The sequence below is a fragment of the Alosa alosa genome, chromosome 3, assembly GCF_017589495.1.
Source record: "Alosa alosa isolate M-15738 ecotype Scorff River chromosome 3, AALO_Geno_1.1, whole genome shotgun sequence".
Classification (NCBI taxonomy): domain Eukaryota; kingdom Metazoa; phylum Chordata; class Actinopteri; order Clupeiformes; family Clupeidae; genus Alosa; species Alosa alosa.
In genome coordinates this window covers 16,833,217-16,905,305 of record NC_063191.1, presented here as the reverse complement: position 1 = coordinate 16,905,305, position 72,089 = coordinate 16,833,217, and the positions used below count along the sequence as shown (strand labels likewise).

The following is a 72,089-nucleotide window of genomic DNA, read 5'->3' as shown; positions in this document are numbered from 1 at the left end:
TATTTCTCAACTTCAATACCGTGCTGAAACTTCTCATTTCATGACTATTTATGTGGCCAGTTCTCTGTGGCCTGCCTCTCTTTCCCACATCCTAATGTGCTCTTTAGTACGTATCGTTTTATCTTTGCTCCCCTCCTTCCTCTGTGCCTTCCTTGGTCTTTAAAGGCAATTATCATCCCTCCTCACACATGTCAGAGTCGGGCTCTTCAGCGGGATGTTTGAGGAGTCTTGTTAGATGAATGAAATCCTGCACTTGGAAAGCTAGTTGCTCAATCCCAACCCTCTTGATATGTTAGGCTTTGAACGGCAAAAAAAAAAAAATCATTCCTACACTTTCAAATGCCTCTCGTTCATTTGCCTTTGACTCTGTTCTCATCCTCTGTCTGCCTTTTATCGCCTATGTTATTTTAAGCAGAAGACTGTAATGCACTTGAGGCAACGATGGCGAGGTTTCAGGCTCCTCTCTCTCTCTCTCTCTCTCTCTCTCTCTCTGTCTCTCTCTGTCTTATGATTTCATATCTCAGTTACCGTTTTTTAAGATGCCATGAAAGGGCCCATTATCTCTACCATTGCCAAAACACTTAAAAACCCAAACCTGTCAAGTGAACAAGAACGCTGTCAGGTTCTCCACTGCATGTCACATGGCTGACCTGTAAACACTGATTCGGAGTGAATGGTCCAGAGTAATTTAAAGAACAAATATGTCAAACTTCACCAAGTTGAGTTGAGTGTGTATTTTTAGGGGCGAGATTCTACGTTGACAATATTAGTAGTAAGGAAGCAAAGGAGCCTCCAAAGGTTTTATTTTCCATGCATGATGTTACTACTGTATTTCCTTGTGATGTGCAAGCACAAAGTATAAAAACAGAAAGGTTCAGGTTTCTGCATGTGAAGCAAAGAGGCACATTCCTGATTCATGATAGAGCACAGATGATTTAAAATATGTGGCACAGTAAAGGCTTTAGTTATGTATTCTGACCTATAACCCTGGAGACTACATACTTCAGCAATAAAAGCATCACATTGTTATTCAGTATTTTTAGTAATCACTCACCTTTCTTTCTTGAAGTATATTAAAAAAAAAAAAAAAATCAGGAGCATTTTCTATTAGAATGTGTGAATAAATGTGAGCTCTGTTTTATAAATACGTTTTCATCTAATGGAATCTGACAGATTTTACAGCGGTTTAAAACCATGCGAGGCAGAGAGCTACAGAATGGTCTCAAATTGCTCACTGATGGCATCCGTTCCTCATTATGCCTTTGCTGCCAAATGAAATACAAATGAGCTCTCTCATTTAGTTTACCGACTGTTTGACTCCTTAGTCCCCATTTGACCGCGGTCCCTCAATGCTCTTTCAAAAATGTCATTTAAAAATAAAACCTACTGTGGAGTCTGTGCAGTCTCTCACGACTGCTGACTGATGCTATCTGCTTTTGACATTCTGCAGGTGGGAGGAGGTGATATGTATTTAAAAATGCAAAATGACATCTAATGTTTTCGCCGCTGCTTGTTCCACAGACCCCTAGCGTAGCCACAGCCATCTGCTGCTCTGGTCAAATGGACCATTCTGGCAGGGAGTGAGGCTCTCTGCACGAGCCTCATATCTCAGAGGGGATCCTGCATGATCAGATTTCTCCTCTTTCTCTTTCTAACACTCTCTTTCTTTCTCTCTCTCTCTCTCTCTCTCTCTCTCTCCCCTCCCTCCCTTCCTCTCGTTCCATAATCTGCTTCTCCAAAAGACCAGTGACAGATTTGCAGTAAGAATAACAATATGGTAAAAGGCAGTAGAAACAGGTTGCCGCACCAGCAACAAGGCTCTGGCACATTTCAGACAAACTGATTTCCGAAACGTGGGGAGTTAATATCAGCACAAAGGGGAAAGCAGCCATTAGAGTAACGCGTAACACGGCTCTAGAGAGGTGTGTGATAGATACTCGGTGGCCGCAGGCCCTTATTTGCACACAGTCACCCCAGCAGTGGCCGTTATTAGAGGCGCACGGGGGGGTGCGTTGCCTGGCAGAGCGCTGCATGCAGTTTTATTAGGAGCCCGCTTCTGAGGGAGCTCCAGCCCTACCTGCTACCATGCTGAGCATATTTTAGGGGCCCTTTTTTGGGGGCTCACCATAATGTCTCACCATAAATGCCTCACCATGTGCGACAATGGACCCCCACCCCACACAGCACAGTAGGGGAGAGTAGTTCGTCTTGAAATCAAATGGAGGAATCGGAAGGAATTTTCCCCCATCTCTTTATTTATTTCAGGCCCATATCAGGGGCAAAGATTAACTTCTATTCCTCCTCTCTACCCAACCCCATACTCTTTTTTCCCCCTCTCTCCCTATATAACACAGACCTCTCTTTGACAAGGCTATTGCATCTTTCTGCTTTTTTCCTTTATCCTTTTTTCCCTTCTTTCTTCCTTTTTTGTAATCTCGGCACATTTTTAGGAGAATGAAATGCTCTCTACTGTCACACTTGGCACTGGCCAGGAATTCATTTTTTGTGGGTCAAGTGTTCCAGAATGTCAGCTTTGACAGGAACCATCCAGTACAATGAATACAGCCACTGATCTTGTCTCACCAAGTTTTCCTAGCGCTGCATACACAAATGGTTGGCCTCTGCCATGTCGGGGGGGATGTGGGTGGTTGTCTGAGCGGCGAAAAAATCAATATCAAATCAGAGTGTCAAACAAACACGCAAGCGAAGAGTGGATGCATGCATAAACGTGAATAAAATCAAGAGAAGGGGAAAGGGAGTCAGGGGGACGAGGTGGAGAGAGGAGCGGCGCGGCGCGGCGTGAAACACGTGGTCCATCTGTGGACGGGGCCGCCATGCGCCTTCGTCCAGTAATTACACAAGGCTGAAACGCTATCAGATGCGGCTGATAATGGAAAACAATCACAATTAACACGGCTCCACGGCTGCAGCAGCTAAATAAGCGAGCTGTAGACCAGCTCGCCGCAAAAACCGGAGGGTGGGTGGTGGGAATAAGCAGATGTTGGTGTGGGTTGGCGTTGGAGGGGTAGCTTCGGTGGAACAGTCCACCACCCCCCCCCCCCGCCCCACTTCCCATCCTTTTAAAAAAATAAAAATGCGATCAGACTATAACGAACGGACAATCTATTTACAGTGTGCTCTGGGGAGCTCATAAACAAATGTTGAGTAATTTCAGCCAGCAGTAATTACCCTTGCAGCTGACAAGGAGAGTGTGATACTTTCTCCTTCACCTCGAGCACAGTCAGGGAGGCGCGGGCGCATCACTGCTCCTTCTCCACGCAGCACATGTGGCTGCTGGCCAACAGTCAGTCCTGTGTGCTGCAGCACTCCCAGCAACACCCCCCCTATCCTCACCCCTCCCTCCCCAATCCATGCTGTCCTACTCTGCACTGCTACATGCAGGCCTGCATAGGTGAACACACGCAAACTCACTTTCGTTCTACCATTGCTTACCTTAGGTTGCTACTGCTGTGTGTATTTAAATGGAGATCTCGCCAAGATTGAAGAAATGGTGGTAAGAGGGTGAGAGGGTGAGAGGGTAGGTTTGCTTTACCCCTTCACAAAACAAAAAGGAAGAAATAATTGATCTGAACGTGGAGTTTTGGAGGTGAATAGATTGCGTCTTACCTCCGACTGGTGGTGAGGCCACAGGCAGCTCCTTCCCCTGGAGCTCTGGGTTGATCCGCCAGTGGCTGCCAAATAGATTTTTATGCAAATTCACCTCCATCGATCGTAGCGCCCCTCATCGACAGAACAGGCTTGTGGAATGCACATGTAATTAGATTATGAGATAATCATTACGGAATAACCACTGAATCATAATAATAATGCAGCACACACGTATACCCCACCAAACAAAGCAAACACACACAAAACACCAAAAAACAAACAACAAAAACATACACTGGAATGTCATTAAAAAAATAAAACAAACATCCCTTCTCTTTCCTTTCTCATCTTTCCTCTCCTTTCTTTCTTTGTTGCTTTCTTTCTTTTCTTGTGTCTGTCTTTCCATAGAATAATAAGGGGTTGGTGGGTGGGTGACGTGACAGGCCAATATGATCCGCTGACAGACGGGTGGAGGGCCGGTCTGTCCCCTGTCCTCAGACAGGCAGATGTCCCGTGTCCCTGTGCGGGAGCGGGGTGGAGGTGGTGCTGGGGATGGTGCTGGTGGTGGGGGTGGCGTTGTTGGCGGAGGATGGGGGGAGGGGGCTGGTGTAGCAGGCAGACGCTCAAATGAGAAGGCAGAAACTGGAGAGCTCCTCGGGGGGTTGACTGGTCATTTGATGTCCAAGCACAAGGGCAGAGTGTGATGCTGAATGAGCTCAGGGAGGGAGAGGCAGACTCTGCAGTCTGTTGCAAAGAAGGCTTGGCAGCCTGGAGAGAGAGAGAGAAAAAGAGAGGAAGAGAGAGAGAGAGGGGAGGGGGTGTCAAAAAATGCTGAACGGAGGCACAGATACTTCCTTGAGTGTTTTGCCGCTGTATTTTTTTCTCCCTTCTGTTTTTTTATTTTGCACAGGGAGAGAAAAGATGTGTTCAACACGCATTTGCTCGAAGCGCTGAAGTAAAACTGTGCAGCAGTTTACACATGAAAACACATTCTACACGAGGTTAAATCTTGTTCATGTTTAAAATCTTTTTTTTTTCCTTCTCTAAAAAGCCAATCTTCAGAATTGAAATTGCAAGGTCATTACAGTTGTTAAGGCCTCCCGATGCAGCTCTGGAAACTCATTTCTTATTTTAATGAAAGAAATTCCTGACTTAAATGTAATCCAATATACAATATTTCAGTCAACAATAACCACAGAGACAAGAAAATAAAATACTGGTGTGAATATAGTATGCATTATCTTGGCCCATTTAACATGGAAAGGGTGACATACAGTGGTGTGCCTCCACAAGACCATAGTGATAACTAGAGCCCTCAGAGTAGCACAGAATGCCTTCACACCAAACAGCAATGGTGAGGTGATGTTGATTAGAGCACATATTTTCTCAGAGCCACTGCTGTAACTGAACATAGCCAAGGTGCCCAGTAAATTCCCATTCACACGGTTGGTGGCTGAGTGTCATGGTGTGGTTTGCTGGCTGAACTTTCATTCCCTCTCATTCTCTACCCTTACCTCTCTCTCTCTCTTCCTCTCTCTCTCTCTCTCCCTCTCTCTCTCTCGCTGCCTCGCTCGGCCTCTCTCCCTCTCTCTCTCTCTTCCTCTCTCTCTCTCTTCTCTCTCTCTCTCTCTCTCCCTCTCTCTCTCTCGCTGCCTCGCTCGGCCTCTCTCCCTCTCTCTCTCTCTCCCTCTCTCTCTCTCTCTCCCTCTCTCTCTCTCGCTGCCTCGCTCGGCCTCTCTCTCCAGCAGCAGTGGTGGCTCTTTGATTGCTTGAGTGTGACTGAGATGAGAGGGATGGCAGCCTGAAGAGGGATCATGGATGGCTCGGTGCCGTCGCCGGCCGATGGTAATTACGCGGCTGTGACGGGAGGTGTGGTTCCTGCGGCCCAGTGCAAAAAAAAAAACTCCCACACGACCCAACCCCGCCGGTCAGCAGACGTTAGGCAACATTAACTGTCCGTGCCATTACCATTTCTCCTCCTCTGTGTTTTTTCTTTTCTATTTTTTTTTTTTTTTTTGTCGGGCCGGGGGATGGGAGAGACTGGAAAAAGGTTGAAGGGGGTCTGTAGACTTGAGGACTTGCATGGGGGTTTGAGCCCTGAGAGGCATGGCGCAGGAGACGTGGCTGTGTACCTTTCATCTTCGAGGAGATTTGGAGAGGGTTCAGACCACAGAGGCTCCTTAATTCTCACTAATTCATTTGCGCTCCAGATAGATTCGCCCAGCTCGGGATAACCTGGGAATGATAATGAACTCGTGTGGGGAGTGCACGGTCCCCTGCCTTTGAATGTGCTCGGAATGGATTGAGGGAATCTTTCTCTTTGAATCTTTCAAGAGGAGAAGAATCTTATTAGCACCTGTCACGAGGTGTCCTCCACCGCAAGTTTTTGTGGTTTAACTCTTCCCTCAGCTGAGGATGTAGCTATCAGAACAAAGGTGTGTGAGGACATATGGACAGATCTGGACCTACAATTATTCATACAGACATTATGACTAGTAGAGCTGAGAACCAAATCCACCCCTATGTCGATTACAGTTTCTAAAACCATATTCTGCGATGAATATTTATTACAGTGAGCAGCATGGATCCTCAATCAATATGTTATACCCACCAGCAGGATTTTTCTCCCCTTGCAAAAACCAACCTACATCTATATAGTACATTATCATGCCAGAGAAGACTAACAGAGCCGTATTTACATTTATAGATCCAAGCGACCGATTTTACTCTAGTACTCATGCCAGGCAGGCTGGCCTCCTCCACACTTACAAAACCTCAGAGTGAGATCCACTTTTTAATAGTTGGAACTTCTAGGCCAGCACAAAATACAGTATAGTTCAAGGCTGCTATGGTGGTTGGGTTACACTTATTTACCAAGTTGGTTTTCAACAGAAATTGATGTTAAACTTGAAAGTTAATAGTGTATACAGGAAGGCGTGCTGATGCTTGTTGATGCTTGTTGATGTACTGCACATAGTGTTGACATAGTTCCATAACACTAGCTAGGTAATACCCTGGTAAACATGAGGTAGATCATCTGTGGATTATGTTCAAGAAAGTGGAAAAAAATTCCAGAAAGTGAGAACATCAAGGGGTTACTAATGCTGTAGTAAAATAGGACACACAATTGCCATTGGTTCATAAACCTGCAGGTAACAATCATATGGAAAAAACTCACATATCCCTACTAAGAGTGTAGATTCAAAACTAAAAAATTAAAAACACATGCCATTAGCGTGAGAGAGAGAGACTCCAGCCCCGAGCCAGAGCGTTAGCGTGAGACAGTCCAGCAGTGCCTTTCTCTAGAGGAAGAGACTGACAATAAATAGTGCAATTTTCCTCAAATTTATTGTTGAGGTAGTTGCTGGAGATAAATGTCTGACTGCTGAGGCAAAAACAGAGAAAGTCTTCCTGGTGCCGTGCTGACCTTGTCTCCAGTCAATTAAAAGTGGTCTAAATTTGTGGCCTTGCCTGGAGACTTCCAAAGATAAGACATGCCCCCCCCCCTCTCTACCTTTTCTTTGGTTTGATGTGCATCTAAGCAAGTGATTTCAGCAGGAATAGCTGCTGTAACTGAAATTTGATGGCCTCCTCAGTGTGATTACTTCACCATGAATGTGTGAGCAATATTTTTTGCAGTGTCTTTAACATTTAGGCCTAGACCATCAACAATATTTATAAGCAATACAAATAATGTAACATACTGTTTATATGGTCTGTTTATAGCTACAGTACACTTATCATAACATTTTTGTTTCCATTTGTTCCATTTGTTTAGTAGTGCTCAGGTAGCCTGGTAAACAAAATTCATTCACAAAGTGAATAGAGTCTGGTCACTCACGATTGGGATTCCTTTCCAACACTTGCATTGCAATGGGCACTAACTTTGAAATCATTGGTCCAACCTCCAAATCATTGAAATCACTGGTCCAAGCAATCACATTCTTCAGTGGTTCTTAATGTTACTTCCTACTTTGCCTAAACTTTACAAACTGACACTAAACAGCATTGGCATTCAGGAAACCATGTATGTGGGCCTAGCTTATGTAAATAAATGTACACATTCTTCTGATTGCAATTTTTGATATTTGCAGGCATTGCTAATACCGTTTATCTAAGCCTCTTTCAATTTCAAACCTATAGCATCATCCCTCTCATCGCTGATTTGGCAGGTAATCTGCCGACCGATGGAAACGTTAGTAAACTATGATGTTCCAGACTAGTATCTCCCTGAAAGGAGATCTAGGTAGGCCTGGTCAGTCTAGTGCTCAGGAGAGAAATATGAAGAATTTTTATTTGTCAATAAATGGATCAAATTAAAAGGAACATTTGTTTGAAGACAAATAATTAATTATAGATACTCTGTTTATGCAAACTATTTTGAATGGCAGTCATCTTTTATGTATGGAGAATCAATCTTTTTAGTTTGCCACTGAGATGGCAAAAATACTCTTAAAGAATCTCAGACACATTACACAAAACTCACATTTGTTATGGTTACCACCCTCACCACACGCACGCACGCACGCACGCACTCCTGAGCCTTTGGCCAACATTCTGCCATGGAAAAATTTACTGTAACGCACCTCTTTATTCTCTGGGCCCAAGTTGCACATTGTAGGTTTAATCAATAAAAATGTGGACGCGCTCAGTGATTTATACACCATGGTGCTTTATGTACTAAAGACGCTGAGGCTGTGCCACAGGCGGGAAGCGCACCAGAGACCTCTCAATGTTAATAGAGTAGTGCGATTGTCACGACTGCAGCAGCGGTGGTATTCAGAAGTGATATCCGATCAGCCTCCGAGACATCCCAACTAGACAGATGATTAGGTAGTGCAAACGAGCCTTATCATGGGGATGAGTAGGGGGGGGGGGGTGGTGAGGGCGGCTGGTGGGGGCGTGATGACTCAATACAGTTGGTGATAGACGACTGCATTTGAGCCGGATAAAAGTGTTGATGGCTCTGTATCAATCATAACTGAGGTATGATTGAGCATAAAGGAAGGCATTTGTAATATCATTACTGATGCGCTCCTTCCCTCATCTGGCAGCCATCCAAGCGTGTTAGAGTGGAGGGGAGGGGAGAGGTGGAGGGGTGGAGAGGAGATGTAGCAGAACCCTGGGAGAGTGACTGAGCAGAGGATAGGGAGAAAAAGAGAGAGAGATGGGGAGAGAGAGAGAAAGATGGGGAGAGAGAGAGAAATGGGGGAGAGAGAGAGATGGGGAGACAGGGAGGGTGAAGGAAGGTGCGGTGCCGAGAAGGGGGAGTGAAATGGAAACGGAACAAAGAAAAAAACACTCGGGGCGACCATTCCAGGCAGTACGCTGTCAGCCATGATGTTTTTTTCCCTGTAATTTCACAATGTTTCCCAGCACCTCTAGCGAGGTGCAATAACAGTTTACAGATTGCTTATGTCATCACATTTTGACAAACTTCTCAATCGGATTTGACCTTCATCTTTACCCATCTGCTTAGAAATGATAGCTTCAGCCTGAAAGTTCTACTAGGAAGACTCGTAGTGTAGCTTACTCCTCCCATGCTTACACGGAGCCAATCTTAGCTTTGCCTACTTTCGGGAAAGCCCTGCAATCTGATCATTCACTCATTCAATCAGCGCTAGCCTATAGGAATTCAGTGGGCTCTTTAAATATGTACCACCTAACACTGCTTCTGCTTCTCAGTACGCTGACTTTGACGTCCTAGCTCAGGCTTCCGCGTGGACCTGGGCTCTCTGCATTTTTACATTCGCCCCTTCTGCCCTCAGTGGCGTTACTTGTTACAATCCTACCGCGCTCGTTTGCTGCGCTGTTCAGACCTGTGCGTCCTTCAGTCAGGGCCACTGCATGTCGCTTCATCGCTAATCTCTGCCTATCGGAGCCAGTCACGCTCACGCTGTTGCAGCCTTCAATTCACGATAGCCTACTGCCGGGTCGCCGTCCTCGCGCAACTCTGTTGCAGGCCCATGTCGTTTTCGGCAACAATTTCTCAAGCTTCAGCGTCTGGTTGGTAAGGTTATCGTGCTCTCTTCCCAAGCTCCTCGAGCTGGGCTACACTCTACCCACAGTCATGCAACCTGCTTGCCAACGATATTCGGCGGGCAGCAAACAAACTGACTTGTCTGACACGGTTTAACTTTCACTTAAGCCTCCTTACATAATTCCTGCTGATTTTATAATCCTTGCGATTTGTGCTGTAAATTGCTGGCCTGCACCACGCTGCCGTTGAACCCAACCCTGTATTAAGACCTGTTTAATTGATGTTCTACACTCACTGTGGTTATCTCGATGTCTACCTTGGTTGAGCGTCGTCAAACCAGTTGTCTTTTTGTGTAGCCTCTTAATTTGCCTCGCTGCTCGTTGGGCTGCATAGGCTTTAGGCTAGGCTACTCGTCTGCTGGACCTTCGGTTCAGGTATCACTCCTTGTGCATGGCTGCGGGAAGCCAGTTCATCGTTGCATTCGTTTAATCATCTGGGATTGCGTCCCATACCTTCTGGTAGGAAGTCTACACGGCCTTCCTCGGGTGATTCTCTGCATGCACTTGCCGTTGCTCAAACTACTCTCAGCTACCGCTGATCTGTGATGTCCCAGGTATGCCGTGACGTCCCCGACGTTCTCAGCTATCTGGGTTCTCAATTTTGGGGGGTCTTACACCAAAGCTCGAACCAAAATGACGGCACGCCGGCCCATGGTCATCAATTGCCAGTATGTCACACAAGCTATTATCTAGGCAATAATAGGTGTTTTCTTTTCAATGCCCGTATTATGTCAGTGTTCATGAGCTGACACCACAGTGTGGGCTCATGCCCACATGGTTGAGCTTTTAATTAAGAAGCTGTGTCATTTGTGTATGTAACATATCCTTCTAGCGTCTTTTGTATGTTTAAAATGTCTTTTCTGATTCCGTATCGTGTATTGGGTTCCTAGGAATTCTATGGCAGGCCTCACTTTGCTCACTGCCCACCAGTGGGTCGCTTCAGCACTCCATATATTGGTTTTAATGGTTACCGGCTGTTCATGATTATGTCGGCAATTTTACATTTTGCTAGTTGTGGTTTAAATGGTGGCCTATGCTGGAAGTTCGTTGATCACGACTACCAACGTAGCCGTTGGCTGGTTGTTTTACCGATGACGATGCTACATGTCACCTGTCTAACCACTCCTTCCTTCTCGCAGGTCAAACGGAGCGGTCCATCATCACTGGCAGACTCAAGTCTCCTTCAGGCCAACGCCGCGCCCTTCATGCACTCTCTTTAGACAAACGGGTCTCTGCGTGTCCGTGTGATTTCAGCCCATCTAGTCACGCCATCAGTCACATTGATTGCTGACTCGAATTGCTGTTTTAGCAGGATCCTCTGCAAATAATGTGTACTCTAATTTCCATTCTCCATTTTGCCTTGGCTGTTTTGTTTTTGGCAGATATGCTCACCCGAAGTGATCGCGCCAGGGAGGACGTGCAAGTTCCTTTTACATTCTCCTCCCAATCTTTAATTTGCTAACCCCTGCAGGTGCATCATGCCTCCCCTCTTCCATTGAGGGGATGCAGTTCGTCAATGGAGAAGCAGTTCCACATATCACACTAACATCTACTTTCTTACAGGGATGGCAGTGCCGGTTCACAGAATCACGCAATCGTGTGGATCATGTTTCCAGTTCATACTGGAGGGGGGTCATCCCTCCGTCTTCACAAATCTCCCGAAGGCCAGCGCTTTCGAGGATATCTCCTCTTGTAGCACGGCTTAAAACTAGCCTTCCTAATCCCAGCACTTATCACCTGTCTAGAACTGACTCTTGACTGTGTAAAACCGGCACTCACTGATGCACTTTTCGTTATTGTGCTCTACCTTGTAAATTGTTTTTAATTGCACTGGCATTGTGGGAGAATTGTTTTAGCTTTAACCTGTTTGCCGTCACGTTGGTCTAGGTTGCCCTAGACGCTGGTTGCCCAGCTCACTGTCCAGGTTGCCTTGGACGCCGGTTGCCCGGCTCATGACGCTCGTCTAGGTTGCCCTAGACGCTGGTTGCCCAGTTTGGTCCAGGTGGCCCTGGATGCCGGTTGCCCGGCCGTCATGTCTGTCTGGGTTGCCCTGGACGCTGGTTGCCCAGCTCATGGTTCAGGATACCGCTATACGGTCAATGTTAACTGCCTGATTCCGGACTTCGACGCAATTGGATGACACTACGTCTGTCATCTGTTTAGATCGCCTCTGGCCCGCTATATCAGCTACACATATATTGGTTCCCCGCGATGCAAGGGGCAAAAGTTACGTGCATCATACTCCTTGCCAGACTCGAGTCTCTCCCTGAGCAAATGCTTCCGTGAGAACTCTGGATTCCCAGGGTACATTGTCAGTCGCTTTGATTAAAAATGTCCTGGCCACATGGAATGTCGTGTGAATGCACACCCCTCCACTCACTCAGGGGCCAGTGCTTGGCGCATGACTAATATAATTTCTGCATCCAGTTGGGCGATATGTATTGCTTATTCTCTCCTCATTGCTACCTTTACTCATTGTCTCTCCAGCAGCCAGTTCTAAACTGTACTATCCTGCCACAGTGGTGCAGCTGGTATAGCAAGCTCGCGTTAAGTCATTCTCAGAGCTCCTCTGCACTCTGAGATGCATAAGCACCATGGTGGTACCCCAGCACTCATCTGTTCGTTGTCTCGTCATATTTCAGTAACATATGTTTCTTCCTCCTGTCACATACAGGCATGAATTGTCCTGAAGTCCTTTGTCTACGTCGCAAGGTCATGCTTCCCTCGCATTACTGATGCTGCTCATCTTATTTTGGGGGGCTTTCCAAGAGCAGGTGCTAAGGTGTAGCTCACACGCATCCATCTTGGCCTTGGGTCTGCAGCTCAATGCATTCATCTCACTCTAGCCGCTGCAGGTGAGCTATCGAACCAGAACACACATCTGGCTTCACAAGCACTAGTCTTCTACAAAACTAGTCATAATGCTTATCTATCCTAAATATTAAACCACATGACTTCGATGCGAATATACTCAAGCACCCATATCAACTAACTCATTGCTCCGGTCCCAAGCATCTGCAACCACAAGCTCTATTCCCCTGCATTGATCCTGAGTACATCATGTTTAACCTTTTAACCCTAACCATGTTTTGCTTCCCTGGTCCCCGTTCACTACCTTAAACTACGGCTCACACTTTACCCGATTTTCAGCAGCCATCTAGCTAACGTGCTGCTTAAATGTAACCTCTCTTCAAAGAGGTTCACTTCTCACTCATTCCGCATCGGCGCAGCCAAGACTGCCGGCCAAAAAGGGCTATCCACGTCATCCATCAGGATGCATCAAACTAACTCCTCTTGACATTTTCGATGCTCAGAAGTTGCTCTCCCATGTTAACTCAGGTACCTCATTTTACCTTCACAAATCCTGGTGGCGGTGGTTAAATTCTGGCATTCGCCTTGCACTAATTGCTGAAACATATTGGGCCCCAGCATGCCGGTAGCTTGTGGTGATTTAGTCTCAGCCATGGGCATGTTGCCCTTTCACTGATTGCCCAGCTCGTTCGACGCTTATGGTTCAGGTCACTTCTCGCCGGTCGCCCGGCTCGTGATGCACGTCTAGGTTGCCCTAGACACTGGTTGCCCAGTTTGGTCCAGGTTGCCCTGGATGCCGGTCGCCCGGCCATCACATCGGTCTAGGTTGCCCTATACGCTGGTTGACCAGCTCATGGTTCAGGTCGCACCGTACGCCGGGTTGCCCGCTCATGACGCCGCCTAGGTTGCCCTAGACGCTGGTTGCCCAGTTCGGTCCAGGTTGCCCTGGATGCCGGTCGCCCGGCCGTCACGTTGGTCTAGGTTGCCCTAGACGCTGGTTGCCCAGCTCACTGTCCAGGTTGCCTTGGACGCCGGTTGCCCGGCTCATGACGCTCGTCTAGGTTGCCCTAGACGCTGGTTGCCCAGTTTGGTCCAGGTGGCCCTGGATGCCGGTTGCCCGGCCGTCATGTCTGTCTAGGTTGCCCTAGACGCTGGTTGCCCAGCTCATGGTTCAGGTCGCGTCGTACGCCGGTTGCCCGGCTCGTGACGCTCGTCTAGGTTGCCCTAGACGCTGGTTGCCCAGTTCGGTCCAGGTTGCCCTGGATGCCGGTCGCCCGGCCGTCACGTTGGTCTAGGTTGCCCTAGACGCTGGTTGCCCAGCTAATGGTCCAGGTTGCCTTGGACGCCGGTAGCCCGGCACGTCTCGTGGTCTAGGTTGCCCTAGACGCTGGTTGCCCAGCTCGCATAAGCACTAAAGTCCAGGTTGCTCTGGATGCCGGTGGCCTGGCTCGTCACGATGTACTAGCTTGCTAGTCACTGGGCGCCCAGATCGTGAAGTGCTTATGGTCCAGGTTGCCCTGGACGCCGGTTGCCCGGCCGCCGCATTGGTCTAGGTTGCCCTAGACGCTGGTTGCCCAGCTCGTCAAGCTTCTAAATCCCACTAAAGCGAAAGCATGCTGCGGGCCCCACTACAACCCTAGGTTTATGGTTAACACCTAGCTACTTTAAAATTCTGTCGGCGTCCTGGCACAACGTCTTCACCCTGGCCCAGTCATGCTGTTTAATTCATCTTGTATGTATACTAATGTCTCTGCTCCTCTCAGAACCAGATTACTGAGTCACCGCCCTGGCGGGCATCACTCATCCTTTTGGGGGTAGGCTCCCCGCCCCTGCCTTCATCCATCGGCAGGAGACGAGATCCGCTCATCGCTGGACGGATCCGAGACGGGGCCTACGCCAAAGACTGTTACCTATTCAGGACTCTATCATGCTTGCATCCAAGCCGTTCCTTTACTAATTAAATCGTTAACTGATTCTATTCTGTCTACTGAGTCTTTCTGGTAGAAATGATAGCTTCAGCGAAAGTTCTACTAGGAAGACTCGTAGTGTAGCTTACTCCTCCCATGCTTACACGGAGCCAATCTTAGCTTTGCCTACTTTTTTTGAAAGCCCTGCAATCTGATCATTCACTCATTCAATCAGCTAGCCTATAGGAATTCAGTGGGCTCTTTAAATATGTACCACCTAACACTGCTTCTGCTTCTCAGTACGCTGACTTTGACGCCCCTCCACCTCCCCTCCAGCCACCTCTGCCAGCAGTCCACGCCCATCGGGCACGGTCTGCCTACCACATCTTCCTTCAGCCACCGCCACCAGTTGGTCCCCGTCTGCCTCGTCGTGGGGGTAGGCTCCCCCCCCTGCCTTCATCCATCGGCAGGAGACGAGATCCGCTCATCGCTGGACGGATCCGAGACGGGCCTACGCCAAAGACTGTTACCTATTCAGGACTCTATCATGCTTGCATTCAAGCCGTTCCTTTACTAATTAAATCGTTAACTGATTCTATTCTGTCTACTGAGTCTTTCTGGTAGAAATAACATGGCCCTGTCAAAAGCGCTGGCAGATAGTGCATCGATAATGATGCCATAGAGGAGGATTGGAGAGGCAGGTGGGGTTCAGATTGGGAGACTGATGCTATGTGTTTCAAATGATTGTCCTCAGCGCTGGCCATGAGGCTCTTGGACTCAGTGCTCTGTCCATGCTCCCCATTAGCCTTACTTGTTAGCAGTCAAGGGTTAAGACTGACAAAGAGGGATCCTTAAGACCAAGAGTTGGATAATGTCCTGGCATTTCAAACAAGCGAGAGAGAGAGGAAACAGTTATGTAACACACACACACACAATCAAACAACAACCACAAAGGCACTTCATTTTTCCATTCCACCAGTTTTGCATCTGAAATGAATAATGGTGCATGTAGCAACTCAGTCAATTAGTTATTCCTAAATAGTAATTAGGGTTAATTGGAAATCTAAATGTTAGATTTTTGTTCAGCTCTAGTGGAATATCTTCAATCAGTTCTGTAATTAAAAATGTTACAGGAATATTCTCCCAAAAAGAATGAGGGGAAAGATAATTGCCTCACAATTAGAACAAGAACATTGTATCATCATTCAGATAAAAGGAAAAGAAAGAACTATTAAGACAAAACTTTTAAATAATGAGATATTCTTTCATTTCTTGACATTAATGAGGGTATTTATTCCCTGGAACCAGAGGTACAGGTATCATCTCTGATCACCACATCATTAAATCGGTCCTCACCACCAGATTTCACCACAGTAAAGGGTAACTACATGACACTTTGCCCACTTTGTGGAAATGTACAGCCAATGAGGGATGATGGTCTGGAACATTCCATTGCAGGGGGAGGGAGGGGATTGCAGCGTCCGTGGTGGTATGTGTGTGTGTGTGTGTGTGGTGGGGGTGTGTATTCTCAAGGCCGAATCTTTGCCAGGCAAGCTCAGAATTGGTCATAAACACAGGAAACTGGGGGTGGTGGGAGCTGACCCCCAGAACATTTGTGTGCTTGTGGGCCGGTCTGACATAACCAGCTGCTTGTTATCGGTTACACTAAGAGAAGAGGAGGTATGGACATACCTACAATAGAGACTGAGAAAACAAAACAAAAGTGTTAAATAAATAAATAAACAAACAATTAAATAAATAAAACTTTTTTGGAAGCTCAGAAGTGGTTCAATCCAGTCTAACATAAAGTGCAGGTGATAGATACAATGAGCCTCCCATTTTCATTCCCCATCCACGGTTTCTCTGAGGCCCATTTGGGCCGACCTTCTGACCCTCACCTCGACAGTTACCCACCTCTCTGATAGACAGATGGAAAGCGGGGGGTGTGAGTTGTGCTTTCTTAACTTTATGCGGCACAGCTGAGTGCTAATTGGAGGTGGGCAGTGGCAGGTTGGCTTGGGGCCAGAGTCACTGAGAGTTCTCTCTGAACCCCCCCCCCCCAATCTCTTTTTCGCTGTCTCGCTTGCACTTAGGAAACAGCCTTTAGCAGGCTGTGTGATCACTAAGGAAGGTTTCACACCAGTGGTATGGTATTGATTGGTATCTAGGAATTCCTAAAGTCTACATTAAATGTTCAGTTTCTCATGTCGGTAAGCTATTCCCTGGTACATAAAGGGTAATTTATGACTTATCAATTCAGTGAAACTCATAGGAAATCACTGTGGTATTGGCACAGAAGTTTTCAGACCTGTAAGCTTTATTTGGCTGATATGTTTGTGCAAGTCCAGTGACAATTGCCTGTAGTTTCTAGAGTAAGATCTCTCATTTGAATCAAGTAATCCTACCTAACTACGAAAACAAGTTTAGATCACAATTGCCAATAAGTGGTCTTGATGGTTTCTTAAGACTCAAGACATTACACACCTCTCGTATCTAACTGGTCCTGGACAGTGAAGTCTCATTTTATATTCTAAATTGTATAAATTGTGTTTTATGGTCATAACTTACAAATGGGGTATGCCTTGAACCTCAGGTAGAGGTTCAAGGCATAGAGGTAGGCTAGAGGTAGCTAGTTGCTCATAAAACAATTGGTGGAAAGGACAGTGATCCAGGATTCCTACGGGTCATGGAATTTGTGGAATATCATGGAATTTTGGAAAGTCTATTCCAGACATGGAAAGTCGTTGTAGCTCTCCTTCCAACTGGCTTTGGGAAAAGTTTGATTTATCAGATGGTGATAACTAAACCTAAACGCACAAGTGTACTACATGCATCACTACTTTTCATGTTTTCAAATAAACGTTTGCTGCTCGTTATTCTCGCCCCTACTCTCAAATTACCTTTACAAAATCAATGCGGCATAGGCCTACTTAAGGAATGGAATGTTAGCTACTAGCTAGCCTACAAGGTGAGGCTGCGTTGTTTTATGCCGAACAACTGTTAGTTTAACTGAGCAAGCTCCAGGTAAAATAACACGTAGGTCGTCAGTACAATCAAACTTATCCGAGAGTGAAGTCTGAACAGCCCGTGTAGGACGAAGTAAGCTCCGTAGCTCAGACGAAGTCACCGGGCTGCGTAGAACAACAATCGTCTGATAAGCGGCAAGAAGAGATAAGAGGAAAACTGGCATGTGACAAGACGCTTTTGGTATACAACTCTCGGTCTGTGATTGGCGCAAGTTAGGGATATATCCACTACAAAGAGACTGCCCTGGCGGTCAGGTAGCCTACATACTAGCCAGCGGTCTGTTTACTACTGAGAGCAGAAGTGGGAAACAGAGCCTGAAGCGGAAGTGGTAAGCGTAAGAGCCCGAACTCCGGCGCACAGCATACGCCATTACCAACCGTTGCTGATTGGTTAAGGGAACTTTGAAATAAGCATCCGCCCATTACGGAGACAGATTATTATTACTTTGTTCCAGACTGCATGACGAAGAGAAACGTAGTCACAGGCGGTAAGGACCAGGCTAGAGAATTCCCCCCTTAGTGATTAACATTTATATGTATCTTTTTGCAATGGAACTTTTTGCAACATACAGGTTGACTAAAGGGGACCGATATTTAGAAGATTGCAGACAGCATTGTGAAGCACTCATAACAGGCTGATTTGATCTGTAGTTGGTGAAGCTTGAGTTGATGCCCACTCCTGCCTCATCTTAATCTTATGTGGGTAGCAGTGGAGAAGGCCTTTTTGAGGCCATTTTGTGAGATAGGCCTTGGACTGTGGTAGCTCTGGTGGTGTGTGGAAAAGTTGATCTGTGTAATTTTATCTTGGTATGAAAGATAGTAGTCATGGCCTTCTGAATCATCATTCAGACGGTTCGTAAAAGCTTTTAGTGAATATATCATTAAAATGAAGCTTATGTCAGGAAGATAATGGTGATATTTTTCTCATGGATTGGATTGTGTTTGTCTTTCAGATGTGAACTGAAGTGCAACAGGAATGTGAAACTATAGAAGCATGAAGCTGAATGTAAGTACAATAATATGTGTTTTAAGCAATGCTTTTTAGAACTTCTAACTGTTAAAGTAAATAATGTAGAAGAAATACATTTATTCAACTAGGACAGATAATATAAAAGTCTGTGGTCCAGAGAAGTGGTCAACCAAACCAAAGAGACTTCTCCCCATCACAACACTCAAAGGAACATACTGTATACACATAAACCTTTCCACATGGCTTGTGAGAAAGAGAGCTAGTAGGAATTCTCTTTTGTTATCGACTGAATTCAGAAGAGATGCCAGGGCCATTTTAGAATACATGAAAACAGTGTGTATGTATGTCTGTGTGGGTGGGTTTATGCTTGTGTGCATGACAGCCTGAGCAAGTGAAAAAGAGAAAGTGTGTGTGTGTGTGTGTGAGAGAGAGAGAGAGAAGGAGAGAGATGAAATGGCTTAAGCATTCATTTTGAGTGGAGAGACAGGTCCTATTAACATTTAACAGCATTTGTGCAACTTGGTGCGGAGGTTATGATGCAAATGAGGAAGAATTAAAAGTGGCCAGAGGTTTGTCATTGATGGATTGCAGTCTGGCACTGCTCACACTTCCCAGTGTCCATCAGAGGCGATTACTGTGTAATTAAACCTTATTTCTGCGCATAATTACTTTGTGAATGTAACCATCATCTAAAAGCTACCAAAATGCTTTAGCATTTAGTCTGCAGTCATTTCCGCCAGCTTGTGTCAGAAATAGCCGTCAGACAGTGCAAAAGAACTGTCACTTTTAATAAGAGGCAAAAATTAAATGAAACAGTATGCTTATTACAGAAAAATTAGGCTTTCAAGAGTCCTTTCTGTTATTTGCATAATTTATTCTTTTTTTTCCATGCCCCAAGCTTTAGGCAATTTCCCTCACATTTAAATAGATTGCACATTTAAGGATACTTAAGGAAAATTATCACTTTGCATATTTTAATTGTTATGAAGGAAGTGATTTGAGAGAGGTCCGTGGCTCATCCTCTCGAGCTGACGGATTCGGCTGTCCACCGCTGCACCGTCGCAGATAACCCCCGAGTTCACACACAGGAGCGTGCTTACACACACACACACACACACACACACACACACACACACACATACACACACACACTTCAGTTTCATCAGAATGCAAATTAAGCACACACCATCAGAACAAGTGGATCTTTGATATTTACAAAATAGACTATAAGTAATGTAATTTGTTTGACACATATTTAGAACCCCCTCCACCTTATCAACACTGATTGTGATTTATTAATTAATTTATTTCCTTGTTTATTTATTCATTCCAGTACTATCCCAACAATGTCAGTGTTTTCATCTATAATGTTTTTTTTTTTGTTGCTTAATTTAGTCAAAATATGGTCAAATAGCAATGTTAGAGATACTCTGCAGCACAACTCCATGACAGTGGCTGACATGAGAACATTGGTATGTGGGAAAAGTAACAATGCATGCACTGTGTATCTGCCGCCTCCTGCCAAATCAAACACCTACTATTCCCATAAAAAGCCTTCAGGGCACACACTTAACATAATGGTAAGCAATCGTGTTAGTTTCAATAATAAAGAGGCAGAAAAAACAGAAAAATGAAATGCCAGCCCGAGAGCTAAACAGCACCCCTCTGAGGCAAGCTGCCACTGCCTCTCATCCCCCTCTCAGACCTCAGACAGCTTGCGCCAGACGCACCAGTCGGATGCGACTGTGCTGGGCTTGAGGGCTCTGCTGATACCAGACTGGCATTGGCTCTCACTCGGAGAGGGAGTCAGTTGCTGTCCCTCTGAGCATCCATGGCCAAGAGCACTCCCAACATGGAAATAAAAAACATATGACGTATATATCTATGAAATGTGCTGAAGACTAGATGATTTAAACGCATTCACCAAATCTTTCATGTGAAATCGGCAGTATAAAGAAAATTTAAAAAGTGAGGTACACCTGGTAATGTGTGTAAAACGATTTCTCATACTGTTATCATCCTAGGGGTTCTATAATGAGTAGCCTAGGTAGTCATTTTGGCCAAGCTTTTGTGTAATAGAATGACTTCATACTTAATTGTTAAAATGAGTATACTTGCTTATCATGATGTGCCATTTTGTGTTGACTTGTCAGAACATAACAATCATGCACTCAACCACAAAAGAACACAACATGCTTATTGACAGCTATGCATACACCTAACTCAAAAGTTAAGACTTTTCTAGAATACTCTCAAGTCGAGGTTTTTTTATATCAGTGATGGTTTTGTTGGTTCTCTTCATCCAACACTATATGTCAGTAGGCTATAATGTATGCATTGATATCTGTACTTGATGTACCTATGAAATGACAGAATTTTAAAATATGTATCACATTAAAAATATATCACATATGTTTACTATTATTCAGTAACAATACTGTAAAGTACGTTTTGAGTATTGGCAGCAGAAATTGATCATTTCATCTACAGAGCATACTTACAATCCTACTGTCTTAGGCATAAATGTTTTTCAAAATTTAGTATACACTATTAGTACACAATAAATATTTTTGTTCAGTCACTTGGGGTCAATATGACTATGAAGGGTTAAAAAAAACTTATCCTCTTGGATCTTCTTAAATCCTCTTGATTAGAAACTGGAAATCAATTGATTCATGAGTCAGCAATTTACTCTGTACTGGCACAGGGACTGTAACCTTTGTTGAAGAGAAGGGGACCAGACACCAAACTCTCAACAGCAGATTGTTAATTAATTGCATTTTAATGAACACTGAAGCAGACCATTCATGTTGTCAGAAATAATATAAAACATGTACAGGCTGTGATACCACACTGCAACATTAGCACAATTTTGAGTTCTGTAGTGAAATAGTTAAATGGATCAAACTATAACATCTACTATTCACAATGGCACACTTAAGCTTTAAATTGATAAGACGTCAAATTTAATGCAAGGTTGATACTCCATTGATTCACAAGCGCAATGTAATACACTAGAAATGTGGTCTCATTATAATCCATTTGAGGTAAGGTCGTTTTCTCTGTCCATATAAATACGACATGAATGAGAAACATTAACACTGGAGAAGATACTTCATAAAAAATAGCTTGTTTCTTCCCGTTTCGTTGTTTTTTGTTCTCTGCTTTTGTTAACCTTTCGTCTTGGCAGTCGGGCCCAGCCTTGTTCCCAGAGCACAGAGGGGAAATCTGTTGGACTGCATCCATTAAGCAAAGATTCTTTTAATGTGCACAGTTGTGAAAATAATGAAACGGCACAGGCCATAAATGTACCTCAATCCCCATGTTAACAGAACAGCAGCATCCTACGCACAAACCATCAACTACATAATTATACCATAACAAAGAAAATGTAGGCAGAAATGGCCAAACCACACAAATAAAGAATTGAATAATGAAAAGCATGTGAAAGATTTTATTGTCTAAGGAGAGGGGAGTGGCTTCGTATTTCTTTGCTTTTTGTTCAGTGTGGGGGTAATCATGGGGTAACTCGTGGGGTGGCATGTTGAGCGCCCTGATCAGTCCTTACAGATTTATTTTAAGGCACACATCTAGCAGTTTTTGTCTAATTTGTCAAATATGTAGTGTGATTTCATGATCACCAGAACACAGAACAGTGTGTGTTTGTATAGAAAGAAAACTCTACCCTTAAATAGTTAGATCTCTCTGTTCTTGTCAATTAGTGTGACATTATTTACAACACAGATTTTGCAATTCTGAGCTGATTAGGTGGATAGTGGTTCAGAGCAACTTCTAGGAAGATGTGGTTGGTTTTCTACTGCTCAGTCAACTCTGGCTGTTTAAGGTGGGACTCTTCATCTGACATCTGCTCAGCTCAACCACAGCCCAAACACATAGTGCTTTGAAATGTCATTTATTTACAGATTGCATGTAATGTCACTCAGGTTTCTGGTGTACAGTATGGATCATTTAGCATTTCAGCTTATAGGTGCTCTACAAGCCTTTTGCTACTGTGCCTTCCAAATTTGTGAAATACTTCATGTGCTCCGTGTTTAAATGCATTCGCATTCACCTTAAATGGAGAGTTGTAATAGATGCAAATAATGTCCAGGCATATCCAGCTTCATACAACACTTCATTTGGTGTCATCAAAACATTTTTTTCAATAAAGTTTAATTCAGTGAATACAGCAACATCACGTTTTGGATTGGCAAAGACAGATTACTGTAAAGGTTACAGAAATGTGATTTTGGATAATGCTTAGAATAGGAAAAACACACAATAAGGGAAAACACTGTGCGTATTGTGCATTGTATAGGTCTTACTCAAGTACACATCTCCTTCAAAACTGCACATGGAATTGCATTTATTTAGAAATAAACACGAAATGCAACTGAAGCATATGTGAACATCTCAACATTTCAAGAAGGGTCCACATATCACAGAAAACAGAATAAAGCACATTGTTTCAAAGAAAAAAAATAATGGTCTTTTATTGTTCATTGTCCCCTAAGAATACATGAAAATACATTTATGTTGACCGTCGTTATGGCAATATTGTACATACACACATAAATATGTATGTGGTGCATTTAAAAAAACACATCATATCAATAGCAAATGTACAGTACGTACACATATGTGCAAGTGCATTTCATGTACAAGCACAGTAGATGAAATGCACTTCCATGTCCGATATAAATTCAAATATAAAACTGCACACTTACACACCTCTTTATAAGTGCACACACATACACATTCACATGCACACTACAATTCACAAAGGAGTAAAGCGATAAATATATATTTTTAATACTTTTTTTAACCATGAATTTGCATTAGAGACCTTGGAGAAGACCTATACAGCCCACAATATTCTTCAAGAGATGTGGCATTGTGAATTTAATCAGTGTCTTAAGTGAGTGTGCATTATCTTCCGAGGCACACACTCACTAATGTGTCTTATCATTTCCAGAGCTGACTCTGTTCAGTGTACGGACAGTCTTTCTGAGGTAGACTGCTCAAGTTCAAGGACAAGCTTTTTTTTTTTTTTTTTTTTTTTTTTTCCATCTTTGTTGTTTTCTATTTTTTTTAAATCTTTTTCCAATTTTTTAACAAATACATGACATTCAAAAAGACAGAACATAAGTACTACATGTACAATATGTAGCAATGAGGTAGAAATGGTTATAAGGGAACGATGTTTGAATATAAAAATTGATAAGACAGCTACAGAAAAATGAAAGCCACGTCTACAACAGTGCTGAATGGAATAAGCAAAGACAGTTGGTGGTATAAAACAGAAATTAATGAAATTTGGTTGTATAAGTGGATGTGCTTCAAACCATTTTTTGTACTTTACAAGGTTGTGGTGTGCACTCCTGTACGACCGCATTCATCCTGTGTTCATTTTGTTTTCTCCCTCTCTCTCTCTCTCTCTCTCTCGCTCGCTCTCTTGTTTGACTTTTGAAATATTTCAGGGATCTCAACTTAAAGTGAAAGTGTGTTTTTTCCACCCATTGAGGTGCATTGCCTGATCACAGCATTAAAGAGGGAAAGAGCACCTACGGTACATCAGACTTATCGCTTACAAGAAACAGCTCATGTGCGCATGTTCTGTCACAACCATCCATTGTGGATGGGTAGTACTCATGGGGTCTATTTATGCCTGTGGTTTGTTGTGAAGGATTGACAAGTTTGTATAATTATTTCTGTTCGATTTTAGGAAATCTGCAGTCATTTGGTCTTCTGTGGTGACAATAGCAGAATGTGTCAGCTCCCCTTTGCAATCAATAAGTCCAGAAAATAGGGTGTTAGCAACAATGCATACACAGTAGATAACAAATGTATTGTTTTGTTTATTTCAGATAGAACAAAAAAATAAATAATGTTAGGAACTGTTATCATAATTACATTCGAAATCATAAAAAGCTGAATTTGCTTTGGCTTTGTAGGGTTTTTGGGGGAACAAATGTGTGATTATACCTAGGTTTAAAAGTGCATTTGATGAATTGCACATTAACTTTTGTGTAGTGATTTTGTGTAGAGGGCAATTGTAGCAGTTCTGTGCTAATGAGGAGCTACAGTAACCAAACACTTCTCATCTCTGAAGCATAAGGCTCAATCAAGCCCATAATGATCTACATAAAGAGGGATTTCAAAGCATTATGGCAAAGTGGACATTTGTAAATACATCTATTCACACAGATTATGAGTCAGATAAGCTGAAAACATGACGGGGAATTGCAAAGATCACCAAGATGTGATTTCATCAGACAGCAGTGAAGTATACTGAACAGAATGAATGATTGGTTTGATTACAGACATGGATACGTTTAATACCAATCAAAGTTAGGTCCCTCAGCGTGCCGTTAGTTTAATTCTATCTCATCGATGTCCCTCCGCTACCATACTAGTGCTTCACAAAATGCTGTTCTGGTTTTCTTTCTAAATGCCTCAAGAAATGAACAAGAAACCAAAGAAGAACAAGAAGGAAAGGAGAGGCAGGGATGAAAAGGAACTGACAAATATATAAGGAAATGAAAATGAGAAAATACATTCAAACACAAGTATCGATATCATCATGCAGTTTGGACATTAGGCACTATTTTTATGAGCGCGCAGACTGATGCAAGGCACGCAACACGCAAGGTAGTGTTTGTGCAAATTGTGGGAGTGGTACTGCAACAAAATGCAATTTCCTTACAAAATATCGTACACAGAATGACACACCTGTTGAAATACTTGGTTGAGGCTTTTGATGGGTAAATATGTATAATCAATATAGCACATTCATTTAATTTAATTTGCTTATGAAATCTCAATAGCAATGGTTGGTTTGGTTTTATTTTTAGCTACACTTATAAAGCACATCTTCAATTTTAAAGACTAATAAGAATCTTATAATTAACTCACTTAGCTATTCTGGCCATGCTAAATACAGCAGTCTTCCTCAGCCACAACAGGGTGCACTCGAAGTGTTGTTACTGTGCTCAGACAGGAACTGTCCCATCTGCCAGTCTGTGCTCAGGTGTGGCTGAAATCTTTGTATTTATCATTTGAAATGGACAATTGGAAGAGTTGATCACTGCACTGTTAATATTGCACCTCCCCAACTCTTTTGCAGTATGGTGCACATGAAAGAAATCTGACATTTTATTTGACTACTCCCATTTGGCTTGCAATAAAATGTAATGGTTGCGCCCTGCATCATGCCCAATTAAAATAGAGCCCACTGTCTCTCTGTTCACCTTTCTTGCTCCAGTCCAGACATGTTACAGCTAACATGTATCTGGGGGTAACAAAATGATAAAAAATTAAGGAAATCTTTGTGGAAGATGAATGCAGTGTCTATACTAAAAGGAGAACCTATCAGAAATAGTGTACATGCACACACTTTCATACGCATATAGCAGGGTATATGGACTATATCCTGTACTGTAGTTGCACACACATTCATAGGGACACAGCAGGTATGGACTATGAGTAGGGAGGATTGAATAAAGTGGAGGGTTGTATGTTTTGCCTTGATAAAAATGGCAGCTTGTTGTATTGGGACAGTTTGCAAGCAAACAAGTCAGAGAGGTTCAGTGATCTATCCATCTCTCTTGTATGTGCTGCTTTTTAGTGAAAACGGCTCTAAACTGAGAAACTGAGGTAGAACTGAATGCAGGGTGCACAGATATCATCACAGACAATCCACAGACAGCAGCAGAGCAAAGTCATAGAACTGCATTTTGAATTCTCCCCCAAAAGGAATAGACAGACAAAACAAGAGAAAGAAAGAAAGCCCAAGAAACCCCAAGAGCAAATAAAACCCTTTTGGTTAACTCAAAGTGGTCAATCTATCCTTTCTGCAGCAGGGATAAAACTACAACTGCATATATTAATTGGTGGGAAAAGATATCTATATGATGGGATACTGCATTCTTTCTGGTGTGGCTAAGCTTAGATAGCTAACCTTTTCATCACTACTCTAGTCTGTGCCAGTCTTGTCAACATGGACTCCATTCACTGTCTGTGGGAGGAGAGCAGGGAAAGGGGGGTGTGCTCATGTCTGTTGCTCTGTTCAGACACCACGATCAGACCCCCATCAGCTGCCACAAGTAAATACAAAACAAGAGTCTCAATGGAATACTTTACACTCACAGGGAAAAAAACAAACAAACAAAAGAAATGATGAGGAAAGATTTCAAGGAAGGATAGAATTAAGAAAAGATTAAAATGATGAAAAATAATACAATACCAAAAGATGGAAAGAATTTACTCCTCCAAATTTCCTCTCAACATTCCAGAATATCTCTGGTACATTCATAGTCATATCCTTGCCTTTACTATTCTACTGAGGTAACGCCTACATTTGTTCCATTTTAGATAATGCAAATCAGAAACCAAGCCTAATGTTGTCAGCAGTATGTAGTGCTTCGACACAATCTTTTTTGAGGTACTGTACAAATCACAATCACTTTCCTGAGATTTCTTTTTCATTTCAATGACATTAAAATAAACGCAGTCTTATAAGTTAGGGTCCCGATTACAAATGCCGCATGGACTTTTTTTTTTCTCCTGTCCACATACACTGCGAGACGGACATGATTGAGGAATACTGTTGTTGTTGTTGTTGTTGTTTTCGTATGAAAACAAAAAGGACAAAGCAGAGCTGTGTTGTTGTTTTAGTCTCATCTTAAAGCTTTCTATATTAGCACGTGCCACCAATGTTGATTGTGAGGCAAAAAAAAGGAAATACAAAATGATAAAGCACCACTTCAGGCACTTGATAGCAACAGAATAAAAAAAACAGCAGAATGATATATACACACAAAAAGAGCAAATAAAGATTTCCTTCCCCTTTAAGTCAACTTACTTACAGTGCACCATGGGCAGGTGAGGCTTGGCTTCAGCAGTTTGGAGCATCAAACAGTATTTCTCTGCTGTGTTTTGTGCAGATTGCCAGACAATGACTAAAGCGCGGCTCTGCGTCTTTTCAAGTCTTTTTTCAAGTGTCTTTTTAATGTCTTTGTGGTTTGGGTTACTAGTATGTATTTGTGTCCCCCCTTCAAAACTGAACGTTTACCACAAAATAATTCTGAAACGCATCCGTCTTTTAAAAGGCTTACCTTCTTTTCAACATGTTTTTTTTTTTTCACTTTTTGATCTATTTTTTTCATTGACAACAGCCAAACATTTTATTCCATTCAGTGTATGTGTCAAGTTCTTTTTGTGATATGCTGGGTTGAATTTTGCAAAAGACGTTCTCAAAGTCCTGGTACGAGACAGGCCTCACCTGACCCGGCAAGAAGTCCGAGCCAGCCATGCCGTGCAGCGGGCCGATGACGGCCTCCTGGCACAGGCGCGCCACATCCAGCCCGGAGAAGCTCTCGGTCCGCTGGACGAGCAGGGCCACCTCCTTGTCGCTGAGGCAGTAGTTGTGCTGGGCCAGCAGCTGGCTGATGATCTGGTGGCGGGCGCCAGCGTCCGGCAGCGGCACCAGCAGCCGCTTCATGAAATACCTCCGCAGCAGTTCATCGATCTCCTCCGGCTTGCTGCTGGAGCAGACCACCAGCACCTGCTCGTCGGCCGCCGCCGACAGCAGGCCATCCAGCTGCAGGAGGAGCTCACTCCGCACGCGCTGCACAGGGCTCTCCTCGGCAAGCTGGCCCGACAAGAGAAGCTCCACTTCGCTTACGAACACCACGGCCGGCTGCCGGCACTGTGCCACCAGGAAGGAGGCCTGCACGATCTTGTCGCCCTCCGACACCCACTTGGTGGCCAGGGCCTGGCCGCTGAGCTGCAGGAAGGCGGCGCCCATCTGGCTGGCCATGCAGCGGGCCAGCAGCGTCCGGCCGCTCCCCTGCGGCCCGAAGAGCAGGACGGTGCGAGGCAGGGCGCCCAGGCCGCTGAACATGTCCGGCCGCAACAGGGGCCACAGCACCTCATCTTTAAGGGTGGCCTTAGCCAGGTCCAGGCCAGCAATGTCGCTCCAGTCGACAGGTGGCATGCCCTGCTGGAGGACTTCAGTGGTGACCAGCTCGACCAGGCTGGCGTCGCTGTTCTTCAGCTGCTCCTCGGCCGGGTGTGCGGACGAAGCGCCGTTACCGCCGCCGCCCGAGTGGCCGAGGTGCTGCCTGTGCTCCTCGCTGAACTTGCCGAACGATTTGCCCGAGCCGTAGGACGACGGGGGGGTGAGTGCACGCGAGCCGGCCGACTGCCCGCTGAACTTCCTCTGCTGATCCGAGGACATCGACTGCTTGGTGGGCTTAAACGCCAAAGATGACGCCTCAGCGTTTCTGTCAAATCCGTTCCCTCTGCTTGAGTCAGCGATGCTGCTGTCAGGCATTCGGTACATGGGGCTCTGGGTAGAGCGCTGCTGCTGCTGCTGCTGCTGCTGGCTGTAGCTGAAATTTCCATAAGCCGAGTCCATGTCGCCCTGGCCCGTCATGTAGAATGCTTTCCTCTTCAGCGAGTTGGCCGAGCTGCCATTGAGAGGGGTGGGGGCGATCGGTGCATGGCTGTGCGACTGGTAGGTGTAGCCGGGTAAAGTGGATGGCGGTAAGGGAGTGGGGGCCGCAATGCCCGACGGCAAGTACGCGGATGGGGGAGGTGGAGGCCCTCCCCCTGGACTATAACCCGCCACCGGAGTCTGTGGGGGGTACCCTGCTGCGGGGTAGCTGTAGCTGGACAGGTTCGGGGAGCCCGCGTTGTAGCTGGGCACTAGTGTGGGCGGGGGAGGAGGCGGTGGGGGTGGCGGGGGCTGTAAGAGCCCAGCGCTGTGCAGGGGTGACGGGTGTGGCGAGGGCAGGCCAGGCGTGCTCTGCCCGCTGTAGCTGGAGTGCAGGTAGGAGCCGTTGTAGCCGCTGGTGAAGTCCTGTGCCGGCCCTGTGGCGGCGTGCAGACCGGCTGGCGTGTGGCCGCCTCCGCCGCAGTTACTGCTGGAGTAGCTGGGCTCCGCCAGGCTGCTGGCCGTCCCAGAGCCCACCGAGCTGCCCACGCTGGCCGCCACCTCCACTGTGGCACCGGCTTTGCTCGCCGCAATGACGTCGGCCGCACAGCTCATGGGGTAGATACCGTCCTGCCAGTCGTTCTCCGCCTTGCGACCGTTCAGGAGGCCAACAGGCGCCGGGCCGTCGCTGTAGGAGCACAGCAGGCCTCTCTCGTTGGGGCCCTCCAGGATGCCCGAGTACTTCTCAGCATACTTCTTCAAGAGGTTGGAGGCGGTCAGGGCGGAGATGTCATCGTTGGCCCAGGCGTACTGGTACGTCCTCTGCAGGTGGCCCCGGTAGGCCTCAGCCTTGTGTGCTGGGGAGCGGGTGGTGGAGGAGATGTCAAAGTGCTGTTCCGCCCACTGGGCATGCTCTGGGGTCCACTGCATCTTTAAGCCTGGACAAGCACAACAACAAAACACCACACAACAAACACACATAGACAAAACAGACAGACAAAGAGATAATGCATTAAATTATGAAGACATACGTTTAAAATCAGCACAGTATCAGAGGTAGAAAATCTACCAGAAAGGCAGAACCAACACTGGCAACATAAGACTGGACCTTAAAACGAGAAAGAAACTTTACTGAAAGCCACAAAATACAGCCTCTTTCATGCTAACGCCTTCCCCCTCCATACCAAGCGACATATCATAGGTGCTGCTGACAGTCGGCATCATAGGAGCAGCATGGATTTGCGCCCCGGCACCTGGTTAGCACAGTATAATGCACCCAGCTCAGGAGCGGACTGACACAGACATCGCAGGTCACTCTATAATCCAACTCTCATCTAAAGGCAGTCCTAGACAGTTTCAAATCTGCTTGGAGGAGTGCAGCAAAGCAATCTCCCTGGCAGCGCTCCGTTGCTTTCATCACACAAACCCCACAGCTCGGCGTGAATTACAACAGCCCCTGTGCCTGCCTCCTGCTTCCTGGAGAACAGGGTGAGAGGGAGGGAGGGGGGAGAAAAAAAACATGCGTCGCTTGTCTTCTCTCTTCCTCTCTCGCTCCCTGCTTCTCTCTCTCTGTCCTTGCTTTATTCTCTCTCTCTCTCGCTCTCTCTCTCTCTCTCTCTCTCTCTCTTCCTCTCTCTGCTTCCCCCTTCCCTGGTTCTCTTTCACTGTCTGCCTCTCCAGTTCCTCTTTTCTCATTGCCTCTGGGGCTCAAAAGCCACTACCAAGCTTAATCCTAAACTCCATCTGCAAACACAAGTAGTTACATATGCTGTCATCTTAGACTCAGCATGGGATTATCAAAGAGACATTTACTCAAGAACAGACTGATGTAATGGTTGCTTTGAAATACACACACACAGACACACACACACAGTGGGGACCATGATCACTACTGACAACAAAGGTGCGGTGCTCTGTTAGCCTACAGGCACATTACTGTATCTAAACCAGTGTTTTCCTTAAGCCTGGCTTCCTCGTCTTAAAGCTGACACGGATAATACAGGTCAAACCGCACTGGCACACGCTTTATGTTTCCACATCTGATCTGTCTCGACTATCTACACAACCCCCGGTCCACAAATCCCCCATACATGCTGAAAAAAAAGAAAGAAAGAAAAAACGACTGCAGCTTTACTGCAGGTGTAAGAACTGCAAAAATAAGGACCCATTCACTGAAAAGTAAAGAGTATATGTTGCTTAGGAGAAGAGTGTAAGTGCATACATGCTAATAAATGGGAATGATTCATCTTCTACTCCAGTGTTTATTTAAGCACTGCGCTTGAAGTTAAGGGCATAGCCTCACAGCTCACCCTTTTGAAAACACACACACATACACACATGACCAAACCCTCAGATGAGCTCCTCTCTCCTTGCCATCTCCCTCGTGACCCCCCCTCCCTTCCATTTGCTAGCGCGGCAGCCATAGCAGACACCCGCGGCTAATTAGCAGGATGATGCTGCGCTAATTGTGTTAATTTACAAGGTTTTAGTCAAAGAGATCCGTGCAATGGCTGGCACAGATGACAGGCTAGCCGGCTAATGATTAAGGAAAGCTCAAGACAAAGAACTCAGCCAAGCCACAGAAATGGCAGCTAAATACTAATGAAAAGGAAAAAAACATAAAATAATAGAAATAATAAACAACACGTTTAAAAAAAAAAAACATTAAATGAGACCTTTCTCTGGCAGTGGTGTAAATATGTCAGAATTACAAAAATCAACCCTGACACTTGGAACAAACAATATTCTCTTTAGCATGCATTTCAGTTGTGTTTTTAGATTATATACAACCTTATAAATCCTTATAATGGAGACTATACTGTACTCAAGTCCTCTAAACAAGACACAGCAGACAATTGCCAACACAGCCTTTCCATTTGTGATCTTAAGGGATAGCTCTGATTCCCTCCACGCTGGCTGCTGTCTGCATTGTGTTGTAAATAGCGTTCACACAGTAATTGCTTAGGAGAGTGCCAGTGATTGCCTTGTGAATTCAGTAAATAAAAGCCAGTCGTCTCTTCCCTCACGACTCTCTGTGCCTGGTTTATTGCATTACTCATCTTTTAGTCTTCCCTTATATATTAACCCCAACCCTGAAACGGGCTTGGAGAAGGATGTGGGTGCCACCATGTACTGCAACATAGTAAGATTTTTAACTATTTTTTTTTCAGAGTAAGGGGTTGAAAAATCCTTCACACAGATCATAAGAAAGGGGATTTAAACAATGTTCCAGTCTTTCATTTTAATGGGCTTTATGAATGCCCCTCAGCTCTAACAAAGGGATAAAACTCCAGCTTTGAGCAATTTAACAACTTCACAAATCACAGTGTGAAGTACTTAGCAACAGAAGTGAGATGTCATTTGTAACATCCTTGCCGTGCTAAAACGGAAGCCCTGCCTTTCCACCAGATAGGTCGTCAGCGAGGATTTGGTTAATAAGCAAAAAGAAAAAGAAGAAAACATGATGATGAAAACATGTAAAAGGAAAAAGCCGTGCAACTCCTCGTCATTTGCACATGACAGCATCAGCGTAGCGAGAACAAAAAAAAAAAACCCTACTTCTTCTCCTGTTTGAATTCCATCTGCATAATGTGCCACTTTGGCCAGCGCTATACTGTAGTAGTGGTGCTCCTAGCGAAGAGTGCCTACACAAGAGTGGCTCAGATGCGCAACGCCTCGGATATTTAATGAAATGGGAACAAAGCTAGAGGAGGGAAATGATTTAAATACAGTGAGCGAGGCTGCTGAACTATAGGGGAGGTGCAGTGGTCAGGAGAGCCGCGCCTCTTCTCAGGAGAAGGACAGCATGAGATGAATCACTTACAGGGACTGCTTCAAACTCTCATAAATCAAAGCTGGGGATTAAACATGGCGCTCTCCTCCTGAACTGACTTAACTAGCTTTGTGGCAGAACACTCACACACACACACACACACACACACACACACCACACGGAAACACAAACAGTTTGCGAAAACAAATGTGTTGGGAAAAACGGATGAAATCCGGGAAGGACAACAACACCATTTGGCGGCGCAATTCATTCTTATCTGGCCTAAACTGCAAGTAATGATTGTACCAACCATAGGATTTGAGTCAATATCAGTCAAATCTAGATGTAGATTTATAGTAATTCATATCGATTGACATTATTGCCCTACAAAATCCATTACCACACCTTGACAAAGTATCTTTGATATTTGCCATTTTGTATGTTGTGCATTGTGTCATAAGCCTTCTCTTCCCAAAGTTTTTGTCACTTGAAGGGACACACACATGCTCCAGTATGATATGTTTAGAAAATATATTTCCTGCTTTTTGTTACAACTAGTGTGGTTGCAAAGAGCACAATTAGGCAAACATTTGCATACAGTCTGAGGCCCGACCTCAAATTCCCTCTGATGAATATGTCACACCACTATCCAGATCTGCTTCCATCTGCTACTCTGGAGTGGCATCTATCCATAACCCTTTGCATTCAAGAATGGCTATACTATGAGCAGGAAGTCAAATATATTCCTATTCCTTTATATATTAGGCATTCTTCTCTAACATTGTTTACGGATATTTCTGAACCCCTATTCAATTCTCTTGGAAATAAACACAGATTCCCTGCTCAAAGTTGTAATATACACAGGAGAGGAGGAAATGTTTACCATATTTACAATGACAGCCACAAAAATTAGCACCTAACTAACTGTGGTTTAGCTGTATCAATCTCTGCAAGTCCCCATTATTTAACCACAAAAAAGCAACCATCTCGACAGTGGCCATCTCATGATGACAGCAACATAAATATTAGCCTTTATCGTTCCCAGCAAAACGTAAAGATTTCAACGGAGAGCTATAGAAATTCATTTTTAAAGGATCATGATGAGGCTTGTGCCAACATCAGGAGGCAATTTGAGACCCATTGATATTGCATGGTGTTTAATTTCTGGTACTGTGATCATCAGCAATGAAACACAGACGCTGACCTTTTTGGGAACTATTAATCTTGGTAGCCTTGGCCGTTTTTAAGCAAACAGAACTGGGCCTCCACTCTGTCCATCCAATTTCCCAGTGCGTAAATTGGACTGCCGCTCGCACAATTCTCTATTCATTACTGGGCTCCTGAAAGGAAGCACAGAGGTGGCCGAGCAGTTCCCTTCTTTTTTTCTCTGTAGGTGTGTGTGTGTATTTGGGAGATTGCATGTGTGTGTGTGTGTGTGTGTGTGTGTGTGTGTGTGTGTGTGTGCGTACTGGCTTCTAGCAGGATTCCCTTGCATCAAGGCTCCTGATATACCCTCCCCTCACTACTCTCCCCTTAAACCCTTTTTTTTTGGACAGGGCTGTATGTGTTTGGACTGAGGCTAGCCGTCCTAATTGAAACACCGTCTAATCAGGCTCATTACCATTTTCAGCAATTTGCACCACCAAAGATGCTTATTAGGTAACTGTGTTTAATACAGCGCTCTTTAGAAAACTAACTGTAATGAGCTCTTTAAAGTCAGTCTTGAGCATGATTATGCCGCCGAAGTGTTTGCAGGGCTGAGGCAGGCTGCTGGATTTAGTCGTGTGCAATGTCATAATTAAGCGCCACGCACTGCTCTCTCTCTCCCCACTACAACACAATGGCCTCCACTGAAGCCGGAGAAAAAGCTTGAAAAATATTTATAATTACTGATCATTACAGGCCCGGGATTTTCATCTGTGGATGTAAACATAATTACGAGAGCTTCTGCTTTCATGCTGCACTCACACCCGCACACACACACACACACACACACACACACACACACACACACACACACACACACACACACTCAGACTCTCAGACAGGGGCTCGCTATGACAACCATGCAAATACTGGGGACAGACATTAATTACGCTTATAAATAAAAACAAGTTCATATTCTTCTAATAATCTACAACTGCAGTGTTTCCGCTCTTTCACCCTCCCCACACAGGCTCTCCACTCTGCTGCCTACCAGCAGGCTGGTGTGATTCTAATTCAATCTGTAGTGGTAATCGTTATGGCAACTGAGGCCCATTCATCTCACATATCAACTTAAAACCAGCTTAAACTCAATTTGAGGATCCATATATTAGTCATTCGGATGATCGCTTTAAGCCGGAAGCCGTCATTTAGCCCCTCATTTGAAACAAAATCAGTCAATCAGTCAATGTCCCTTTTTCTACCTCCCTGACTAGCTGCTCTTTACGTTTGGCTGCACAGCCTTGTCACACACTGTCAGAGGGCTGGGACTGATACTAAGGACTGAAAGCGACAGTGCTTCTCTTTCAGACAACACAAATGGAATGACCACCTGACCATCAATGCTCGGCAACGCCACAAACCTGCACTGTCACTCTTGCCTCTTGGGTATAGTAATTAAATTAAGAGCTCTAAACAAGATTAATCAACTAATTACCCCCAAATGCATGTCAAAGACAAAACAGGAGTCCACATCGTTAGTGTTTTGGTTAATTGTCTGAACTTGAAAGAGAGCGAGTGTGAGAGTCAGGAAGGTTGTGTGAGAGAGAGAAACCTGTGACTGAAACAATGCTTGTAATAAGAGTAATACAAATGTGCCAAAGGCGCTTCATTTAGATCAGCCTTAAGCTCACAGGCCCAGCATGTTATTCAAGGTGCACAGTGTGTGAATGTGTGACGTTAGCAAAGCTAGCAACAGAAAGGGGTGGGGTGTTACCTGAAACATCTACATACCGATGGTGGAGGCCTGAACTACAAGTCAATTTTCAGTACGCTACATCTGTGGCGTCGAGGAAGACCAAGCTGTGTTTCAGTAGTGTGAAGGCCACTTCTAGACACTCCTCTCTAAAGTACCATAACCATTCTACGCGATTGCGAACAACTCCCGACAAGCAATATTTTATCCCTTCATTATTTAAGCACTCTACCTTGTCTACACCTGTGTTGGATTGATCTGGCTTGAGGTGTATTTTCCACATTAGCTAAAAGGCTTGCATCATCTCAGTGCTCCAGTGCTATCCCCATCTAATAAGCCTGGTGGTGGTGGTGGTGGTGGGGATTCTAACTCCCATCTCCTTCTGGGTTTGAGCTCAGCCACGTCTCCAAAGGCTCTCTGAGCAGCACTGTGGAGCCAAGCCAGGGGCACTCAGCTGTGAACACTCAGCTTCCATGTGCACTGTCCACATATCTACATGTGCAATTTACTCCTGTAGTGTTCAGCACTGATCTGGATGTCTTATTTCCTACCTAAATTAACACATTATGTGGCTGTGTGTCAGATCTGACTCAGAATATCAGTATCTGTGTCAGTACAAATATAATACATACATTAGGGATATATAATGGTACTTCACAGATACAATGAAATAATTCTTCTGCATGGAATCTTAAAAGACTGAGATATATATATATATATATATATCCATTCAATTCATATTGACCGTTGTCAAAATGAACACATCCACTGTGCATATTTCAAGGTGCAGTGTTCACTAGGAATAGAGTTGAATGTTGAGATGCTGCCAATCAGCTGGGGAGTTAAAACAAGAGTCGACAAAGGAAGGGGAAAAAAAAATCCCTCAAACAAAACAGAAACAAAAGGAGGGGTGGTGGTAGCAAGGGGAGCACAAACGCAAGTCAATCCATGCAAAGCAGAGGGCGAGACAGACCGACCGTGAGAGACAGAGGGGCGAGTGTAAATTTATACGGCGCACTTATCTTTAATATGGTTGGCCTGTCAGTCAAGCAGTCAATTTCCCCGTGACAAGGCCACTCTTTGTAAATCACGGTAATATTCATGATGCTGTTCTCAGGGAAGACACAGTCGAAGCCCGCTGTGACAGAGCTGTAATCATTTCAATCTAGTAAACACCGATTACGTCTTTCAAAGCAGCTGCCTCCTCCTCTGATACGATGCTCCTGTCCGCGATCTCGCTGCTAGCGATCCACCACCTCAGGCACAGCGCGCCTCAGGGGATTGGGGGAAAGCCAAAGGGCCTGGAAGACCCACCACATGCATGAGAGTCTGAACTTAAGCACCTCAAAAAAAGTTAAATGCCAAACAAGACTTTCCCTAGCCATCCATGCTGTGACTAGGACCAGTGAAAGGAGAAAGTTGCCCAAAGTTGTTGGAAGTTATCGCTTATGGCTGTGGTGCCACTAAAGAGGGGTGAGGCTGTATCTGTGTTTTGGTTTCACAGCGACCAACACAAACACAAATAAAGCACACACCAAGAAAGAACAAATCGCCCATGTAGTCAGGAAGGTATAAAAATGCAGAGACAAACATAAAAACATTCAAGCAATGCGAAGCCATCTGCTTTGTTTATTTTCTATTTTTTTCTATCATTTAATTGCCAGCATTACACCGAGCAGTTGTTTCAAGTTCATTGGCAGTTACTCAAGATTTCCTTTTGAAAACATAAAGTCAGTCAGCCAGTGTGTCACCACAGTGCAAGTGCCCATTACAGAGTGACACCACACTACAACACTTTCTGTCAGCGTTGGCCAAATCTCACTCCTTTTTAACAATGACACAGAGAGGGCAAGATAAGCCTTTCACCTCCTCCATGGTCATCTATCAAAATAAATAAAATGAGCTAATTAGTTAGCCAATAACCAAGGCGCAATTCACATTATATTGTGTTAATTATAAATCATTAAACACAGTGTGCTTTCTGATATTAAGTGGCTGGTAAGTACAGCAGATGCATCATATTTCAAGAGTGCACAATGTATGTGAACATGACAGCAGGGAGAGTAATGACTATCCATTATCTTATATTGCTCGCAATAATAATTTTCGAGTGTCTCATTCCACGAAGGGTGTTCCATCAGATGCCGTCAATGACGGCTTTTCCTGCGTAATCCAGAGTCACAATTTAAAGGTCGTTAGCAGAATTGAAGGCACAAGGAGCCTGTGTGACGCCTCTCTATGAGGTCTTGAACTGTCCTTGTCTGAGACGTTTTATATTGTGAAAACTAATAAAATGACATACGGAAGGAAATATCATATTATCATTTCAAATACATCTTTCTGTATTTTTCCAGAGCCATAAATAAAAAAAAAAGCCATAAAAACACAGAGGTATACATATAGGGACGCGCACCCATTCACGCGCGTTTCTGAACCCAAAATTCCGTATCTATGTGTTACAGAGCGAGATGAGATACTGCACAAGAGGATGTGTGTTGGAGTGGCATGTTTTGTCAGCTGCAGCCCCAAAGCTGAGCCTTTGCAACCAATTCCTGAGACTAATTCTGAGAGAGGAGGCAGATGTCTATCTCCTGTCAATCATTCTTCCACCTCTCTAACAGACCCCTCAGCCACACACACACTGTTGACATGAAACAGAGAGAGGAAACAGGGATGGCATGTACTGGTTGCGAGAAATTCAATGCACCTGTGGTGACTCCAAAATGACCAAATTCTGGTGATTGCCAAGCGACAGGCTTGGATGCCTTTCCATTCTCACAGCCAAATACACAAAGCAGGCTTTGATATGTTTTCCATCAGTTACATCTAAATAACTGTAAGAGAAAGCAGATGTTTCAAAAAAGAAGCACACAGGGTCTTGTCTGAGAGAGTCTTTGTGAGGTAGAAGGGACTGGCACGATCGTTTGGTTGAAGACCATTTCTATTACAGTGGGTGTAGTGGTAGGTCTTAAGGAGGGGAAAGCCCCACTTCAGAGCCCTCCTACCTCCACTGCCACATCTGAGATTAAAACTTCAAACTCCATTACAGATTAGACACTCGCTTTCTTTTTTTCCCACTCACTTTTTTTTTCTGAGATGGATTTCTACCATTCCATTTTCCTCTAGACATCATTTGATGAGTGAGTTGGAGATACAAGCCCTCTATACCTAAAACGCTCTCCGCAATTGCTGAAGCACAGATATGAATCATCATCATTATGCAAATCGCTTATACATAATACCTCTTGTCATTTTTATCAGACTCTGTAGAGCAATACGATTAATTTAGTTTGAAACTTCCTTTAGATTTCTCTATTTTTTTCTAAAACCGTGGTCAAACCTTAATGGTGGTAGCACAACAGTTTAGCGCTACTGCATGTTAATTTCAATCCTGCTTTCCCTGTCACTACAGATGACTTCCATTGGAAGCATACTGTATTTCATGTCAGCAAACCCTGGGAATGCTACAAAAGGTAGACAAGGAAAAGGGTGCTGATTTTTTGATGGTGCTTCTTGCTCACATGTCTGGTGAGGTGGGGTTTGAGTTGAGGCATTGTCTGAGTCAGTCTTGTGTCTCTCTGTATAGATATATCAGCCAGGATGTGTTTGGACACTGGCTGGCGAATGTCCTCCATGCCACCAGGACAGTCGCCCTGTGGTCCTCCTGCAGAATCCGAAAGCGAGCTGCTGGCAGCGACTCCAGCTCAGCGAGCAGGTCCACCACGCCTTGAATAATTCATACTGAGGTGGTGTCATGAGAGAGGAGCCTCTGCAGCAATCTCTCTCCGGCAGATTTCAATGTTCACACTCAATTGATTCCTGCTCTAATACATACGCCACATTTTAACAGAGCGCTAACACTCTCATTTGACGAACTCTTCACCAATGGGGGAGGCGGTGGAGTAGAAATAACGCTATTCCCCCCCAGTCTCAGTATCCATGCAGTGTACTTCACTGTAGTTCACCTATGGAAGTCAGTGGCTTAGTACAGCTCCACTCTCATTTGCCTCCATACTTGGCTTCCACGTCCATTGTGGCCATGAAAGTAGTGGAGAAAATATATCTTGAGAAAAACCTAACCTCGGAAGCCCTTTGAAGCACAGCACATTATATCTGCTAATCTTCACTGGAACTCTAGATACAAGAGTGGTGTTATAAACTGGCCAGTGGGTCGCTATGGCTCTTCAGTGTTTCTGAAGACAAGTATAATGAGCCACAAGAAGTACCTTAAGTAAACTAGAAAACATGAGAAACAAAAGAAAGGGGGGGGGGGCTGACATTTAATGTTAGCACATTACCGTTGTGGAGGAGACGCATATCACCTCCCACACACTGCAACACAACTAGCTACAACTGCTTCCACCTGTTTACACCTGCTATTATAGTATCAAATTAAAAAGAGCTTCTATGAAAGTGGATATCAGTTGCAAACAGATTTGTCGTAATGGATAAAGAGAGATATACAGGTGTATCAAATCACAAACATCTAAGCTGTCAGCTTTTCCGTGTTTCTTTATCTAAAGAATGCTGTAGAAACAGATACAGCAATAACAGCCTTTCTTTATGTCACATCAATGCCACACTCAAGCAAGTCAGCCAGGCTACAGAACAGGCTGACGTGGCGAGCGATAGCCTGTGCCATCGCTTTCTCTCACCATAAAGGCGCCGGTGCCTGACAGTGTGGCTCTGGGGTAAAGTGTGTTTGAGGACGAGCCCTGGGCTCCCCGCGGGATCACTTACACACATGAGGGGAGCAGAGCTGGAATGGGCGACCTCTCTACATGAAGGCTCATTGACCAAAACCCACTCCTCTCCCTCCCTCCCTCCCTCCCTCTCTCTCGCCGGCCCACACGTTCCCAAAAGCCATAATCCCCACATGGACGTCTCCACTGAGGAAAACGGCGAGGCTGCCGGGAAGGAAAGGGAAGGGAAGAGGGTGAGGGCGAGGGAGGAGATAGGAGAAGAAGCGGAGGAAAGGAAGCAAAAAGGACAGGAAACACAGCAGTGGGTGTCTTAAGAGCCTCTCACATTCACCATTAATCTGCTTTTCACCGCTCCTTTGCCAGTTAATGGCACCAGGCAAGCAGTTATTTGATTTACAAACCAATAGGCATGGGCCTGCTGCAAATTAACAGATTACCTTGTTCACTGGTCCGATTCAGGACTGTGATTACTTCACACTCTCAATCCATTAGTCACAATGGAATACAAGTGATTGTGTGTGTATATGTGTGTGTGAGAGGGGGTATGTGGGGTGTTGGGGGTTGATAATGATGATGTGATTTCCTGTTAACACATTGTTGATGTAATCATTGCAAACATCTGCTCTGTGGGAATTTGTGTATGGATTTATGTTGCCCAGGGAAAGAAGGAAGGCAGAGCTCTACAACACTAGAGAGATTTGGTCTACTTCAGATACTTCATATGTGTACGAACAAGCATAAAGTAGGTCATATTCTCTCTTTTTTTGTTGTCCATCCGTAATTCGGAAACGCGTTACACTGCTACGGTAATCACACTTGCAACGTCCCTGTTTAAAATTCACCATTCAGGTGTCCTTGAAGTAGAAACAGAATCTTGGTTGGAAAAAAAAGACGAGCCATACAAGCCAAAAATAAGTCTTGTTTGTTTACAGTGCCGCGTCTCCCGAGAGCCTTCTGTGGGCAGTCGGCGGTGGCTGCTGTCCTCTCGAGGCAGGCGCGCATTCCTTCAGAGGACGCCTGCGTCTCAGGCTTTTCTTCCTCACTCGGGTGCCAGACGGCCATGTGTGATTTTTCTCCGCGAGGTGCTCAAAAAGAGAGAAAGAACAAGGAGAGGGGAAAAAGAGAGAGTCCACTGAAAGTGTGCAACTCTACCCCACGTCAGCATCTCCGCTGGTGTTTGTGTGTGTGTGTGTTGTGATAGTTGTGCACTGTGAAACTCGATCCCTGTGACTCACAGCGTTGCAGCAGACACAGTTTTAAACCAACGTTGCCAGAAGTTTACATTGTAAGATGTTGCCTGTAAATTTACATTAAATAAGGCTCTCATTCCACAAAGCAACTAGCTGTTATCCACAGCATCCCTTCCTCCAACTAAAGAAAAAACGCTGGAGCACTTGGTTTCATGCTGGTGTTGGCATGGAGCCAAGAGCTGTTCAGCAAATGTATATACTTCACATGTAAATTAGATTAATACATAAAACACTACAGCATAATCAGCTGTAAGAGAAAACAGGAACATAAGCCATGCTTTAAAACAGCACGCCTTCTATAAGGGCAAGTTTTTCAGATCTTCTCTGACTAAATTCTATAAATACATTCCCTATATATGTTGGGCTCCTGATAGTTGTTCTTCTGGGCCTACCTATGTCCTCCACTGCGTGACGCTGCCCCCATACACTTGCGTAACGAAAACATAAAGAGTGGAGGGAAGTGGGTTTAAACTGTAATTCAGGGCATGCAAATGAAACCTACAATTTCCATAGTTTACTGCAAAGTTGCACCAACTTTCCGTGTGCTGGTAGGGGGGCTGGGTAGAAAGCAGACAGATTGAGATGGTGCTTGTGCTTTTCCATTATACACCTGGTGGGTGTAGGTACAGGACGGCTGTCAGCCGCATTGACACCACACCTCCAATCTCTTTGTGCAAAAAATAAATAAATCAGCTCAGGAAAAGAGATAAAAACAGTTGGGCTTGTGAAAGCGTTGCCGCTCTAACATGCATGTTCTCTGTCACTATTGTGCCTTTGATTAATCTGATGTGAAATCATAATCTGCTGTCATTTTATGCCAAAAAAATGTTTTGTTCTCACGTTATGTTGGACATCCCTGAGGCTGATGCTTTTGTGAATAACTTTTAAGTCTACCACTGAAGGACAGCAACCCTGTATGTCCAAGAGCAAAGCACTGTGCATCGTCCCTTAATTACCTAATAAATGAATAGCAATTAGGGTCTCGATAGAGGATTAATGGGAAAATTAACAACTTTCTGGGAAAGACAAAAGGAGAGGAGGGACTGCCTAGACCTCGATCTAACTTTCTCCTTCTCCTTCAAGGCTTTGGAGGTTTTCTGCGGTCACTATTGAGTGCTATTCAAGAAAGAAGGTCAGCTCCCAAACCAAGGCCAGACAAAAGGTGAGATGAGGCAAGCGAAGCAATCTTTGGTCAATATGAAACAGAAAATCTCCCCACAATACTGACATGAAAGTTACTGAAGTGAGGTGGTTGTGCTTATCAGTGGACTTTTACAGGAGAGGGAGATTGGTTCGCCCACCGGCACACAATACATTGCGCAGAGCTCTTCAGCGCGGCTGCATTTTTATAAAGAAAATGCCTAGCTAACACACTTAAATGGATCCCACTTCGAGTTTGCAAACGCAGCAAACTACAAGCTCATTACACCACATGCAATTCTTCAGTCTTGCATGCACTTTATCAAAGAATTTAAATATTTTTTATTAACATTAACAATGCCTTGTTAATTGTTGGTACAGTACTACAGATATTTATTACTAACAAGTCTAGTACTAAAGGGTACTACAAACTTTTGCAGAGCAACTAAAAATGCTGCTGTATGAGAGCTGGGATGCATGCTGAGTTTTTTCCCTGAAACTCCATGGCAGGGGCTTGACATAGACAGATCTCTCTCTCCCTCTCTCTCTCTCTCTCTCTCTCTCTTTCTCTCCCTCTCTTCCCCTCCTAACTCTTTCCACGCTCTCTCCCCCTTCCTCCCATCTCCCCTGCCCAAGATTATGCTTCTTCACTGCCAGGACCCAGCTGTCATCCCGGTATTGATTTGACAACAGAGACAAAAGCTATAACTCAAAGTTAACGCAATTGTGAAAACAAATGCTCAGCTGAGCAAAAAAGTCAGAGAAAACAAGCGGCCAGCGCCTTGACAAACACGCCGAGCCGAGCAGCGTGAAGCCGCTGGCCTGCACCGTGCACAGCGCGGGGGCTGCGGAGGTCTCCATGAAGGAGAGAGCGATTTCTGCCGCATGTGAAGAGTGAACATCAAAGACTTCTAACCTCCGTCTCCGCGACCGCCAGCATACTTTGTTTATCAATTCAACGCGCCGGTTAATCAAGTGGCCATACAACCCGCACCAAAGAATGCCATTTTAACCTTCTGCATCAAGCCGCTGATAAAGATGAATAGCTCTCATTTAAATACCACTTTTAAATCCCGCATTTAAAACCCGCATTTCCGTGAGGGAGACGTCTGTAAGCGCTCTGTCAGAGTCAAGATCATTGCTGTTGTGTAATGTTGATAGACATAGACAAGATCTAACATATCACTTATTGCACTGACACACTTTCCTTATCAACATCAATTCTACACAATAGATAGGTGGTTGCCCACAATATCGTGCATAATTTCTAGTTGCATGCACAATCCCATAGACATGACTCAGTCGTGACAGGCTTTTAGCATTTTGATGTGCTGGTATCAGTATATCACATCAGGAAGGACCCACATCTTGAAGCCTTCAGCAGCACCTCCACTGAGGGGGGGAGTTAGCTGTGTCTAATCCAGGGGGGAGGCAGTCGGCCGACAGGGAACCAAGGGTGAGAGTGGACAACCAACATGATGTTGCGGCCAGAAACATCTCGCTGGTATTACAGGACACGTTGAGCAGCATCTGAGCAGAAACCCTTCCAGTATACACCTCCGGATAGTGCCAGAGGAACTAAACTAAGGAACCGGAAGGAACTATTCCAACGATCCCGAGTGCTCGGTACTGGGGCCAAATGCACCAGCTGGATGTACAGGAGCTGAGTGTGAGCCCCCGTGCCAGACTTCGCCATGTCCAGCGTTGTGATCAGTGATTTCATAGATTAGTTACACTACTTAAAGCCAGCTATTCCTGGTGGGAAGGCAAGCTTGTTCGTGCTGAGAGACTGTGAAGTGCATCACAGCAGTGCATTATTGAGTAATTACATTTGACAAGCTTAACAAAGCTATTTAAAAAAAGATAGAATCTGAAAAAAAAAAAAAAAAAAAAAATAGATAAATAGAGATAAATTTGGCTGAGCAAATACAGAACCATGATTTGATTACATCTTAGTTCCAGAATCGCCTAGTATGTGCTGAGTAAATATAATGCAATCTATAGACTGCTACAGTCCTACTGGAAACAAAATCCCCCTGTGAGCTCTTTGTCATTAGAAAGGCTATTACCAGGGTCAGTGTAACCTGTAAATACTCCCTCATCTCAGAAAGCCCACTGGTCAGTGCTGATTCATTTCGTGTTCACTGGATGAGGGACTCTATGAGCTCAGGAAGCACTGGTAGCCACCCATGACTGTGTCTTCATTCTATGGTTGCAACTGGTATGACAGCATGTGGTATAGACCCTTTCAAGAGAGTTCCATTATCAGCATCATAGTTGGCCCCACAAGACTTCCTTTTTAACATTCCATATGTTATCTTAATGCAGAGGAAGTAGATTGGGGCCCAAATAGAACGTTCAAGCATTGTTTTTGTTTACCTTGTTGAAAGGGTCTATTGGATTCAATTTGTTGGTTGGTTAGTATTTTATTCTTTCTTTCTGCCATCCGTTTTTTACTGTTGTCATTGGGTGAATATGAATGTATTTAAAATTAGCAGTATCCATACTGGTATACTTTAAAAAAAATAACAGCCCACAGATGGCAGTCTGTACATCAGACCCAGATCCTGGGTGTTATAATCGTTTGTCACCCCAGAGATGTTCAGCTTACACCTAACCCCAGCGTGGGTGTGTGGTTTATTTGGCCTATGCTCAGATGGTGCAACAGGTGTAAATTCGGTGTCTGGTTACCCTGCAGTAAATCCAGCTGATGCATCATGCCTCAGGTGTTCAATGCATTAAAGACCACACTTTGTTAATAAAAACATTGGTCTTTGGGAATGATTGCTTTACAATGTTCAAGAAATCCATGAAAGGCAAAGGTTCAATGCAAAAGTTCATGCACATTTCTGAAGTTGCACCCAAAAATATTTGTATAGGCCTTCACGAAAGCAACATTTAAAAGTAACCTATGAAAGAATGGCAAAAAACAGCTTTGGTTAGGATGACTTATTGTGTCCATTGAGTAAAATGTTTTTTTTTTTTCAAGTCTGTGCATCCTATTTTATAAATAGTCACACTGTCAAATACACACATACACACAAATATACACATATAATATAGTTGCTGTAGATACAGTTCTGCCTGATGTTCCTCCTAGACGAGGACCTTGTCTATTTAAACTGAACGACAACAAGGTCACAAGAGCCTAAAGGAACATCCACACTCCATTAAGTGCATACTGTACCACTGTACAGTTATTTATGCATTGAGGTAACGATTGCATCAGAATGTGCTGTATTTGCATCCTCCGTATTCACCCAATTAAAAGCTAATTAATTAGATACAATTCTATTACTGAACAAATCCCTCTCATCAATATACACCACCTTAGGTCAGCCACTGCTCAAACGTGAATTGCTTTCTGCACTGTGGGGCCCTAAAAATAGCAGAGTGGCTTCAAAGTATTTAAAAAATTAAACCAAGCAAAGGAACTCAACAGAAAATGTCGTTGCAGACACAAAAAATATCACTGCCCTCAAATCTAAGGCTTGATTTTTCACTCTGTTTGATTTTCACTCTGTTTCAACACTACTTTAAGTGAAGACTTCAACACTAATCTATAATGCAAAGTCTACATTCAGTTATTACATGAAAATGTTTATTCTTTCTGGCAAAGTGATGAGAGCTAGATGTTTTGAAAGATAAGGTGACAATTTTAAGGCAAAGAAATCAAGTATAGTGAGAGCAGGAACATCTTTAATTGGCTTTCCTTTTGCAAAGAAAATTCTAGCTGAATTTCAAGGTGAATATTGAATGAATGATGTGGAAGAGACTATAAAATTATAAAATAGCCTACTATTTAATGACTGAAAAACATAGGCAGAGGATTTGCATTTATTGTTCTATACAATAATTATTTGACGAACCTGAAAGCACATAACTTAAATGTAGTTAAATTAAAATAATAACACCAGTGATTCAATAACACCTGAACAGAACACTTCCTCCTTTAAAAATTCTCCACTGAATAATGGAGGTTGCAGAAGGGATAACAACACATACCTTCCATTTATCTCTTTTAGTCTGACAAATACACACACCGTTGATGGATGGCCAGTCAGTAAGGAAAAGGAAATGGCCATTCACGCAGGTTACATCAGTTTAATTTAGATAGAATGGTTTGGCCCAGCACAAAACAGATACACCCACAACACAGTGAATCAGGAGGAGGCGTAGACCTGGCGTGGGGTTAGGGCCAGCGCATGGCACAGCCCGCTGTCCATTTAGAGCTGCATTAGATTACAGTAACCGCCGGAGTTGCGGCCCCGGCTGCCCGTCACTTAGGCTAAATAAATGAGCCGAAGATTCCGTGCGAGTACCCGCAGGCTAAAAGAGGTTTGGAATCCGCTGTCCCTTACAGCGCGGTGACGTGGCACGTGCTATTTTCGGAGGACCGAGTTGAGAAGAGGCTGCTGCGAGTGTAACACTGACCCACCTGCCCTCTGACCTAGAAAAGCTGCCTAGGGCCTCTGCTTGCTCCAAAAAAACAAAACAAAAAAAAACCTATGTTAAAATATTTCTGGCACCAACAGTACCTTGGAACGATCACGTGAACGAAACATTTAAGTTAAGGAAAATATTTAATTCAAAGCTGGTCAAAGGTAAGAGGGGGACATATGGATCTGATCAGGCTTCATCTATGTGCAGATGTTACTAAAGCTTAAATCTTTGATTTGCCATTTAGAAAGTGTGTGTGTGTGTGTGTCATGTATCGCATTACTCCTATGTCCATGTGTGTGTGTGTGCAGTGTAGGTGACTGTGTGTCTGAGAATGTGAGTGTGTGTGTGTGTGTGTGCGTGTGTTTTCTGTTCTTAGCTTGGAGCAGATAGCTGCACACAGAGATCACAGGCTCTTTTTCTCTGGTGCGCTAGTTTCCTCCAGTCTGCACGTCTCCAGTCATCTGTCACTGGTTTACATACGAGCTATGACACCTCCTCTCTCCGTGGGAACCCATTGTCACCGCATGGTCGGCAGCTGAAGCCGGCTGGGGTGCTGCGTGGGTCTCCCCCAGGTACCCCTGGGGAGGCACATTAGGGCTCTGTGACAGACTGACAGGCACACTCACACACACACACACACGGCACAGGCTACCGAACACACACAAGTGCGCTCATGCACACCCACATCCTCCCTAGGCGGAGGTGACTTTTTGCATAAAGCGCTGACTGGCTCTACATAAATTTCAGCAGACACAAAATTATTTTTCAAACCCACCCCCTAGCCTATGAAAATATACAACTTCTAAAATGAATAATGGAAACAGCAAGACAAAAAAGGGTGCTTCAGGGGAACTTTTTTAAATATATGAGAAAGGCTAAAGGGTTCTCTCGGTACAGAGCCAAGCCAGGCTCATTTGTACCTAGACAATCTGTAAGATTTAAAACAAGCATATTTTCAGCAGTAGTGCATGTCTATAGGTTGTGCAACATTGCTTAACAGCTTGGCTGTTTTTCGACGAACTGTGATGTAAGCTTAACATCCATGTTAACATAGCCCTTCCCTGGGAACCCTGGAGTATGGAACTCTGGAGTGGCTATTTTGGACTCTGCAGAGTCAACGTTAGTCCCTGAGGTGATTTCATGATAATGAGCATAAAAAGTTGTCAGCCCTCATAAACCTCCCGGATGATGCTGAACTCTCAGCGAGAGCACTTCCTTCTCTCGTTTTCTCCTCCTTCTCCTCATCGTTCTCCTTTTTTTTCTCTCCATTTTAAATTAATCCAATTCCACGTGGACACTTAAGGGTGACCGTCAAATAGGCCAAACGCAAATCACTAGGTTTCTCTGTAGAGTATCACTGTCTCAAAGAAATTGTTGCTTGGGTAAAAAAAGAAAAAAACCTGATGGGGGGTGAAAAGCAGGGTTGTTTCAGAGAGCACACACTCCCTCTTTGCGGACTAATGCCCACTGATGCTCTTGAAGAAACGCTTTCACTTTTGCAGACTCATTAAGTGCTATTCACAGACTGACCACAGGCCAAGGCACGGCACTGATCTTCTCCACGGCTCCCAGAGCCATCATTTCCTCTCGTTTGTTCTACCAACAAGGATGAAATGATGAGAGAATAAGCTAGAGAGTCTTCTGACCTAGACAAAAAAAAGAGAAAGAAAAGAAGAAGAAGGAAAAAAAACTTGAACTGTTTTTAGACGGCTGATTACTTCACATGGCGCCGTGGCGACAAAAAAACGAGATATGATGCTCAGCTCAGCAAACAAATGTCACAGAGCTGGCCAGAGACAGACTGGAAAAAATGAGGGGGGAAATGTAGTCCTTTAACAGCCAATCTCATTAAGAGAAACCTTCAGGCTCATTTTGGAACCAAATTGCCTGTGCTTTTGTGGTGGGAAATAGGGTCAGCTTGAACACTATTTTAAAGGAGGAGAAGGGGCTGGTTAGCGAGAGGGAAGCTGGTTCCCCCATCCCTCAAAATAAAATACATCTTCAGCCCCCCTGGGGCCTGATCATTAAGATCTATAAGAGGGCTGAGCCAGTCGGACGGTGATTCATAACTTTCAGTTTCCTCCCAAACGCTGCCAGTCAGTGTCTCACACAAATGGGCATATTTCCCCCTGAATGTGTAACACCATCTTAACACACTGGAATGTGTTGCAACACAGACATTTTTGGACCAGCAACAGTAACTGTCGGTACATCACTTTCAACTAAACATAAGGCAAGCTACACTAAAAAGCTACTGTATTTACACAGGCATGGTAAAATCACTGGGTTTATTTTAGCCACACAATGTACTCTGTACATGTACATTTAGACAATTATTATATATTATCTTATATAATGCATGGACATGGTAGCATACATATATAAACAGCAGCTTTGAACTGCTGTGATATATATATATATATATATATATATATATATATATATATATATATATATATATATATAAATAGTTTTATTATGTACCTGTGCATCTCACACCATCTTCAAAATTCTGAATCTGAACAATATAACAGGGAAGCATACAAAATAGTATAAAAGTGTGGAGGTAGAGCTTTTAAAAGAGGGAAAAACAGAATGACTCACTGAGCAATCAGGGCGAGCGAGAGAGTAAGAGAGCGAGGCGCGGTGGACAGCCGGACAAGATAATTACGTTACGCACCATCATTAGCGACAGCCCCTCTCTGGCCAGCCGGCTGGACCAGCAACGCGCGAGGCATTTAGCCCCGGCGCCGGTCGGATCCACTCATGTCCCCGTGTCACTGCAGATGCTCCCCACCCCCACACACACCAGCACACCATCCCCAGCCGCCACCACCACCACCACCACCACCACCACGGCCTGATGCCTTAAACCTACATGGCAGTTTACCAAGCCTCCGCACTCGCCTCCCTTCACTCCCCCTGACAGGCCTCACAGCGCTCCGTTCCCCGGCACTCAAGGTTCTTTCTGTCAATGCCTGGCTGGCCGCCAACCTGTCAGCGCGCTCGGCCTCCACTGAGGATGAATGAAACGCCGGGGAAGTTTGAGCGTCGGAGTGACGCAGAGAGCGGCGCCCATCTCCTATGATCATCGTCCTAATTAAGATCTGACTTCTTTTATGTGATCTTTAGTAGAACATCAAAATATCAATTTGAGACAATTAGCTGGTGAATGTGATGACTCAATTCATCATTCCTGAAGGGTTTGTTTTCACAGCTAGAAACAAGAGCCAAAAACTGGCTACCACATTGAGATGTGTGACTGATTTCTGCTAGTGCATTTCAATGAGCATTTTAGAACACAAATGCTAAATTCATCACACCAAGTATATTATGTAGTAAACAGCAGCTTTGCACTGCTGTTAAGAAAGATTTTCTTTTTAAAACACAAGACCTTACATAGGCACGCACACACAAATAAGCAAAAAAAAACATTTAGTATTCTCATCCCTCATGAAACGGTTCACTATTAAGAGTAAACTAACACACATTTTGAAGTCACGGTCAAACATTCAAGGAAAATCAGGGATGTGAAAAAAAAGATGATATCCATTGACATGACCTCGGGTTGGATTACAAAGATTCATTTCATCTGGCATGCGATAAACAGTCCTGGAAAGCATCCAGACAAATTCCTCTCGAAGTAAGGCCTTGTAGATTGAGGTGAATAAGCACACCACCACCAACTTGTTGCATGCACAGCAATCAAGACGAGACCTGCATTGTCCAGCAAATAAGATCCCACTGCTGGATGGCATGCTAATTATCAAGAGCCATTTCGTATCTCCTTATTCTGTCCAACTTGTAGATGAGCTGGAATCACCTTTAATAGACCATTTTCCACCGCAGGAACCATTGAGCGTGTTCCAACCCTCCTGTAGGCCCGCTTTCAGGGCCATTTTCCGGGGAGAAAGAAGTGCCTACTCTGGGATAGGTGCTTCTGTGTGGCCCTAAGACTACAGGGCAGTGCTTGCAATTAAACTTATTATTTGACACTTATTGGCTAAACGGAACATCAGTGGAAACCAAGTACCTTTTTCCCAAAAAAAACAAATTCTACCAAGAATATTTTAACAGACCTTACACAACACAGCAAGAGAATTATAGCATGTAAACAAAATATCCGCTGAAGTATAGGCTTTAATTAATTAATAGTGTTGATGGTATCTTCATTTATCAAGTAATTACAGCTGACATGAAGCCATTTAATCGACTTGACCTTGGGGTAATCCTAAAGTTATCTAGAAATTCTATGCTTTTAGTGTTGTCTAATGTTTGTGCAACCACTGGAAAATATATATTGTTATTTTGTAGTGTTCAAAATTGATGCTGCAATCAAAGCTACATTAAGTAGGTCTGGTAGTTCCTACAGCACAATAGAAACAGAAAGGCTGAAGGGGCCGATCCGAGGGTCGTTCCAGTAAACGTTTGCGCCACCTGGGAAGCGCCCCAAGTTCCTGCGATGGAAAACCGCCATATGACAAGTGGTCAAATCACCACTTTGTGGGTTAAATCTGCTCACAGGTGCCCCAACAGCATGTAAGGCTAGGCTTAGGCTTTGCACAAGAGCTTTCTGTAAGTTGCGGCAATTACCTGATGATAAAATGTGGTGATGTCTTATTCCGCGCACACCAGAATTGATTTTTTTTTATATACCAAACACTGCAGTGTGTCAGGAGTTGAAAGAACTCACCCATTTGCCAGGGCAGATGTAGAAATTGTAATAACAGTTATTTCTGGGAGATTAAAATATCTTTGATTTTTTTTCTCTTGATAGCACAAAATATTCAATAACATCTCTCAATGCCATCCCATCCTAATTTACAAAGCAGCTCCACACATTTATTCATTAAAGCACAAGAACTCAGGGCCCATTATAGGCACGAATCAAAAGCATATTTAAAGCAGGTAGTCTTGCACTGGGGGTCAATATTTGAAGGAAGCAAAATAATTATTTTGATCTCACAAATATCCAAAAAGCTATAGCTGTATTAAAAAAAAAAACACGTTCTTCACGACAAGAAAGACAATCAGGAAAAGAGGAGGGAGAAAAAAGAATGTTCCTCCTAACTGACAAGTTGCACTATGCACAGCATGCCTCCGTGGCATCCAATGAACTAAAGAGGAGAAAATCTCCAATCATAAAGGCCATTAGGAATCAAAAGTTTGGGATGTCTAATTAAAATGTAAACAGTGTAATGAAGACATCAGTGATTTAGCCAAACGTCTCTCCGGCAGCCACTGGGGGAATGGTAATTACTGAAGCAGATCTATGAACGTGCATGAATCTGCTGGCCGTCCAGATTAAAAGTATTACGGCTAAACCTAGTTTTGTACACCTGAGGATTGTCTATTCTAACCAATCCCCAGCAGACCCAGGCCTACTGCCTCCCTCTCTTTTATGAGTATCCAGACAGCTTTAGCAAGACTGGAGATAAAACAAAAACGACAGTTCATTGTTTGAAATGGCAGGAAAAAAGGGGTCTGGAGTCGGTGCACTCCACTCCATTCAAATCCTTTAAATGACTTGTTTGACATACATGGCCTGCATTAACAACCCTTGCCGTATGCAATTCAAAGGCATTTCAGGCATCCTGCATCAGTCCAATGAAATGCCACAGAGCCACAAAGAGGAGCGAGTCAGTGAGCTGGCTAACAACAGACATAAGGAATGCACTGTTCATGAAGCATTCACTTATTCACACTACCACTTCACTCCTCAAGACTTTCCACTTTTTGGCATACTACACTACAATAACTACTACATTACAATAACTACTTCAAACTCTATGGGCAATATTTCTTGCTACGCCTGACACCTGTTCATAGAACTCTACTACTACAAATATGGAAAAAATACACTTTAGTCCATGTCATCTTATACACATTGGATCATTTTTATGGCAGTCTAGTTGCAATGGCTAGTGGCTATGTATTCTAATTTTAGACTTAAGTAACTATTTAACCGTGCTTATAGAACCAGGTGTCAATCATGGCATAAAAGCTGCTGATGTGGATTGATTACCTACTAGCAGATCAGCGGGCCTATTTGTGGGAGAATGTCACTCGACAAATAGTACTCCTTTTGCCATTGCCTGCCACAAGATAACATCCACAATATGAGCGGCTGATGAAAGATGGCTCTCGGTGATTGATGGGGAAAATAAAACAGTTGATTTCCTTGTAATCCATCCAATCAGCTCGCCAAATCTCTGTCCTGCTACAAACAGTGCTGTCAGTGTCACAACAGAGCAAAGCGACACTAATCCAGGCACGGCTGCACAGACAAGCCTTAGATGGACTGAGGATAGACTAGATGGACCCACCTGAAACTAGACCAGCGGATGTAATTGGCTGAAATGGAGTTTGTGCACATACACAGACCGAGCAGGTGAGTGCAGGTCCATGTTTTATGCTGGAACACCTGTACAACACCTGCTAGTCCTCTAAAGCCCCATTACATCATCAACATCTGGGTTTATCCATGTATACCCCCCACCATCAACAAGCACGCCATAAACCGCCATCAGCAAACATATATAAATAGACACACCATATAAAAATAATCCAAAAGAGACTCAAGATCAGGAGATGGACACATACCACCCATTCAAACAGTCACACCGTACGCTGTCAGGGAAAAATCCACAATACAGCTACTCTCTGAGTCTAAATGAGATAGTACTGTATCTGTTGGGAGGAGTATGTGTGTGCGTTTGTGCATGTATGTGTGTGTGCATGGTGGTGGTAGTGGTGGGAGGGGGGGTAGTCAAAGAGGAGGGGGGGAGAGGATGTCAAGGATTCGTGGTCCTTCATCTTTGCAGTAGAGCAAACACGTCTCTCAGTATAGCTACAGACAGCTGCTTCCACTTTCTAATGCACCCCAACTTGGATCACTGGAAGAATTGTCAGCGCACAGAGAAACACACAAAGATAACAGAGCCAGCTGCCAGGAGGGGGACTGGGATGGGAGAGAGAGAGAGAGAGAGAGAGAGAGAGAGAGGGAGGGAGGGAGGGAGGGAGGGAGGGAGAGAGCTCTAGAGAGAGACAGAGGAAGAGAGAGGGAGACAGGGGGGTTATCTCTCTGAAGAAATGGGATTTGTTGTATTTGCATGAGTCTGGCTCCCTTGGGGTCCTCCGCACTTTTCAGATGAAAAGCACGCAAGACAACACTTAACATATTTGCTTAAAGATGACAACCTAGCGCTGATTTCATTTGAGCCCGGCTTTGTCTGGCATGAAGCACAGGAGGGTGAGCGAGGGGAGTTGGGAGAAGGGGGGAAGGGGGGGTAGTGGGTAAGGGTGTGTGTGTGTGTGTGTGTGTGTCTGAATCAGATCTGTTACGGCGACTGACAAATGTATCCGTCTGTAAGCATGAGCGTTTCATCAATTTGAGGCAGCACTTGCCGGAGCTCCCCGAGGTGTTTTGTCCGTGAGTAACTTGAGTGCAAGTCTGAAGGTTGCTTTAATTGTCACCATTAGATTGAGATAAAAACTGTCAGTCTAATTTATACAAACAACCTGCAGGTAATGGAGACACCGGCCAGGGCAGACTGTCTCCATCATGGGGAAAAGCGAGAGAACAAGAGAGAGAGAGAGAGAGAGAGAGAAAGAGAAAATGCTTTGCAGCGTGTGCGGAGGAAAGCACCAGCAGCATGTCACGCTAAGTTAGCGCAATGCACTCACAACCTGCACGCCAACACAATTTAGGGCCGCTCACAATATTACCTATTGTGTTCCTCGTCAACAGGCTTTTGGTGGAGGATGCAGATGCACAAAGCTGTATTAGTGCTGATGAAATGTACACAAATGACGCCTCTTTCATAACTATCAAACACATGCGATGCTTTCATGAACATTAGTCACTGTGGATTTGGAGCATATAAATTATTGCTCAAACATGAAGTAAGTGGGAAATCTGCTGGTAGAGTCTAGAATGGATGGTGACAGTAAATGTCAACTCGCATGATCACTCAAATACTAAACTGTTGACGCATCCATGTTTTTGTCTGTATTCTCCTTTCTGACACCAATAAAACAGTTCTCAGATTTCAGTCACCACTAACCTTTATACCGTAACTACGGAAACAAAACCAGACAAGTAAAACACATAGGTTAATGTAAAAAAAAAAAAACACAAGTAAAATGAAAATGTAAATGGGGAAAAAAAACAATATTATAAATAATAAACACTTAGCCCCCACTCTAATAAATACAGCATGTAGCAGTAAAACACCGCTCGCACTAATGGTAAAGCATGAATATGTATGAATGCAATTAGCCACTACTGTTGGAAAACAGATATACAGTTGATATGAAAACAAATCATGTTAAAATGTAAATAATGTAAAAATCCTTAACTGCACCATTGCAAAGCAATTCAAATTGTTTCAATAATGATCAGTTTATAAATACTAAGAAAGAAATCATTTATGGTATATAGGGAGACTAGAATATGAATATGAATTGTAGCTGGTTTTAGCTCCAGTATTTCTTTTTACTGTGATCAGGTTTTGTTTGTATTGTGTTAAAATGGGAGTATATTAAATATATAATTAACCACTGCATAAATGGTCTGAGACTCCCACTTGAGAATTCCACTGATTCCTAAGCCTGCCACAGAGCTAGTCCAATCTCCTTTAAAGCTAATTTCAAGTCATCCATAGATTATGTCTCCCTTAACGATCACTTCATTTAAAAATGTCAATCTAAAATGAAAAACAGAACAAAAGAATAAAACACCCCATCAAGTTAAATTCAAACTACATGTCAAAACCATTTACAAATAATAACAACAACAACAACAACAACAACAACAAGTGTGTTAACAGCAAGTGGGGCAAGAGGCAGGATTAATATGTAAACACCAGCTACACAAAACAAAGACCAGTAATTCAGAGACCAAAATCCACATGTAGGCAAATGCGTGTGGCCACAGGGCATGATGTGTGTTGGCATTTCCCACAAGGCTCTATGAAGCTCTGTGGCCAGTGTGCATGGCTGGCATGTCAACATGGGAGGCATCAAGTGAAGAGGGCGATGAGAAGGGGAGGGGTCAGCATCTATCACCGTGCACACAGGCAAAAACTTAATGTGAGCCCGTGCATGTGTGTGTGTCTGTCTGTGTGTGTGTGTGTGTGTGTGTGTGTGTGTGTGTGTGTGTGTGTGTGTGTGTGTGTGTGTGTGTGTGTCTGTGTGCGCATGCATGTTTGTTTGAATGTGGTTTTGTGTGTGTGTGTGCGCTCATACATGCATGTGCATGTATGTGTGTTTGAATGTGGTTGTGTGTGTGTATGTGTGTGTGTGTGTGTGTGTGTGTGTGTATTATCCCTGCACAAAAAGCAATCTTAAGTGCCACACAATCAGGAATAAACAGAGCTGTCATTTCATTTAACATGCTCATAAGGGAACGCCTGGGGTTAAATCAGGACTAACCAAGACTTCATCCCGTCTGATAACGGAGCATTCACACTTCACCTCCTCCCCTCCACCCAACAGGCGGTAAGAAACATGACCTCTTAGCGCGCTTGCACACACACACACTCACACACACTCTTACTCACTCTCTCCTTCTCTCTCACACACACACATAGACACACACATGGACTCACACCTTTCGTTCCCTATTCATATGAAGCAAAGAACCCTACATACAACAAAGAGGGTTCAAAAAAAGTTGTGATTGTAGTCTGTCAGAAAGGCTAAGCATTCTCTCATGCAACGCTGCATATAAGCATATAAGAAGCCCTGACAGTACATTGGAGCTGAGCTGCACCACACCGTGCTCCAACAAACTAGTGATATCCTATTACACTAAACCTTCACCCAATTGCTTGCAAATATGAAGTAGCGCTCCAACAGTGTATAGATAATGGCTTCAAAAACATGCTTGATGTCCACTCTAGGAAAAAAATGCACCAAAACACTCAAGCATAATGACAATGATTGTGATGTATATTTTCATATTGATGGATTCTCAATGCTGTCATTTCTGAAGAGGACTGATAACACACTCAACCCTGCCACTACTGAATTTAATTGTCCTTTTAAATAACAAAATGCAAATGATATGTTGGCAGAAAAATATTTTTAGCTCTGTTCAAACAATGCTTTAATTTCCTAGCATTAATGTAAGGCGAGTTCACTCACTGACTGACTAGCAGGAAATCTTACAAAAGTGAATTAATCAGGCACACCATGGAGCATACTGTAGTGTTGTCTAGTTACAAACCAACTATTACCAACTACTAGCACTTGTTTAACGCACACAGATATGTACAAATATTTAAAGATTTTAAAAAGTGAAAATACACTTTTGCTATTATTCACTACTGCATCGGTGAGTGAGTGAATGAGAGAGGGTGTGTGTGTATGTGTGTGTCTCTCTCAAAATTTGATGGCCTCTTTGCCAAAAGACCAGATATGCTGAAATCTCAGACAACGGCTGCAGACTTTAGCACTACCATTATACAACTGTAAAAGTCTGATATTGACATATACAGTCACAACACTTAACTGAGTTGACTAACTGAAGTTTCTTACAGGTGGAAGCGTGTGGCAGGTATTGCAGGATGCGATATAGGATAGGTAATCATTACATGGATGTGAATATAACATATTAAACACCAGTGAGAATAGCTTGCTCTCAACTTCTTTTGGAGGAATTCTCCTAAATTCTCCGACTCTAAATCTGTAAGATTGTTAACTTTTATGTGCATCAGAGGAGTTTGCAACTCTGACAGAACATACTGTTTGTCTGTACTTTATATTACACAAACTTGGATAAAAAGATAAACATAAGTTAATAGCCTGATGAGATTTATTATACCAAATGCAAAAAAACAACAACTAAACTGCACTCACAGTCTGTGTCCAAAAGGTATTAATCTGTCCAACTATCCTTTTCCAATCCTTAAGTGTAAAAATCCCTGAACCATATGAATTTTAAATTGCTGTCTTACAAAGTTCATGGTAAGTCTAAAATTTTACCTGATGTTGATGTGAGCTACCACAGACATGGGGTAAATGAGGAGATGTAACATGCCAACGGCGCGAACATCCCATCTGCTAATCAAATCCCCAGAATATTACTCTTTTAACGCGGACAAAACTGATTTGCTAATAAAATACTTGTTTTCAAAAACAGTTGCATACATATATGTAATGATTCTCATCAGAGCTGAATCTGGCACAGAATAAGTTCCGGTATTATTTACTGTTTCCCGAATTAAATATGGAACTGACATCTCTATTGCATAAACTTTTTCAACACAGAGCCGCTTAGAAAATGCGCTAATAGTCACAGGTTACGTTAATGTCATAGACTACATAAGTCTAAAATAACACATAAACAACAGCGAATACATGTGATAATTGCTGTACTGGTAATAATATTGCAACTACTTGATTCAAATGTTAGTATTATATCTCTATGCGTTTCCTTTCCGACACAAAATCGCATAAGTATACAAACTGACAAATAGAAGAATATAAACGGCAAAGATGTTTTGCACATTCACAAAATGCACTCAAGATATGATAAGTAGGTGTCCCGTGATCAAATTCGATAAATGTTACCTTAACATTACCATGATCCATGCAATAATAATCTATATTTAATAATGCAATTTAAAGCGATCTTCATGAGAATTGTATTACAAAATAAACATACCATAAACACTGCTGCTAGTGATCATGTCTTCAAGCCTAAAAAACAAGAAAGGGAGAGGAGGAAAAAGAGCAGAATGGGATTTTTTACGAGGAGGAATTCCAAAGGTTGCTTCTTCTCATTACGGGCCACTTTTTCCTCTCAGGCTATCGAGTTTCACTGCAAACTCCAAAACGTGGGGGCCTTTTCGTCAGGTATTCATTTAACCTACATGCATATCATTAAGACGAAGAAGGCAAAACCTCAACAAAAGCTCTTGGATAACATGTGAAGGGAGAGAGAGAGAAAGCGAGCGAGCAAGCGAGAGAGAGAGAGCGAGCGAGCACATGACTACGGAGAGCAAAGCCCATGTCACTTCTAACCCGTTCTAATTTAAACTACCAATCTGCAGAGCAACCATGCACGGCAGACTCAGTACTTCACGTTAATGACATAAAATCTACGTTTTGTGAAAAATATTTGGCGAAAACACACCACATGCAAGCAACATTCGACTTTAATTAGCTGTTGTTGTTTTGAAAAGCATCCAATACAGAACACTACCTTATTGTATGTCTTAAATGGCACATCAAAAAAAACTTTTTCACTTGTGAATGAGATATAGGCTACACGAAGTTAGTTTGTTCAAAGTTACTTTGAAACAATTCCAACCCCACCCACTCTCACTTTATGATATAAGGCATTGCATAGCAATTAGAATGAATTTCCTCTATCACTCATCACACATGCCAAACTTCACATCATCTCTCTCTCTCTCTCTCTCTCTCTCTCTCTCTCTCTACTTTTGCATTAAAATCTCTTTAGCGGAAACATAGCCGACACGGAACATTTTTTCAAGATAATGTATGATAAGCAAGACTGAAAAGAGGAGCATGTTTTGCGGTTAAAGCAGTCGTTCTTCCGTAGTAGCCTACAGCTTCGCTGCCTCTCACAAATTACTCGCATCTCAGGACATAGCGGTGGTAACTCTTACCTGTATATATGACAGGGTTGTCACGGGTATTAGAGTAACATGGATCCGACAGCTTTGCCGATTAAATAAATTTGGGGTTAAGCGCAGATGCTTGCGATTTGAAAGCATTCCAAGTTAGTAAGGGGAAGACTGAGCAGCACAGCCTCTGCCATGTTGGAATTTCAAACCCTAAACAGCTGCTCTACACTAGCCACCACGCCGAGCCATTGCGCATGCGTTATTTTAGGAGAGCCATTTTCAAAAGTACTTAAATGTAGTTTAACATAACCTAATTGCAAATTGTAGTAAGATAGTGCCGTTTAAGTTTAGAAGTGCAATGGGATTGGTTACAATTTATGTGTGTTAAGTCAACCAAATAAATGCGCAAAACGACAATGTCTCTGAAAATGTAGGTAACTACATCTCATCCCTACTGTTTTTAATAATAGTTGTGAGAAAAGGAATTAATATATTGACCAGGACGACGGTCGCTTGTCATCCCTACCTGCATCACCTGTACCTGCGGTCTCTGTGATTCAAGCGAATGCAAATAGGACATGCTCTTTTGATGGCAAAATGTATTCAGTTCATTGACCTGTTTGCATGAACTGTGTTTGCATTACAGACCCACATTAACTTCAGCTTTGATTTCTGGACAGTGTTGTTAGTGTCAAACAATATCCAAATTAAACATTGCAATCTAGAACAAATGACTTCAAAACACCCATATCATGCTGATATTCTAAACCTAATGATAATTACATGTTAATTATCCTCCTTGATTATATAATGTTCACATTTATGGTAATTGAAGCAAAGAGAATGGGAAAACGTATACAGGAAATATTCTTTCTTCTAAGTGATTCGTTTTCTCCCACCAGATTCATTGCGTTCAAATATCACCCTTGACAGTCATCCATCTCTGTTATGGATCATCTTATGAGGGGGATTTCCATAGGGATGGCCGTTAGAACCTCGCTTCAGACACACAATCTGGAGTTTGACACCCGGGCGTCCCAGTATGCCCTACGAGAGGGCGCCGTCGTCCGCCGAGGTCCTTGGAGTGATGCATTGATTCGGCCCTGAGCGCTCCCCACTGAGCCACCATGCCATTTCCAGCAGTCTCCTCTGTGGAGGATTCTTACCCACCGGGTGCAAACTCACCAGCAGTCAGCCACTCTAACAAATGATGGCTCACACACTCCAAGGTAATAATTACCGCTCTGATTTAGCCCAGCACTGCTGATAACGATGGCCAGGGATGGGTGGATGCAAAAGACAAAGAGAGAGACAGAAAAGAGAGCGAACAGGAGCCATTGTCTTTCTTGGCGTGTCAAGTCTATTCCGCCACACCTTGAATCTTTAAACAGCCTTTTAATATTGATATGTGCATTTTTTGCCCATATAATGTCAAAGTAAGAGACCACAGACAGGAAAGGTTATGGGATACTTGGGAGGCAAAAGTAGACTATCAACCAATGACAGTCCTCAAGCAGACTAGATTATTTGGAGAGAAGACAGGCAGTGTAGAGACAGAGAAAGGGTAGCAAGACAGCTCACATACATACAGTCATTACATACAGTTCTCTAGGGAAGAAATGTAAGGAGTTATTAATTGTAGGTTTAAGATGTAGTGTGTAAACTGAAGGGAGGATGTTGCATTAAGCATGCAGTGACTGAATTGCTTTACCAATTGCTATAGCCAGTTCTCTGCCCAGTGCACTGTCTCTGGCTATGTACCTATCAGAAACAGCCCCCAACTACCACTCTGTGCACTAGAGGTCAGGGTGAAAACAACCGCTGTGTGCTTCCAGGTAGAGGCGGCGGCCATTGTCTCCACCAACATAGAGAGAAAGTTCTCCCCGTGCCTTTTGTCCTTGTGTCAGCAGGCAGAACATTCTAAATTATTTTGCCCAGCTGCCTCCCTGAACTCTTGCTACAGCACGTCAGCGCACACATCAGCCAGACATGCTCACATCTCACCATGCCCACTCCGTCCCTTCAGCCTTTCGGCGAGAAAAAAAAACGCACATCCCTTTGTAAGGAGGTGGTCTCAAGGGTGAGAGCCAGAGTCATGTTTACATTTTGCGGCTATCAGCCATGTTAGCCAATGCATCGATCATTTATTACATAGACACATTTATGCAATCTAATGCATTACAGAATGCCACAGTGGAGTCATTCACTGTTCTGTTTTATGGAGCTTTTGTTTACAGTTTATTTTGTTGTCATTAGTTATTAATGTGTAGTGTTGCTATTGGCCAGACATATAAACATGTCCTGGATGACCAGTTAATTTAGATCAAAATATATTATCAGTCAGCTCGTCTAATCAGTAGAAAACTCCTATTGCTGTTGTTTCCAAAGAGAAACGGCAGGTTCAATAAAAGATTGCATACTCAATCAATAACTGCAAATTAATTGTATCATCTGATGTAACTCCTGCCTTGTCTACATTCATTTGTGGTCTTACAAAAATGCTTAGCATCCACTGGTGAATTTAAAAAAAAGTTTGTTGTGTATTTTATTTTAATATTTGTATTGTAAACAGAGGTGCAAAGCTGAGACTGAACACCCATGTTTGTGTAAATAGATTTTAACTGATTATCCACTTAAGCAGTAATGATCTTGGCATCCAGAGTAAGCACCATCGTCTCGTTTGAGAGGAATATGTTGCCAAGCTGTTTGCTCGAGCTTTTTTCCCCCCACAGAGAGATTGTTCGTCTCCTCAGGAACAAGGTTAGGGGTTTACCCAGTCACGTGATTGGCTGTTTTTTAACCTTCTGCCTACAGACTCCTCTGTCATCTCTGATCACTTCAAGAGTGGTTGCTGGGGGTTTATTTTTTTTCGCTGTGAAACACAAGCTTTGGAGGAAGCCAAATAATGGCTGTTCTCAAACTAGGACTGTGTCATTTGACATGTTTAATCCAATTCCATTTCAAGGAAATGCCCAATTGCCTTGTGTAAAATGCTTGTGTCTCCTGTTTATTTATTTTTTCCTTGTTTACTTTTAAACAAACTGTCTCTTAATGAAATACTGGGATGTTGGAGATTTATGTGCTCTTTACATTAGTCATTTTACTATTACATGAAATAGGGTAACCCTCATTCATCGATCAAAGAAATAAAATGCAGATTATTTTACTGGTTTCTTAAAAAAGGCATCCGTGTAAATGGCACCGGACAAAAAGAGTCAGAGTTCAGTACCATCACAAACAACAGCAATACACAGTTACATAAAGAATGGAGGTCTTATCTATCTCACTATTGTGTGTTTGAGAGTATAGGTTAAAATTGAAAGCAAAATACACACACACACACACACACACACACACACACACACACACACACACACAAATTAAGAACTGAAAGGTTTGGTCTCACATTATATGATGATGTGTAGCCAAGTCCCTTTATGGACTGAGGGCTAACATCCTAATGGGAACAAGCTCAGAGTGAATGGAGCCCACAGAGGATAAGCTACTAAATCTTGCAATAAAAGCAATGTGATTTACAGTAAATTCCAGCAGGCTGACAGCAACACAGCTGAGGGCATAAACACTCCTCTCAGTGCACTGCCTGCTCCCCGACTCTGTCTGCCACTGCAAAACCACGGCTGCGCATCGAGGCGTACTGCTCGGCCGCCGTTGACTTTGATAAATAACCAGGAAGTCCCACTGTTGGCTTAAAACTCGAAGTTGTTCAGTTGCAATTCTGCATTTGTCCTTCTTTAATGGCTATGGAAGTGGCTTTAGCAGTAATCTGTCAGTGATTGATTAGCTCTCAGTCGAGCCGCGCTCCTGCCTCGCCGCGGCTCGCTCGCTCGCCTCTCTCCTCGGCTGCACACTCAGCCACAGCTGTGAGTTTTGCAGCGCGATGACTGTATTAGGGAAGAGTACGCCTTATTTACCTGGAACACAAATACGGTTAATTCCACTCGGGTGGACATACGCGAGGGGTGGGACTCCATTAAATGCGAAACAAGAAGTGACATGTTCTTGTTGGTCCTAGAGATATCTTACCTGGGAATAAACAAGCATGTATTAATAGACTCGTATAGCTCTCAATGGGGATAGTAATGGATGATGTCCTAGCAGCTACAGTGAAACTCTACAGTATAAATGCCTAAACATATGTCTACCTAGTGCAGTGCATTATTTACTCTGTATTGTACAAGCTTAGAAGGCTACATGCAAGGCAAATAGATAGATGCAATGCATTTCTGAGGTCCCTGCCTCAGTCACCATGTCCTTCATTGAAGAGGAATCAGAGGAAATCTTTGCAGTTCTATACAACAATATTTACTGATAGGCCATGTATTACACATAGGGAACACTGAATTGAAACCGTGTAGCATAAACAATCAACATAAAAAAACAGGATTCTTTAAAGACGTTCCCAATAATGGAAAAAACAATGTTTATTGTGAATGAGGCGCAGGAGGTTGAAAATGCAATTTAGTCAGAGAACTTGATATTGATTGTGTTTTACCAGCAGATCCATTTTAATTAAATATTAAATAAGAATGTTGGAAAGGCAAGCTATGAGCTGTTTTCTGTTGATCACCACACATCATCTGTGAATTTATTTAATGCGGACAGACTATTCTTTAATAAAGTATTTAAATCAGAGCAGGGATAAAATTGCAATTCATTTTACATTCAAAGAATACTTTAGTTATTTCTAACAGGAGGTCTGGGCATGAAATTCGTGTATGAATTTTAATGGAGACACTTAAATGGTAATTATTCCACTCAGGCTCAAACGCAGGTAACAAATGGAATTCAATCAGTGTCCGTGCATAATGACCGTCATTAGGAGAAAGAAAATAATAATGACATCCTATCTGCATTAAACCTGCAGACACTTTACACAATGATCCCGTACCCATTATTGATCTCCATGGAGATAAGCTATTGTCAGGCTTTTTTTCCCTTCTTAGCATTGTGCATGCATGTTTAACACATTTTGTTTGGCTGCAACCCTGTGGTAGATGTAGGCATTGATTGTGAGCAAGCTGAATGTGAATTCCGAGAAAAATAAACCACAGAGAGGCAAACATACACATTGCTTGAATGGGCATGTAAATGGCTATATGGAAGGTACTTAAGACTCGAGAGTGCTGCCATGCTCAAGAAGCAAAGCTATCTTTTGTTGGTGCATGCTCAATGTCCTCCAGTGTATAGCCATACATACAGTACCATTCAAATGCCTTGGTATGTCAGATGGACAGTTTTTAGCAACACCTTCTCTTCTACAGCCATCAACTTTTCATGAGATGTACTGTAGATGTCACATCTGGGACTACCTCACTGAAAAAAAGACCCACAAAGAAATATTGATGTTGATGTGTCCTGGAAGCCTGAGCTGAAAGTTATTGTAATTGCATGGTAGGCTTGGGGCGTGGGCTTGAAGGGTGAAGGACAATGGTGGAGAGTCCAGTCTGGCGGTGTGCCAGTGACCAGTGTGCTCCCCCCGCCCCTCTCCCTCCATCTCTCTCTCACTCTCTATCTCTCTCTCACTCTATCTCTCTCTCTCTCCTCCTCCTCCTCCTCTCCGCTGCAGAGCAGCTCCCTGCTCACAGTGCCAGGCCCAGCCCATGCCCAGGCCCTCACCAGGAAGGACGGCTTCCACAGCTTTGATGGATCTGCCATTTCAGCCAGTGCTTGGCAACAGTAGGAGACTAGAGCCCTCCTCTCCTCTCCTGTCCTCTCCTCTCCTCACTTCTCCTCTCTGCTACACTTGTGTTCTGTCATCTCTTCCCCACTGTCCCTGTTTGCTCTAATAGTAAATATGAACATTAGTGGCCTTCCAGTCATTCATACCATACATTTTCACAACCACGTTAGTAAAGAATTACTCCCCATCTTACATTGTTACATCGTTTGTAAGCATCTTGAAGAGCCACATGTGGATAAATTACATTTGCGACATTAATATATAAATTATATATATTTATTTATATAATATATAAATAATATAATAATATAATTTCTTCATATAACATATAAAGAAAATATTGATTTGCCAATTTGCAGTTGTCAGTATGATTATACTGACCTCTATACTGTAGTATCCACAACTGTTGAATTGGCTGAATATGTGGAAGGTCATTTGAACTGTCACACTATCTTATGCCTTTTTTCTATGAACATAGATCAGCACCTAGGTGCTCCAACAATACATGCCAATTCTTCATTAGGACCGGCAGGCACTCCACACATGGCTTTATGTTATTCAGCGCGGCCTGCTTTATTCCAAACCCACGAGAAGGCTTCTGAAGAAGGTCACGTAAGTTAACCATGTAATGTCATTCTGGGCAACAATGGTCAGTATTCAGAGGAACATGGTCAAAGCGGCGAATTTTAAAATGGCTAAAACACAATTTTTTTCTCTACAGTATGCATTTTATGTTGAAGTGGATGTCCTCATAAAAAACAGCCATGCCAAGGTCATTCAATTAATGTTTTTGCCTTTCATCAGCGTTAGGAGCACAATTGTAACTGAACGACACTTTGCCCATCTCAGTGAAGTACTGTCACTACCCACAGTCCATACCTGCTTTGGTGAGTCAATGAGTATTTTTTTTCTTCTTCTGATCCATTAAACCCGTACAGTATTTCAGGATTTCACTCTTTTTATGCGGCATGATAATTGGTGGAAAAAAAATTGCCATCTGGCCAACTTCTGTCCTTGCACATGAATGAAGTCACTTTTGTCTGGTGTGTGGACTTGGCTGCAAAGAAACAATAAGTATAGCTAATTAAAATGTTTTCAACAAATTAATCACTCTCTCTCTCTCTCTCTCTATCTCACTTATGCCTATTTGGATTCATTGTACAACAATAAACACAACATTAAATATAAACATTTAGCTAATCAATTGATTAGTAAAATAGAAAACAAATTCGTCAACTTGTATACCTTTTTCCATTTTAGCTTATGTGCACAAGTATTGCACAAGTGTTTCATACAATGAAACAGTGTTCTGAGACTGTAATTGAAGAGAAGAGAGCAATTGTTAATTAAAAATTAACATAGAATTTTTTCATTTTTTCAAATTGTCATAGAAAAGTAAATGACTTAGTAAGTTCCTTAGTAAAATGAGTAGTAGTAAGAGTAGTAATATCCTGTAATAAAATATTGCTATTTCCATACTGTATTGATACAGGATACAATGTCAAAGCAGTATGGTATTGCCACAGGTTTAAGCAGTTCATACAAGTTCATAATTGTCCACTGTGCAGAAGGTAGTTTCTCCCACCCTTTTATTATGAAAGTATGGCCATACCCATAATTTCCCAACTATTAGCGGCAGTTTATACATTGATTTGGCAAAATTTCTTCAGCTATGAGGTTAATACACAGGGGCAGTTAATATGGTATTAATATGGTTTTGTTTTTTAACCTGAATAAAACACGGGCCTGCAGTTTATACACAATGCGGCTAATACACAGGAAATTACTGTACTTTATTTTTTAAGCCATATCTCTTCTCTTCTCCTATGTGGATGTGAACTTGACAATAACACTTTCTGAGTGGTGCCTCAATGGGATTTTCAATCAGATCCAAAGTTTGTCATCACGCTCACTTTCAGATGTGAAGTACAACTTGTTGTTTGATCTTACCACCAAAAAAACAGAGGCTACCATTTGTGGAATATCTAGTGGAAACGGAAGCAGCATTTCCCCCCTGTGCAACAAAGTGGAAAAGGATTGAATGGAAGTCAGGGAAAATCTGAATCAACCCTTATGATACTTGGGCAGAAATATTTTGATGTCAATACATTCCACCCCTCCTCCTTTCATCTATTTTAAAGCTGTCTCAGACAGATATTTTTAAGACATGACTAAGCAGTTAGATGTAAAAATGGCCAAATTTAGCTTGGACTGACATGCTGACTTGATTGAGATGCTGTCAGTGAGTGTGAGTGAGACCAACTATGCTATAGTAATTCTGTGTAGCCATGGACATAAGACATTTCTTCCTTCTGAACACGCTCAAGTGTGATTTTGAACAAAGGCCAACTACTAAGGGCTGTATTGTGCACCCTGGCGCATGGCGTAAAACTTGTTTTCCACCCGGTGCAAAGTTTAATTCCTTATTTTGCATGTTTATTTTTTAAACAATGCGCCCAGGGGTGTGGCAATTAACAACTTAGGGAGTGGCCTGGCACATAATCTAAAAATCGCTATTGTACACCTGGTCAGAAGTCTATGGCGAGTTGTTTATATGCTATTTTAAGAGCGCATTGTCAACAGTCATATTGGCGGGTGCACCTATCATCCATGAACGCACACCAGCGCACGTCCAAGCAAAACATTACAATAGGAAAAATTAGAATAAAGATATTACGAAATACTGTACATCTCATGATGAGTAGTTATAGTAGGCTATGTTAGGTTTTAGTAAAGCATGGTTTAGTGGAATGACTATTCCATACGGTCTCACAAGCAGCCTCTTGAATGTCAACATACAGATGCATTTATTTGACATCGCACTTTGCGCCGTTAAAGGGAATGACAGATGTCATTCTCATTGGTTTAAATGATGTTACGCCCCAAACACACCCATATGACTGATTAAAAAACCTACAGTAGGAACACCTTGTTGCGCCATGCGCTCGATGTTTGATAACGAAACCCCTCCCAATGTGGACTGGACATCCTACTAAATTTGAATAAGCTTTTCACGAGTGAAGATGCGCTTTTGACTGTCATGATAGGGCCCTAAGTCAAAATATGTACCTTGAGTAATTGTTTGATATGCTGCCATTGCCAAGGCCAGTGAGACTATTTAAATGGTCTCCTGAAATGAACAACAATTGCTTTTGAAAATGTACAGTTTTTTATTTTTTTGTATACTTGATCGTTTCCCACATATCATCCCACCCTTGTAGGCAGGCTCAGATAGTGTGTAAAAGCCCTAAGCAGACCTTTATCTAGTCAGATTTAGTGTTATGATAGTGTTCACTCAGAGGCTCTACCCCTCACAGTCTGTGCAATCTCCAGTGAATTCTTTCGTAATTTAGCCGACTGAAAACATAATGAGCGACTGATTCTCTCACTAGGCGTTCAGATCCTTTCATTTGAACGTGATAGATGTAATCTCTATGATATGGCATCACTAAAAGGCCTTTGAGCTTGCCTCGATTGATAAAATCACACACAAACTAAGTCTTACAGTTAGTGTGGTGGACGGTAGCCTCTGAGGGTGAGAGGCTAAGAAAGCAAAGCTGGATCAGGTTTGTCTTCAGACAATCACCACTGACAAATTGTTTTTTTATTTTGTTAAATAAACAGCTGCATGTCTTTGTTCTTTGTGCAAGTTAATTTTTTATTTACGTATTTCAGCGTAAACAATGTTGTTTTTTTGTCTAGCTGACTCTGATCTCTCTGAACACCAACATTAAATTTCAGTTATGACATAGCCTACTGGTGACTTCTCTTGTGCTGCTAGGCTATAATTCCCTCCTATATCCAGTAATAAATGATGCCCTGTAGTGTCTGATACACACACAATGAAATTCAACACAAAATGTGTTCTCCATAGGAAAGGGCACATAAAAGGCCCAAAAATTGCACTAATCAATACTTTCTCCCTAACACAGCATGTACAGGGGCCAACACACTCTCTCGGCCATACCCTCGACCTTGTTATCACGATGATAAGTTAACAAATCCCCCCTCACAATTAGCGCCTGAACTTCTCTCAACTAATAAATGCAATGAGTTTTCATCTTTTTTTAAAGGTAAAATTGACAAAATCAGACTCAACATATCAACAAACAGAGGGAAACTAAACTTGATGTCAGAGTTCAGCTTGATAGACTACGAAACACTTGAAAAAACGGTACAGAATCTCAGCTCTTCCATGTGTCTTAGACACTCTGCCTACCAATTTCTTCAAAACGGTTTTTCACCTCATAGCGGCGGATGTCCTTCAAATTGTAAATGTATCACTGCTGTCTGGCACTTTTCCTAAGTCACTGAAAACAGCTGTTGTAAAGCCACTTCTCAAGAAGAATAACTTGGATGCCTCCATGCTAAACAATTACAGGCCCATATCCAATCTACCTTTTATTGGCAAATTATTGAAAAAGTTATTTTAGAGGCCCCAAGTAGTAAACAATACCTAACAGCACCTTCCTAACATCAATGACTGAAAAGTCTGGTTTCGACCATCTCCATCTGGCACTCCTGCTGAACAGCAAGACCAAAGAGATAGTCTTTAATCAATTAACCACCTTCCTAACATCAAATGGGTATTTTGATTACTTTCAGTCTGGTTTTCGGGCACTCACAGCTCTCATTAAAGTTTCTAATGACATACGCCTCAACACAGATTCAGGTAAAACATCAGTCCTAGTGCTACTGGACCTTAGTGCAGCATTTGACACTGTTGATCACAATATTTGGATTTACAGGCATAGTTATCAACTGGCTAAAATCATATCTACAAGAAAGGAGCTTCTTTGTTGCCATCGGAAACTATACCTCAACACCAACGTCCTTGACCTGTGGTGTTCCCCAGGGGTCGATCTTGGGGCCACTATTATTCAACCTCTATATGCTCCCACTTGGACAAATCATTTAAAATAATTTGATTTCATATCATAGCTATGCAGATGACACACAAATTTACTTAGCTCTATCACCAAACGACTATGGTCCTCTTGAATCTATGTGTCAGTGTATAGAACAAATCAAGACCTGGATGTCTCAAAATTTTCTTCAGCTGAACAAAGAAAAAACTGAAGTAATTATATTTGGTAAAAAGGAGGAAAGACTTAGGGTTGCCACTCTCCTTGACACAAAAGGGTTGAAGGCAAAGGATACTGTTAAAAATCTTGGTGTATTAATTGACAGTGATCTAAATTCACTTCAGGCTTCAGCAGTACACACCTTCTCGTCCTCTCAGGTCCCAGGTGAAAAACCTGCTAGTAAAACCTACAGTTAGAACTAAACATGGTGAAGCAGCTTTTAGCTGCTATGCGGCTCAGCTGTGGAACCAACTTTCAGATGACATCAAAAAGGCCCCAACTGTAGCCCGTTTTAAATCTAGACTTAAGACCAAACTGTTCTCAGATGCTTTCTGCTAACTGTGCCGAGTTACAAATTCGAATCTGCCTTGATAATTATTCTACCTTGTCTTTTATTACTTTTTTTACTACTTTTGCCTTTGTTTTTTGCTTACTAATTATTCTTTATTTTTTAAATGATTTTTACCTTGTGTTTTATGTTTTCTTTTTATTATGATCTTTACCTTTTAACTATTCTTTGACTATATTGCCCTTCTATGCTTTTATTTGTTATTATGACCGCCGCGCAGCGAAGCGGCGGTCATATAGGTTTAGTCAGATTTTTTTTTTTTTTTTTTTTTTTTTTTTTCGATGCCCAAATTTCCGTCAATGATTCCCGGGACACTGAAAGACCGGGTACACGAAACTTGGTGGGCATGTAACCCCACATGGATAGCATGGAACCATCGTTTTCGTTTTGATCTGTAGCCCCCGCTGGACTGGACCCCGAAAGGAGGGTAAAGGCAGACACAGTTCTCTGTGAATATCTTGAGAACTGTAGGGCCTAGGATGACCAATTTTTCCGTTATGTTTGCCTCCAGGGGTCATGTTAACCCATTCCATGTGCACACATGTGCATAAACAGATACACACGCACACACATACAGTTACAGTAATCATAATGTATGACACATACTCACACACAGTAGACATATGTACGCATGCATGCACATGCACAAACACACATACGCGAGGCAAACACACAAGCACGCACATACACACACACACACACCCCACACACAAAACATAAATTTGTACACGCACACATGCACATAATTCAAGAATTTTTCCCGTCATCTACTCCCTGAATTTTGGTCATTGATACCGGGACCGAACCACCGGGGTACATGAAATTTGGTGGGTATGTAGCCCCACTAGACTTTTACGGAAAAATTTCATTTCGGTCCCCCGGGACCACCACCAGCCCCACCCCGGGCTGGGCCCCGAACTGCAAAAAAAAAAACAGTTTTTCCTAAATAACTACCTGAACCGTGGCACTGAGGATAAAGAATCTTTTTATGGTATGTTGGTCTCAAGGGCCCACATCAACCTGGCTCATAATCACTCATTTGTGATTTGCACCCCACCCCCGGTAAAAATGAAAATGCAATATTATTCTGCTTTAATTGCCCCTATCTTCAGTTAAGATGTTCAGAACTGCACCAAATTTTATGTGTATGATTGACCTGGCATTCTCTGGGGGTATGCCAAGTTTAAGTAGAATTTCATCCATGGGGGGTCTAAAAATTAGGTTATGTGTACATTTAGTGACTGTACACTCATTGGCCTGTAAATGGCGGTGCACACATATACACATGCACACACACAGGCACCCACATACTATCGGTATTAGAACGGCCGATACATAATTACAAATTC

At 43.2% G+C, this 72,089-nt stretch overlaps 1 protein-coding gene across 2 annotated transcripts; it reads right to left on the bottom strand.

The window, feature by feature from the left end:
* Positions 1-24,200: 24,200 nt before the first annotated feature.
* On the bottom strand, positions 24,201-59,795 carry fign (fidgetin). 2 transcript variants are annotated; one of them, XM_048239912.1, is made up of 3 exons: positions 59,649-59,795; positions 58,679-58,713; positions 24,201-29,738 (listed from the first exon to the last, which is right to left on the bottom strand). In XM_048239912.1, the coding sequence occupies exons 2-3, from the start codon at positions 58,701-58,703 to the stop codon at positions 27,526-27,528; spliced, it is 2,238 nt and encodes a 745-aa protein (XP_048095869.1). In that variant the 5' UTR covers positions 58,704-58,713; positions 59,649-59,795; the 3' UTR covers positions 24,201-27,525. The 2 variants fall into 2 exon arrangements, with proteins under 2 accessions (XP_048095869.1, XP_048095871.1); XM_048239914.1 differs by lacking the exon at positions 58,679-58,713.
* Between the last annotated feature and the right edge of the window lie 12,294 nt (positions 59,796-72,089).

Coding starts and splice junctions, on each gene's coding strand:
- fign (XM_048239912.1), bottom strand. CDS start 58,703: ATGATCACTAGCAGCAGTGTTTATG. Junction 29,739..58,678: donor CACTAGCAGCAGTGTTTATG/GTATGTTTATTT, acceptor GTGCTTGTCCAG/GCTTAAAGATGCAGTGGACC.